Genomic DNA, 72,089 nt, shown 5'->3' with positions numbered 1-72,089 from the left:
TTGATCCAGGTGGGTTGAGACCAGTTGATGCATCTTAGATGGCCGCTTGTTAGCATTTAAGACCCCAGACGCCACATTTCAAAGTGGGATGCAGAATGTTTTCGTAATAGAATTATTTTGCCAGTTGACTTAGAAGTCCCCTTAAGCCATAGTCCCCAAACCCCCACCCTTGCTCCGCTGACCTTTGAAGCATTCAGTTTATCCCAGAAACTTCCTTGCTTTTGGTCCAGTCCAGTTGAGCTGACCTTCCATGTATTGAGTATTGTCCTTCCCTTCACCTAAAGTAGTTCTTATCTGCTAACTAATCAGTAAATAACCCTCTCCCACCCTCCCTCCCTCCCCTCCTCATAACCACAAAAGTATGTGTTCTTCTCAGTTTATACTATTTCTCAAGAGTAGAAAAGATTTTTAAATAGCACATTTTCAAAAAAAAAAAGTTGTATTCAAAAATACATAAGTAACCCCTAAAAACCCATTAATAAAAAAATAAATGCAATTTGAAATGAGAAAAAGATTTAAACACCTATTTGAAGCTTCATTTTGAGATTTTTGTTTGAGAGCTCCATCTGGAGGTTTTTTGATAAAACTGCATTTCTTGATTGTATTGTGTTTCTCCTTTTTTGTCTCCTTTTCTGTGTTAACTAACAAAAGAAAATGAGAATAATAATAACAAGAATGACAAATACCGCCCCCCCCCCGAGTTGGGAACTCTGCTCCATACTTGGTCCCAATATTGGTCAGTATTTAGAAAAATGGCACAATCTCACAAAGGGCTGTGAGGCTCAACAGTGGATGCTATGGGGAATTTTTCCCTTACAGGGAAAGTTTTCCTCTACAGGGAAGTTTTGATCTGGCTAAAATATTATATTTGAGATGTAAACTAGAAACTCAAGGGTCTCGTGTAAAGCAACCACAATGGGAATTTTTTTTTTTTTTTGATATCTTGACATGTCTCAATGACATCATCACATATTTGCCTCCATACAGGAAGTAGTGTCTAAACAAGTCAAACAAATATAATCATTGCAAAAAACGTTGGGAGACAGTACAAAATTAGACTCAGTCAAATCACTGCCTTCCAATCTCTAGCCAAAACCAAAAAACCAAACCCAGTGCCATCGAGCCGATTCTGACTCATAGCGACCCTATAGCCAGACTTAGAGAGTTTGATTTTGTCTGAAATGCCATTTGGTAGCTCAGAAGATATTGGATCCACCAGGCCCTTGGTGGTTAAACAAAGGGCCAAGGCAGGAACCCTGAGGTCTCCTTCCACTCATGGTCTAAGGCTGAACTTAGTGCCATTGTAAAAGAGTTCCTTGATCCAAGGGAAAATCCTCACAAATTTACCCATGAATTTAGGATACGAGCTGAAATATAGGAGCCTGGTGCCCCTGATATCTATAATAAACATGTTGTTAGGTCCTGGTGATACCCATCAGTGGATGGAAGCAGCAAAATGAGTAGATTCTGAAAAAGTTTTCAGCATCCTTATAGGTGCTTCAGAAACCCTGGTGACACAGTGGTTAGGAGCTCAACAGCTAACCAAAAGGTCAGCAATTTGAATCTACCAGCTGCTCCTTGGAAACCATATGGGCAGTTCTACTCTGTCCTATAAGTCACTATGTGTTGGAATGAGCTGTATGAAAATGGGTTTAGAGGTGTCTCAAGTAAAACTGTTAAAACAGAAACCATGAAATTAATAGGAGATCTGACAGACTGATTCTTCAAAGTTTTCCCTCCAAAAATCAATTATGCAAAATTTCAAGCTTACAATCAAGAAAAAGATGAAACTATTTAAAATTATAAAGATAGGCTAACTAAAATGTGTATACAACTTTGAGAGTTAAAAAAAATTACTGGCTCACAGGCTACAGAGGCTGACAAATCCCAAGATCTGCAGGTAAGCTGGCAGGCCACTGGCCCTGCATATTTCATGTCCTTGATGAAGGCAGTAAACTCTGCAATTCCTCCAAGAATGCAGTATTGCTTTTGCTTTACTATTTTCCTAGGTAGGGCCAGTTCTAATGGCTTTCACTTGGTTCTTCCTACCATAATAGCCCTTATTCCACTAGTCAGCAATCTAATACTAGAGTTCTGCCAGGAGCTGAGTATGTCTGTTTAAATTACGCATCCTGGAACTGGGGAAATCACTACAGGATGGGTTCAGGGAACCACTGGACATACTGTGAGACAGACATAAGCTAAGATTCTATTAATAACTTGGCCTCCATGTGTCCTTTGTCATGGATTGAATTGTGTCCCCTAAAAATGTGTGTCAACTTGGTTAGGCTAAATTGTATGGTTGTCCTCCATTTTGTGAGTGTAATTTTATGTTAAAGAGCATTCTGGTGGGATTGTAACACCCTTGCTAAGGTCACATCCCTGATCCAATGTAAAGGGAGTTTCTCTGGGGTGTGGCCTGCACCACCTTTTATCTTACAAGAGATAAAAGGAAAGGGAAACAAGCAGAGAGTTGGGGACTTCACACCATCAAGAAAGCAACACAAGGAGCAGATCACACCTTTTGAACCTGGGGTCCATGCTTCTGAGAAGTTCCTTGACCATGGGAAGATTGAGGACAAGGATCTTCCTCCAGGACCAACCGAGAGAGAAAGCCTTCCCCCTGGAGCTGACGCCCTGAATTTGAACTTTTAGCCTACTTTACTGTGAGGAAATAAATTTCTCTTTGTTAAAGCCATCTATTTGTGGTATTTTTGTTATGGCAGCACTAGATGACTAAGACTTCCTCACTATGACTGGTAGACCACAGCGACATTTTGAGCCTCCTGCAATTAGTATCGGTTTAGAGCCAGTATCTAGTAATTCCCCCAAAATTCTGATTACTTCCTTTTCCCCAGTGAAAAATCTCTCTTGTGAAACGCCATAGATTCCACTGGGGAAGTTTATCAGAAAGATTAACAATATAAATTTTTGCCATTGTTCTGGGATCATTCCTCAAGGGGATCTGATCTCCCCTTCATTAAAGGGGTGTGGGTCTGTAAAGTCTGTAAACTTGCTCAAGTCTGGAACTGATTGAGAGGCCATGACTCTCTACTCTGACAAATCAAGTTAGATGCTGTTCACTTGACCTAGATTTCTTCCAGTTGTACAGAATATCAAGGAAATATTTATTAGATTTCCTGTCTATTCCATTCCTAGGAACACCAGGACTAGGTAGCCAAGGCCATAAGTCCACACGAGTCAGACTATTCTGATTACTGCTTTGACTCTGCTATCCATTACAGTGGAAACCCTGGTGGTGTAGTGGTTAAGTGTTACAGCTGCCAACCAAAAGGTCAGCAGTTCAAATCCACCAGGTGCTCCTTGGAAACTCTATGGGGCAGTTCTACTCTGCCCTATAGGGTCATTATGAGTTGGAATTGACTCAACAGCAGCAGGCTTTTTTTTTTTTTTTGGATCCATTACTATAATCACATCCTCCTTGCCTTTGTCATTTGAGTGCCACTACTTATCCCCTACCACCACGTAGTCAAATCAGCACCATTGCAGTTAGGTGCCTTACTCAGTTAGGGCAGTTTCCACTGTCAAATCTGACTTACATAAAATAGCAATCACAGCAGTCTTCAGGGATGCTGGGGTTCCCTTCACAAATTTGTTCCTCACTGTTTTGATAAAAGGCATGTCCTCTGTGTACTTCATGTGTGGATCTCTAGGTCTAACCTGAAAAATCCTTTCTAACATACCCACTCTTCTAAGCTTTGGATACCCTCTTCTACGGTATACCAAGGCAGGTCTGATACTTCAGCTTGATTTAGTGTAGGCCACTGCATATTCCATGCTTCAGTGAACCAACCAAATAAACTATTAGGTCCTTTCCTAACCTCTCGGGCTGAAACATTGAATGAAGAATCTGTGCTTAGTGGGCTCATATCAATAAACTCAGGCCGATGCATCTTTATGTTACTTGCACTATTATCCCACACCCTTAATAGCCATTCCCACATATATTCCCCAGATTTCTCTATGTATACATTAGAAAATTCAAGCAGTTCTTTTGGAATGTAGCATACTCGCTCCTGGGTCAGATGTTGTATTTTACCTTTTGGGGCCTGCTGGTACTTAAGTTTAGTTATAGGTCTAGAAGCCAAAATGGGTGGTAGGTATGAGTTTTGAGAACATTCAGCATTGTCTTGTAAGGCATCTGCCTCAAGAGATGCCCCAGGAAATGACTCAGACAAAGCCTCTTCAGACACAGCTGGCTTAATCTCATCACATGGGGGTGGAAAGGCTAATAGTTTTACTGGGGAGGTCAGCTTAGCAGGCAAAGATGGAGTAATCTTGTCAAGTTTCAGGATCCCATTGCTTCCCAATCAATGCCTCATTTTAACTTCAGACATGACTCAAAGTTGGGAATTCAGTTGGTGGTGTAATTCAACCACCCTTAAGATAAGACTCTGGGTTTGATTTCCAGCAATATCAGCTCTGTTGCTATAAGAAATAAGGCTTTCTTTCAAGGCACAAGTGGAAACTTTGAAGCCATTTATGCAGTGCTTGAGCTTTGACTCTGATGCCCCTAACTGATCTCTTTCTTTTACTTCTTTTCCCAGTGAAAGTAGGACCAACCAATCCAGTTCCTTATAATTCTCATTCTGACAAAATTGTAGAAAGGTATCAAACATGTGATCACCCAGAGCCTCACCACTCACCAATACCTGATCTATTGATGGTGACATTTTGTGTATTTCTCTTACCACTTCATGCCATGGATTAGCAGTGCCCTCTTTACTACTGGAAGCAAAGTTATTAACATCTTTAAGACTAACCAGACTTGAGAATCAAATTAGAAAACCATGCTTACAATTTAGTTTCTCTAGAACCACTCTCAGTACCAAATGTCTTAGGCTGGGTTCTCTAGAGAAGCAAAAGCAGTGAAGCATCTATACATACATATTGAGAGATTTATACCAAGGTAATGGCACACACTGTTGTAGAACCTGGAAGTCCCAAGTCCATACGTCAGGCTGGAGGCTTCTCATGACTTATGTAGCTGCAGAGGCTGGTAAACGATAAATTAGCAGGTCAGATGAAAGGCTTCTGACTCACAGGTTGTAGAGGCAAACAAAATCCCAAGATCCACAAATAAGTTGGCAGGCCCCTGGCTCACAGACTATAGAGGCTGACAAATCCCAAGACCAATAGATAGACTGCTAGCTCAAGTCCCAAGAACTAGAAGTCAAATGAACAGGAGTTAGCTACAGAATCCAGAGCAAGCAAAAGCCCATGAGAATGTCCAGAAAATCCACCTATATTGGATGCACGTCACATTCCCAAGAAAACTGCCTTTCAACTGATTGGCTACGCATAGCAGATCCCATCATGGAGGTGATCACATTAATATATGACTACTAAACTACATCATAACTGCCAAACCACTGAGAATCATGGCCAAGCCAAGTTGACACACGACCTTAATGACCACACTTTGGAACAGCAAAAGAAAGAGACTAAAGGAAAAAACCAAAGAAAAATGAATGACTGCCCAATTGCAGCAGTTACAGAAACCTGTGGGAGCAAAGACAAAGCAAGGGAATTCTCTTACCAGTAATGATGCTCCCATGTTTTTGTTGTTGTTAGGTGCCATGGAGTCGGTTCCGTCTAATAGCAACTCTATGCACAACAGAACAAAACATCCTTACACTTGTTGTTATGCTTAAGCTCATTGTTGTAGCCACTGTGTCAGTCCACCTCATTGAGGGTCTTCCTCTTTCTGCTGACCCTGTATTTTGCCCAGCATGATGTTCTTCTCCAGGGACTGATCCCTCCTGACAACATGTCCAAAGTATGTAAGACACAGTCTCACCAACCTTGCTTCTAAGGAGCATTCTGGTTGCACTTCTTCCAAGACAGATTTGTTCGTTCTTATGGCAGTCCATGGTATATTCAATATTCTTCGGCAACATCACAATTCAAAGGCGTCAACTCTTCTTTGGTCTTCCTTATTCATTGTCCAGCTTTCACATGCATATGATGCAATTGAAAATACCACGGCTTGGGTCAGGTGAGGTGACCTCTCTGCTTTTCAACGCTTTAGAGCAGACTTACTCAATGCAATGCGTCTTTTGATGTCTTGACTGCTGCTTCCATGGGTGTTGATCATGGATCCTGTGGTCTGCAACTATTGCAAGAAACCTGGTCACTTTAAAATGAATTGTTTTAAGCTTTAGAATAAGCGAAATGTGACTCCAGTGCCACTTTTAGAAAAATCAATGTGATGATGCTCCGGGAAACTTATAGAGGCTTTGACAATATTCCCCTTGTCCAAATTGAGGGGTGGGGGTGAGATAACTCTCCAAGTCAATGGAGAGCCTTTTACTTTTACTTTCCTTGTGGACATGGGTACAACACTGTCAGCAATCAACCCTACATGTTTGCAAAGGCCTCTTTCTGGAGTACTCAGACTTCTTCTGTCATAGAAGTTTTCAATGAGAAAACATTTAACCCATTCTTTACCCATACCAGTTTTATAGGGCCAATAGAAACCTAGTACCCATTTTGCACTAAGCAATCGTACACATCATTATTTGAAAAAAGACCTATACGGATTTTCTAGAAATGAAAAACAAAACAAAAATAAATAAATCATCAAAAACAAAAGATAATCAACAAGCAACCATATTATGATGAGGTAGTATGGGGGAAAAAGAAGCATCTTTCTTTTCAGTGAAGTTTAAGCAAAATTTAGTAAGTCTTTCAATTTTGAAAGTAGGTAACAAACGAGAGTACTATCAACACCACCTCTGAGGATAGTAATCATAGGTATTTTTATGTAACATATAGATTATAAAATAGCTAGAGATATTTGCATGCTTATTCCTGTTTCCAAATTGCAATAGCTTATAGACGTGTATGTAGAAATTGTTATCTAATACATTAATGAGGAAGTACAACTATTATTCTATCACAATTTTGTGTTTTTAATACCCTTACTTTGGTATCAGTATAATGCGTTGAATATGAAATTCAAAATATTACATACTATTTATTTAAAAGGAAACCCTGGTGGCGTAGTGGTTAATTGCTATGGCTGCTAACCAAGAGGTTGGCAGTTCAAATCCACCAGGTGCTCTTTGTAAACTCTATGGGGCAGTTCTACTCTGTCCTATAGGGTCGCTATGAGTCGGAATCGACTGGACGGCAGTGGGTATTTATTTAAAAAACGTGTTTCTAAGCTGGGTTCATAGACTCAACCAGGCTGCTGAAGGGGGCATGGCTTCTGTACCAAAAAAATGTTATTACAGAAACTTACTATTTCATGACAACTACAAGGAAATTTTAAAAAATACAGCAAGGAAAGATAGAGAGTTGAAGAAAAACTTAAAATAAAAGTTACCAAGAATAAATTCACATATGTTGTAATAAAGTACCTGAAGGAGAGATATTAAAGAATATGAAATTTGGAGGCAAAGACAATACTGGAAGAGGCAAGATTTTTACCTTGCAAAAAATTACCATTTTTTGATGTATGCATAAATGTACATTTGCCATTTCAACATTTTTTGCATGTAAAATTCAGTGACATTGATTATGTCCATCACATAAAACCATCACCACTCTCTACTGCCACAGTTTTTCATTGCCTTTAACCAATGCTCAATGCTGTCTAATCAATTTTAGCAATTCTCTTGAGTGTAAATTGATATTTAATTTACTTTTCCATTAAGACATATGATGTTGGAACATTTTTTTGTGATTATTCTCAGCCTATATAGTTCTTGTGAAATGACTGTACATTGGTCCATTTTAATTTGGTCAATTGTCTTGTTATTAATGATTTGAGGGAATTCTTTATTAATTCTAAGTAACTGACAGCCATATATGTTGTGAATGTTCACTCCCAGTCTGTTTATACTTACTCCTAATCTTTGGGCTTCCTATTCATGTCCTTAATGATATATTTTGGTGATGACAAATTTTGATTTTAGATTAAGTCACATTTATCAGTTATCACAGAGATAGACCTGTATGCTTTATTCCAGTCGCTGGAGATGTTTGCTAAAGTATGTAATGCATTTAAAATTATTTTTTATGGAGTGAAGTAAAGGATAAGATTATTTTCTTCCATTCAATTACCGTGTTTTCCCTGGCACATTTTAAAAATCAATTACATACTGGTTTATACCTGAACTATATATTATTTACAAATTTTCTGTCTTTTTTTCTAAAATCGCACTTCCTGTGTTTACTGTTACTGTTGTTGTTGTTACGTGTCATCCAGTCAGTTGACTCATAGCAACCCTATATACGACAGAACCAAACACTACCAGGTCCGGCGCCACCTTCATGACCATTGTTATGTCTGAGCCCATTGTTGCAGCCACTGTGCCAAACCATCTTGCTGAGGATCTTCCTCTTTTTCACTTTTTTTTTTTTTTTTTTTTACCAAGAATGATGTCCTTTTCCAGAGACCGATCCCTTCTGATTACATGTACAAAGCATGTGAGACGCAGTCTTGCCACCCTTGCTTCTAAGGAGCACTCTGGCTCTGCTTCTTCCAAGATGGTTTTATTTGTTGTCTTGGCATTCCATGGTTTATTTTAAATATTCTTCACCAACACCCGTAATTCAAAGGCATCAATTCTTTGGTCTTCTTTATTCATTGCCCAGCTTTCACATTAATATGAGGTGATTGAAAACACCATGGCTTGGGTGAGGCACACCTTATTCTTCAAAGTGACATCTTTGCTTTTTAACACTTTAAAGAGATCTTTTGCAGCAGATTTGCACAATACAATATGTCTTTTGATTTCTTGACTACTGCTTGCATGTTGTTGTTAGGTACTGTCGAATCGGCTCCGACTCATAGCAACCCTATGCACAACAGAATGAAACACTGCACGGTCCTGCACCATCCTTACAATCGTTGTTATGCTTGAGCTCATTGTTGCAGGCACTGAGTCAATCCACCTTATTGAGGGTCTTCCTCTTTTCTGCTGACCCTGTACTTTGCCAAGCATGATGTCCTTCTACAGGGACTGATCCCTCCTGAAAACATGTCCTAAGTATGTAAGAACGCAGTCTCGCCATCCTTGCCTCTAAGGAACATTCTGGTCACACTTATTCCAAGACAGATTTGTTCATTCTTTTGGCAGTCCATGGTATATTCAATATTGTTCGCCAACACCACAATTCAAAGGCATCAACTCTTCTTCGGTCTTCCTTATTCATTGTCCAGCTTTCACATGCATATGATGTGATTGAAAATACCATGGCTTGGGTGAGGGCACCTTAGTCTTCAGGGTGACATCTTTGCTTTTCAACACTTTGAAGAGGTCCTTTGCAGCACATTTGCCCAATGCAATGCGTCTTTTGGTTTCTTGACTGCTGCTTCCACGGCTGTTGATTGTGGATCCAAGTAAAATGAAACCCTTGACAACTTCAATCTTTTCTCCATTTATCATGATGTTGCTCATTGGTCCAGTTGTGAGGATTTTCGTTTTCTTTATGTTGAGGTTTAATCCATACTGAAGGCTGTGGTCTTTGATCTTCATGAGTAAGTGCTTCAAGTCCTCTTCACTTTCAGAAAGCAAGGTTGTGTCATCTGCGTAATGAAAGTTGTTAATGAGTCTTCCCCCAATCCTGATGCCCCGTTCTCCTTCATATAGTCCAACTTTTCTAATTATCTGTTCAACATACAGACAGACTAGGTATGGTGAAAGAATATAATCCCGACGCCAACCTTTCCTGACTTTAAACCAATCAGTATCCTCTTGTTCTGTCCAAACAACTGCCTCTTGACTTATGTAAAGGTTCCTCATGAGCACAATTAAGTGTTCTGGAATTCCCATTCTTCACAGTGTTATCCCTAGTTTGCTATGATCCACACAGTCGAATGCCTTTGCATAATCAATAAAACACAGCTAAACATCCTTCTGGTATTCTCTGCTTTCAGCCAGGATCCATCTGACATCAGCAATGATATCCCTGGTTCCACGTCCTCTTCTGAAACCAGCCTGAATTTCTGGCAGTTCCCTTTCTATATACTACTTCAGCTGTTTTTGAATGATCTTCAGCAAAACTTTGCTTGCGTGTGATATTAATGATATTGTTCTATAATTCACACATTTGGTTGGATCACCTTTCTTGGGAATAGGCATAAATATGGATCTCTTTCAGTCAGTTGGCCAGGAAGCTGTCTTCCATATTTCTTGGCATAGACGAGTGAGCACCTCCAGCACTGCATCTGTTTGTTGAAACATCTCAAATGATATTCCATCAATTCCTGAAGCCTGGTTTTTTGCCAATGCCTTCAGAGCAGCTTGGACTTCTTCCTTCAACACCGTCAGTTCCTGATCGTATGCCACATCTTGAAATGGTTGAATATCGACTAATTCTTTTTGGTATAATGACTCTGCATATTCTTTCCATCTTCTTTTGATGCTTCCTGCTTCGTTTAATATTTTCCCCATGGAATCCTTCACTATCAAAACTCAAGGCTTGAATTTTTTCTTCAGTTCTTTCAGCTTGAGAAACGCTGAGCGTGTTCTTCCCTTTTGGTTTTCCATCTTCAGCTCTTTGCACATGTCGTTATACTTTACTTTGTCTTCTCTTTGATATCTTCTGTTCAGTTCTTTTACTTCATCAATTCTTCCTTTTGCTTTAGCTGTTCGACACTCAAGAGCAAGTTTCAGAGTCTCCTATGACACCCATCATGGTCTTTTCTTTCTTTTCTGTCTTTTCAGTGACCTCTTGCTCTCTTCGTGGATGATGTCCTTGATGTCATTCCACAACTCGTCTGGTCTTCGGTCACTAGTGTTCAATGTGTCAAATCTATTCTTGAAATGGTGTCTAAATTCAGGTGGAATATACTCAAGGTCATATTCTGGCTCTTGTGGACTTGCTCTGATTTTCTTCAGGTTCAGCTTGAACTTGCATATGCGCAATTGATGGTCTGTTCCACAGTTGGTCTCTGGCCTTGTTATGACTGATGATATTGAGCTTGTATAGGTGTTGATTATTGATCCAAGTAAAAAGAAGTCCTTGACAATTTCAATCTTTTCTCCATTTATCATGATGTTGCTCTTTGGTCCAGTTGTTAAGATTTTTTTCTTTACAATGAGGTGTAATTCATACTGAAGGCTGTAGTATTAAATTGTCATCAGTAAGTGCTTCAAGTCCACTTCACTCTTAGCAAGCAAGGTTGTGTCATCTGCATTATGCAGGTTGTTAGTCTTCTTCCAATGCTGATGCCCTGATCTTCTTCATATAGTCCAGTTGCTCCGATTATTTGCTCAACGCACAGATTAAATACATGCGGTGAAAGGAGACAACCCTGACACACAGTTTTCCTGACTTTAAACCACACAGTATCCCATTGTTCTAACAACTGTCTCTTGACCTATGCACAGGTTCCTCATGAGCATAATTAACTGTTCTGGAATTCCTGTTCTTCCCAATGTTATCCATAATTTGTTATGATCCACACAGTCCAATGCCTTTGCATAGTCAATACAACACAGGTAAACATCTTCCTGATATTCTCTGCTTTCAGCCAGCATTCATCTGACACAAATGCACATCAGCTGTCCTTTGAAATCTTCTGCTCTTTCACTTCATCATTTCTTCCATTTGCTTTAGTTACTCAATGTTCAAGAGCAAGTTTCAAAGTCTCTTCTGACACCCATTTTGATATTTTCTTTCTTTCCTTTCTTTTTAATAACCTCTTGCTTTCTTCATGTATGATGTCCTTGATGTCATTCCACAACTTATCTGGTCTTCTTTCATTAGTGTTCAACAAGTCAAATCTATTCTTGAGATGGTCTCTAAATTCAAGTGGGATATATTCAGATTGTATTTCTAATTTTCTTCAGCTTCAACTTGAACTTGCATATAAGCATTTAATGGTCTGTTCTGCAGTAGGCCACTGGGTTTTTTCTGGCTGATGATATTGAGCTCTTCCATTGTCTCTTTCCACAGATGTAGTCAACTTGTTTCCTGTGTATTCCATCTGGTGAGGTCCATGTTGGTGAAAAACAGTATTTGCAATGAAGAAGTCATTGGTCTTGCAAAATTCTATCATGCAATCTCCAGCATTGTTTCTATCACCAAGGCCATATTTTCCAACTACCAATACTTCTTTGTTTCCAACTTTCACATTGCAATCACTAGTAATTATGAACGCATCCTAATTGCATGTTCGATCAATTTCAGAATTCAGAAGTTGGTAAAAATCTTCAATTTCTTCATCTTTGCCCTTAGTGATTGGTGGATAAATTTGAATAACAGTAGTATTAACTGGTCTTCCTGATAGGTGTATGGATATTATCCTATCACTGACAGCGTTGTGCTTCAGGATAGATCTTGAAATGCTCTTTTTGATGATGAATGTCATTCCTCTTTAAGATGTCATTCCTAGCATAGTAGACCATATGATTGCGCTATTCAGAATGGCCAATATCAGTTCATTTCAGCTCACTAATGCCTAGGATATCAATGTTTATGTGTTCCGTTTCATTTTTGCTGATTTCCAGTTTTCCTAGATTCACATTTCCTACATTACACATTCCAATTATTAATAGATATTTGCAGCTATTTCTTCTCATTTTGAGTTATGCCACCTCAGCAAAGAAAGCAACAGTAAATACTCCCACCAACCTGACAATTTCTTGCAAAATGGGGGCTTGCGTGTTGCTGTGATGCTGGAAGCTATGCCACCGGTATTGTTTTGTAGTAAACCTTCCAACGCTTCAATTATTGTCTTCTTTTTTAAAATAGCTTTGGGTATTTTAGATATTTTCATTTCTATACATATTTAGAACCAGCATGTCAATTTTTTCAACTAACTTTTGATTTTGATTGAGACTGTATTAAATCAATAATTTGGAGAGAATTTATATCTTAATATTCTGATCAGTGTATATGCTGTATCTCTCCATTTATTTCCACTTAAACTTTTTCCCAGTGATGTTTTCAAGTCTCCACTCTATGATCTTGACAAGGTTTAACAATTTTATTATTTAAACCTAGTACGTTTTACAACTATTTTTTTGTTTATATTTCATATTTCTATAAAAATGATGTTTTCACTTAAATTTTTTTCTGTTCATGAAAATAAGTTGGCATCATTTCAAACTAGTTCTATAAGTTCATGGTGTTAATTATAATTCCCAAGGTAACTACTAATAAAATAACTAAAAAACATACAGAAAAAAGATAAAGATGAAATCAAAATGGCACACTAGAAAACAATGAATAAACAAAAAGGAGAGAGATAAGAATGGATAAAAAATAAGTCAACTACAAGCTGTCTTCAAAAGACTTACTTGAGATCCAAACATACAAATGGGTTCAATATGAAAGGTGGAAAAAGATATTTCATACAATTTGTAATCAAGAGAGAGATATGGTACCTACACTTATATTCGACAAAGTATTGTATGTCCCTGGAACATTTACTTGATTGTGTATGGCATCTGGTGACAATTAAAAGTTAAATAAGAAACACAATACTATTTTTATATATCATGGTATGTTGAAAAAAGTATTATATGTTGCTAAGCAAACAGAACAGAATACAAAATATTCTAAGCAAACAGAATAGAATACAAAATATTCTAGTAATGGTTTATACTGAAAGAAAATACAATTTTTCACATAGGATAAAATGTTCATACTTTATACAAAGCGAGTTACATTTCATACTATGTAATTAGATTAGGATCATGACACTGGAAAATTTATCAAGATATCATCTAACTTCAATCACAACAAGCAGTGTCACTCAGCAAAGACAGTCATTCCATAAAATGATCCATTACTTTATAAAGGCTTGTGTAAAACCAATTATAGTTATGTTATATTTATCTGAAATATCAAGGAAGGATATTTTCCATGGGGTAATAGTTACCTTAAACTTACATAGATTGAAATATTGGATCCAATTATTCATTCCTCTATGTATCTATGCTCCTTGCCATGTAACTTTTAAGCTCTACAAGAGGCAGATATAATTATTCAATCCTTGACTTTGGTCTCGGCTATGTGATTCATAATGCCAGTAGAAGATAACAAATCAGTTGCTTGAAAAGCTTTTGTTAAGGCATGTTTTCTTTTGTAACTCAGCCACTGACATTGGAAGAGCATACTCTAGCTACCCAGGTGGTCCAAGAAGGATCACAGATACATGGAACGGAGCTGCCCAATCAATGTACACACCTATTCCCCTGAGGTGAGTTCATCAGCCAAGACCAGACAAAATCGGAGGACCCCATGTATTAGCAAAGCATAATATGTTTGACTCTCTTAGTATACAGACAGAAAATAAAATTTATATTACCAAATAAAATTTAAGCCATCCATATTTGGGACCATGTTGAGGCAGAGATATGTCTTATGTGCATATTAAAAAATGAAATTAATATTTTCAATATGTTTCATGCATGAGTGTTGAACAGATAGATCTTTGTTTACTATGTTTACTGTGTTGTGCTATGATGTATCCTCTCTCCTGCTAAGCTATACATTTTCAGAACATCTCTATAAACCCATTCTCAGAATGACTTCATTTACATGGGTAGCCACATCGCCATACGCACTAACTCAGAAAACTTTAATTGCCAAATTCTGATTCAAGAGCCTTAGTTTAAATGAACCGAGCTTTAATTACCATCTTACTAATTATTTTTCAACTAATTTACTAAGCTGTAAGGAAAAATGTTATTGGGCGAGCAATCAAATGGGGAGTTACATTGGACACATGCACTGCTTTGCTATTTGAAAACGAATCTGAATCAATATAACAGCTTTAACACTTAGGCAGCTCTCACAATTCTCTGGAGAAATGAATAAATAAATATTTACCAACTTTACAGTTTGTGACATGGTAACTTGGTATTCACTAACTTCCTAACTGCCTCCTTCACATCTTTATTCCTGAGGCTGTAGATCAGGGGATTCAGCATGGGGATGACCACTGTGTAAAACACAGAGGCTGCCTTGACCATGATCCCTGAGCCCTTGGAATTAGGCACACAGTAGAGGAAAAGGATGGTTCCATGGAAGATGGTAATTGTAGTTAGGTGGGAGGCACAGGTGCAGAAGGTCTTGTGTCTCCTCCCAGTTGATGGCATCTTCATGATAGTGATAAAAATGAAAATATAAGATGTAAGAATGATCATAAGGCTACTTATTTCATTGAACGTGGCTGACACTAAAATGATCTCCTGACTAATGTAGGGGTCAGAGCAAGACACGGCAACAATGGCAGCATGCTCACAGACAAAGTTGTTTATGAAGTTGGTCTCACAGAAGGATAATGTCAACAGAAAGTAGGCGAATGTCAAGGAAGAGACTATACTCTAAGAGTATGAGGCAGCCACCAAAAAGAGACAAAGCTTTGGGGACATTGCAACTGTATAGAGCAAAGGGTTACAAACTGCCACAAATCGATCATAAGCCATCACTGCCAACATGTATGTTTCAGCCACTGCAAATATGCAAAGAAAGAAGAATTGCATGATGCACCCTATGAAGGAGATGGTTCTGTCTTCCACAACCAAGTTTTCTAATAGTTTAGGGGTAACTACCGAAGAGTAACAGAAATCAACAAAGGACAAGTGGCTGAGGAAAAAGTACATGGGGGTGTGGAGTTTAGGGTTGATCCTGATGATCATGATCATGCCCCGGTTCCCGACAACAGTGACCATGTAGATGGTCAGGAAGACCATGAAGAGGGGCACCTGGAAGTCTGAGTATTCTGAGAATCCTAGGAGGATGAATGTGGCTCCAGTACCCTAATTTTTTTGGTTTCTGTTGAGAAAACAAGAAATTTGATTATCATGAGAAACAAAACTTGACAGTAGAAAATGAAAAAAAGAGAGGTTTATTGAATGTCTATAAAGATTTTGTGGAAAATACTTGTTTGCTCCTCTTAAACTGTTTGGATATTTATAACTTACTAAAATCACACTTTCACAGTGAACATTAATTTTGTGCAAGTGGAATATTAAAGAACAAATTTGAGAAGAATAACAAAAAGAGAGTAGATACTGCTATATTTCAAACAACCAAAATCAGTATCATCAGAGGCAGCTCCTTCATGGGAAGGACCACTTTTTCTGTTAGTATGAATCTGAATTTCTTGAAAATAATTGTTTTATAGGAAATGCAGCTTAAAAATAGTTTCTCAATAAAGATCACAGAAGAAAAAATAGGGACAATATTAGGAGCCCTAATACATGGCATAAAGAGTATACAAAACATTATTAAGAGTGCAGAAGAAAAACTAGATAACTGGGAGCTCCTAAAAATCAAACACCTATGCTCATCCAAAGACTTCACCAAAAGAGTAAAAAGACAACCTACAGATTGGGAAAATTTTTTAGCTATGACATTTCAGATCAGCACCTGATCTCTAAAATCTACATGACACTGCAAAAATTCAACTACAAAAAGACAAATAACCCAATTAAAAAATGGGCAAAAGATATGAATAGACACTTCACTAAAGAAGACATTCAGGTAGCTAACAGATACGTGAGGAAATGTTCACGATCATTAGCCATTAGAGAAATGCAGATCAAAACTACAATGAGATTTAGTCTCATTCCAACAAGGTTGGAATTAACCCGAAAACCACAAAATAATAAATGTTGGAGAGGCTGTGGAGAGATTGGGGCACTTATGCACTGCTGGTGGAAATGTAAAATGGTACAACCACTTTGGAAACCTATTTGGCGCTTCCTTAAAAAACTAGAAATAGAGGTACCATACAATCTAGCAATCCCACTCCTTGGAATATACCCTAGAGAAATAAGAGCCTTTACAGGAACAGATATATGCACACCCATGTTTATTGCAGCACTGTTTACAACAACAAAAAGATGGAAGCAACCAAGGTGCCCATCAACAGATAAATGGATAAATAAATTATGGTATATTCACACAATGGAATACTACACATCGATAAAGAACAGTGAGGAATCTCTGAAATATTTCATAACATGGAGGAACTTGGAAGGCATTATGCTGAGTGAAATTAGTCAGTTGCAAAAGGACAAATATTGTATAAGGCCACTATTAAAAGAACTTGAGAAATAGTTTAAACTGAGAAGAAAGCATTCTTTCATGGTTATGGGGGGGAGGGAGGGAGGCTGGGAGAGGGGTATTCGCTAATTAGATATTAGATAAGAACTACTTTAGGTGAAGGAAAAGACAACACAGAAAACCGAGGAGGTCACCACAACTGGACTAAACCAAAAGCAAAGAAGTTTCCTGAATAAACTGAATGCTTCAAAGGCCAGTGTAGCAGGGGCAGGGGTTTGGGGGCCATGGTTTCAGGGGACATCTAAGTCAATTGGCATAATAAAATCTATTAAGAAAACATTCTGCATCCCACTTTGAAGAGTGGCGTCTGGGGTCTTAGAAGCTAGCAAGCAGCCATCTAAGACGCATCAATTTGTCTCGACCCACCTGGATCAAAGGAGAATGAAGAACACCAAGGACACAAGGTAATTACGAGCCTAAGAGACAGAAAGGGCCACATAAACCAGAGACTACATCAACCTGAGTTCAGAGGAACTAGATGGTGCCTGGCTACAACTGATGACTGCCCTGACAGGGAACACAACAGAGAACCCCCGAGGGAGCAGAAGAGCAGTGGGATGCAGACCCCAAATCCTCATAAAAGACCAGACTTAATGGTCTGACTGAGAATAGAGGGACCCTGGTGCCCATGGCCTCCAGAGCCTCTGTTGGCCCAGGACAGGAAGCATTCCTGAAGCTAAATCTTCAGACATGGATTGGACTGGACAATGGTTTGGAGAGGGATGCTGGTGAGGAGTGAGCTTCTTGGATCAGGTGGACTCTTGGGACTATGTTGGCCTCTCCTGCCTGGAGGGGAGATGAGAGGGTAGAGGAGGTTAGAAGCTGGAGAAAAGGGCATAAAAAGAGAGAGTGGAGGGAGAGAGCGGGCTGTCTCATTAGGGGGAGTGTAATTGGGAGTATGTAGCAAGTGTATATAAGTTTTTGTGTGAGAGACTGTATTTATTTGTAAACTTTCAATTGAAGCACAATAAAAATTTAAAAATTAAAAAAAGAAATTTCTATAGTTTCTCCTTTTCAGTTATCAGCAAAATTTACTTAGAAACCTTGATTTTTTTTTTTTATATGTTAACAACACAGGAAAAGGTCAAGATAAAATTGTCTTGATTGGGCTATTTTCCTTTTCAGAATCTTCATTAACCTGCTAAAGAAACACTTCAAACATGCTATAGCTCTGCAGTAGAAGTCTACTGATTTTTTTCATTTATGACAAAATATTTTTTTTAATATTATTCTCCAGTAGATATCATAACATTCTTCAGCAGGTGCTCACCACCAGATATGTACTGTGTCATCATTGATAAAAATAGTTGAAGCAATAATTCATATAAATCTCTTCCTTTCCAAAGTGGCATTTGGGGAAGATGGGTAAATGACAAATAATTAATACTATAAAAGTACTGGACACTGCTCTTAAATGTTATTCTGCAGCAAAAATAAGTTTTCCTGAATCAACTTTTAGGCTATGCAAAGACCAAATGTCAGGCTAGAGACCAGACTCAAACAGATACCATCACGTGCTTGATGCCATTGGGACAGAGCCTCAGAAATGAAAAATTGGCTTTCAGTATCAAGTACAGTTGGCTGGGGTCATTTTATATTTCCTTCGTAGTTCACAATGCCTACTCACTAGTTTTCTTTCTAAATAAGTGCCAAATGTCTACTCATATGCAGTTGGGACATACCTGAAGAGACTTGGAGTATGAGAAAACCCTGCAGGCCACTAAGAAGCAGAAGTCAATGGTATCCCTATATTCTCAGAGAAGCCCTGCACTCCTAAACTCCAGGACAGGAACAGAAGGGAAACGAGCTGTTTCTGGACCTGGCAGCATACCTTCAGGCCCATCCTCCCCTAAGTACTCCCAGCCTCCTTCCTGTTGCATTGGACAAATAAGAATTAATCCTAATATCTCCTTAATATCTATTGTTTAGTTATTTACTGATGCCAAGAGATGCATAGGACATTTTTCATCAGTCTTTGCTAATTTTCATATGAAGATTTCCCTCATGGTTTCTCACACATGTCTTATCTTTTCCCATTAGCTAATATCATTCCATCATGCTCTCTGGAAATAAATGTTATAATAGTTACCAAGTAAGGAGTATAATAGAAATGCTTCCTTATTTATATCTCTCACAAGTTGAAGACTGGTAATTTGTAAAATTATCACCAAGTCTAATGTTGTCCATGAAGGTGGAGTTAAATAAACCTGTGATATTTGATGACTACTGTCACTTTTTTCTTCATGGAAATAATTCTCGTGGTGGTGTTGAAAGTGGTGATTAGAATACGGAAATATTCACTTGCAATTTGATTATTTTCACTCAGGCACTGACTTCTCTACCATCTGAACGTTCCTCATAGAAATACAGCTGGGTTTTATTTAGCCACGCCTAGTCTAAGGAAACCCTGGTGGTGTAGCGGTTAAGAGCTACGGCTGCTAACCAAAATGTCTGCAGTTCGAACTTACCAGACACTCCTTGGAAACCCTATACGGCAGTTGTACTCTGTCTTTCAGGGTCGCTAGGAGTTAGAATTGACTCCACAGCAATGGTTTTAGAAACCTTGGTGCAGTGGTTAAGAGCTTTAGCAGCTAACCAAAAGGTCGGAGGTTTGAATCCACCAGGTGCTCCTTGGAAACCCTACAGGGCAGTTCTACTCTGTTCTATAGGGTTGCTATGAGTCAGAATCTACTGGATGGCAATGGTTTTTTTTTTCCCCCTAGTCTAAGATTTTTATAATTACATTTTCCCCATGCCCTTTTCTAAATTCCCATCGCTTTGCATCTCTCTTTAGTTTTATCAGGTTTGAACATGTAGGAAAAATATTTCTCAAAGACTAATTAGTCAACCATTCCTTTACCATTTTATATAAGGCTTCAGCACTACTCAGCTAGATTGCGGCCACATATTTTCAACAAAACTTGTCAAATTTATTTCTAGAATTATTCTCAATAATTCTATGCAATATGCAAAAATAATTTTCCATGATCACTTTATCCTGATAGTCAATGTTTTTTGCTATCCAAATGATTTTATTTAGTAAATTCATGTCGTCAGGTTGGCTTTTCCAAAATTGTCCAAGGCCTCTGTATTCTGCCTTAGCTTCATTACCACTAACTTCTGCTTCACTTATCATGGTGAATTTATTCAACTCTGTTAAGCAGCACATGCTCATTTGCATAAAGTATATTTTCCCATTTTTTTCTATCTCTTGTAATGCTTTATTTTTCCCTCTCCTATTATAGGTATTATGTATTTTTTCTTATCATCTCTATACATACAGATCTGAAGGTTTATAGCTGTCAATTACCATAGCTATATCCTATAATGCAAGCTCAAGTTGAAATTGAAAAAAATTAGAACAAGTCCACAAGAGCAAAAGTACTACCTTGAGTGCATCCCATCTCAAGAGTACAACCTTGAGTGTATCCCATCTCAAAAACAGATTTGCCACATTGAACACTAATGAAAGAAGACCAGGTGAATTGTGGAATGACATCAAGGGTATCATACATGAAGAAAACAAGAGGACATTAAAAAGACAGGAGAGAAAGAAAAGACCTAAATGGATGTCAGAAGACACCCTGAAACTTGCTCTTGAATGTCAAGTAGTTAAAGCAAAAGAAAAAATGATGAAGCAGAAGAGCTGAACATAAGATATCAAAGGGCAGCTTGACAAGACAAAGTAAAGTTTTATGAGACATGTGCAAAGACCTGGAGTTAGAAAACCAAAAGAGAAGAACATGCTTAGCATTTCTCAAGCTGAAAAAACTGAAGAAAAAAATCAAGTGTCAAGTTGCAATAGAGAAGGGCTCTAAAGGGAAAATATTAAACAATGCAGGAAGCATCAAAAGAAGATGGAAGGAATACACAGTCACTGTACCAAAAAGAACTGGTCAAAATTCAACCATTTCGGGAGATAACATATGATCAGGAACCAATAGTACTGAAGGGAGAAGTCCAAGCTGCATGGAAGGCACTGGTGAAAAACAAGGCTCTGGGAATTGATGCAATACCAACTGAGAAGTTTCAACAAAGGGATGAAGCACTAGAAGCGTCACTAGTCTAATGCCAAGAAATTTGGAAGACAGGAAAGGTGCAGGGAAATACAGAAATTATTGAACAATATCATTAATATCACATGTAAGCAAAATTTTGCTGGTCATTCAAGAGTGGCTGCAACAACATATTGACAGGAAACTGCCAGAAATTCAAGCCAGATTTAGAAGAGGGCTTGGAACCAGGGATATCATTGCTGTTATCAGATAAATCCTGGCTAAAAGCAAAGACTAACAGAAAGATGTTTACCTGTGATTAATCTACTGTGCAAAGGCATTTGACTATGTGGATCATAACTAATTATGGATAACATTGAGGAGAATGGGATTTCTGGAACTCTTATTTGTGTTCATGAGGAATCTGTACATGAATCAAGAGGAAGTCTTTCCAGCAGAACAAGGGGATATCGCATGGTTTAAAGTCAGTAAAAGTGTGTGTCAGGGTTGTATCCTTTCACCATATCTATTTAATCTGATACTGAGCAAATAATCAGAGAAGCTCGGTTATATGAAGAAGAACAAGGCATCAGGATTGGAGGAAAACTCATTAACAACCTGCATTATGCAGATGATACAACCTTGCTTGTTGAAAGTGAAGAGGACTTGAAGCACTTACTGATGAAGATCAAAGACTACGGCCTTCAGTATGGATTATACCTCAATATAAGTAAAACAAAAATCCTCACAACTGGACCACTAAGCAGCATCATGATAAACAGAGAAAAGATTGAGGTTGTCAAAGATTTAATTTTACTTGGGTCCACAAGCAACAGCCATGGAAGCAGCACTCAAGAAATTAAAAGATGCACTGCATTGGGCAAATCGGTTGCAAAAGACCTCTTTAAAGTTTTGAAAAGCAAATATGTCACCCTGAGGACTAAGGTGCTCCTGACCCAAGCCGTGGTGTTTTCAACTGCCTCATATGCATGTGAAAGCTGGACAATGAATAGCGAAGACCACAGAAGAACTGAAGCCTTTGAATTGTGGTGTTGGTGAAGAATATTGACTATATTATGAACTCCCAAAAGAATGAACAAGTCTGTCTTGGAAGAAGTACAATCAGAATGCTCCTTAGAAGCAAGGGTGGTGAGACTATGACTCACATACTTTAGACTTGTTATCAAAAGGGATCAGTCTCTGGAGAAGGACATCATGCTTGGTAAAATAGTCAGCATAACAACCATTGTGAGGATGGTGCAGTACCAGGCGGTGTTTCATTCTGTCGTGCACAGGGCCACTATGGGTGGGAACCAACTTGAAGGCATTTAAAACAACAACAACAAATAATTTATAAATTTGTCTGTTATTGCCACCTTCTTTATCGGGCATTATAGGAATTTGGGAACGAGGCCCATATTCGACTGTTTCTTATTAACGAAAATGCCTTTTTCACTGCTGGGTACCTGATGAGAAAACCGGGAAATATCATTTGAAAGTAAGGATGTGTAACGGCATAACACCTTGAGGCTTGTGCAAGCCAAACTGACTAGATTTTAAAGGACTAATCTGTTTGTCTATTCAATGGACAGGTGTTCATTTCCTGCAAAGATTATCATAACTCAATATTTTATTTCTAAAGTGAAATAAAACATGTTTTGAATAAACTCACCTAAATACAGATGCACTTGGGTGATTCATTGACTGGAGATTCCTTTGCTAAGATTGATGAACTCCAAGAATTCTCCTGATTGGTATTCCATTAGGATAGAAGTCAACCTAAAAATACTGGCATGGGTCCACAGTATGTTATTTCATATAAACAACTTTTCTCCAACCCATAAAGAAAATCCAGTGTTAGCAGAGAGAAGCAGGCTGAACAGCTAATTTCTGGCACCAAACTGTGTCACATATATGTCATCATATCCACTGGGATGTGGACCAAAGAGAATATCATGGAAGCATCACCTGGGAGGCACAATCTGAGCAATTAGATAAACTTTGTCCCATGTGATATGTTGTTGTAGATTGTTTTTTTAAAGCTTTGGAAACATGTATCTTAACTTTTTCCCATTCATCTTATAAAAAAAAAAATTAACCAGAATGAATACACATTTATTTTATACACATGTAAATTACACAAATGTGCAATGAAAAAAATCCATTTGTAAAACATCTATCCTTTATTTTCTTTATTAGTAATCATTTTTATTTCTTTTTATTATTGTAAAATTTATATTTTTAATCCATAACCAGTTGTAGTGCAAGAATATACATAAATGGAATTGATTTTAAACTTATCAATTCTAGTATTTTTGGAGATGTCCTTAGATTTTATGCAAGTTATCATAACATCTGTGAATAGAAATAGTTTTAATGTATTCCTTCCTAGCATAATGGCTACATTTTTCTTGCTTAATTGCAGTGGCTGAGACTGCCAGTAAAACGAGGATTAAAAATTATGAGGGTGGACAGCTTTGCCTTACTCTCAATATTAAGGGAAAAGCAATAATATTTCACCTTACAGTACTATGTCAGATACAGACATTTTTATAGAAACTCTTTATCAGTTTTTGGAAGCTTCTACTGCTGGTTTTAGCACAATATTAATAAAGTAAAAAGGAAAAAGCTTATGATCTTCTCAATAGATGCAGAAAAACCATATCACAAAATGCAACATCAACTTTTCATAAAAAGACTGAAAACTAGGAATAAAAAAAAAATTCTCCATCTAATTTCTTTTATGAAACATACCACAGCTAACATTGTATTTAGTGTAGAAGACTAAATGTTATCTTCCTAGGATCAGGAAAATGTGTCAAATCTCAGTAATTCGATTCAGCATTGTCTGGGGGTTTTAAATGCTGCAATAATGCAAATAAATAAATTAATAAAAGCTATATGACATGATCATTTATAAATAAAATCATATGAAATCTACATAAAAAGTCATTAGAAATAAAGCTAACATGAAACCTGAATGGACAAAATTCAATTTTATTTTTATATATTAGCTAAAATGAATAAGAATTTATATTAAAATATAGTTCCAATAAAATATCATAAATATTCAAAATTTTTGGATGGATCTGGTGAAAATGTGCAGGATCTGTGCACACAAAACATTAAAGAAGACCAAATCAATGAAGAGATATAATACTTTCATGATTTGGAAAACTCAATACTGTTAAGATGTCATCTCTCCTAGTTAATATATAAATTTCATGCGATCACAATAATAATCCCAATGGGCCTTTTGTATCCATAGTCAATCTAATTCTAAAATTCTTGGGCTATAATATAGAAATAATTCCAAGAATATATAGCAAAATGATGTTTGACAAGAGCACAAATGCAACTCGATGAAGTAAGAGTGGTAATTTTAAAAAATGATACTAAAAAAATTGAATATCCAGATTAAAAAAAAAATAATGAACTTCAAGAGATAACTTGGACCATAAAAAATAGACAAATAACTCAATATGGACAACAGATATAGATGTATAACCTAAAATTATAGAATGTCAGAAAAAGAAAATGTTATCTTGAGGAAGTAAAAGGTTTCTTTTTTTTTTAATTCCACTGCCCACTGCCAAAAACACAATTGATATATCAGACTTTACTCACACTGGGAATATCTGTTTGTTGAAAGACACTAAGAAAATAAGAGACCAACCACAGAATAGTAGAAAATATTTGCAAATAACACATTTTACAAATATATATATATAGACAGAATCTAAAGACACAAAAATAACCCCTAAAAATCCAATAAAAATAAAATAATGCTGTTAAAATTGAGAAAAGGATATAAACAGACACTTTACCAAAGAAAATAAATAGGCTTCAAAAGATCACATGAAAGATATTCAACTTATTTATTCATTTGTTGTTATTAAGCCGGCTCCAACTCATGTTGACCTTATGCATAATAGAACAAAACATTGCCAGGTCCAGCACCACATTCATGATCCTTGGTGTGTTTGAGTCCATTGTTGCAACTATTGTGTCAATAAAACTCATTGAAGGTTTCCCTCGTTTCTACTGACCCTCTACTTTACCAAACATGATGTCCTTTTCTAACAATTGGTCTTTCATGATGACATGCCTAAGTAAGCAACCTGGCCTCAGCATTCTCTGTTCCAAAGAGCATTCTGGTTGCATTTCTTCTAAGACTGTTCTTTTGTCAGTCTTTGTCAACATCACATTATCCAACTTTCACATTATCCGTTATCCAACTTTCACATGCTATGAAATAATTGAAAAGACATGATTTGGATTAGAAGCACCTAACTCATCAAAGTGACACCTTTGCTTTATAAAGTTTAAAGAGCTCTTTTGTTCCAGATTTACTCAGTGTAATAAGTCGTTTCATTCTCGTCAGCTGCCTCCATGAAGACTGATTCTTGACCCAAGTAGAATAAAATTGCTGACTTCAATTTGTTCTCCATTTATCATGATGTGGTTCATTTGTCCAGTTATGAGAATTTTAGTTTTCTTCATGTGCAGATGTGTTAAAGGGTTAACCTAACCACAGCAGGTAATAACTACAAAAGGCCAATTTGTTTGTCAGAATCTGCAGGACTTCAAACAATAAGAAACTACATCAAGGGGGTAGGACAGAGTGCTCTAACCTGTTCAATAGACTGTGGACATGCATACCAAAACTAAATAACAATTTACCCCAGGAAGCGAGTTAAAGATCTACCCAATATCACACATAGCCCTTGTAACTAAAAACAACCATCACATGACAGACTCAGGACCCCTGAACCAAAAGACCAAATTGTGAGAAAAGAAAAACAAGAAAAGGTCAGCCAATCTTGATGTTAGTTCCTTGTCTTTAAGAAATCATAGTCTGTAAGTAATTTATTCATAGGTAATTTTTCAATAATTATAAAGACCATGGTGAAAGATGTTTACTCCTAATTAATCAGCCCGTCAGAATTGTGCAAAAAGCACTTACAAATTGCACTTCTTTGGGTTTTGATCTGTTTATAGTCTGAATGCTTGCAGCCAATTTCCCGTTTTCATTTTCTGGTATGTTAAAATAAACATTTCTTTGTCACAGAAGGCTTCGATGAAAGTTGTTTCACTACAACAGATTGGCACAATGAGAGCAGGGTCTTCAGGAGCAAATTCCTCACAGGATCTCCAGGAGACCTGGACTGCTTATTGGCATTCTGCTTCTTGTACTCCGTGTCGCCTTCAGAGATCCTCCTACTGAAATAAGTGCTGTTGCAGTATGAAATTTATTGCCTTTCTGCATAATAGGAAATATCATTGTGACATATTTCTCTTAAAAAACAGGTTTGCTATCTTTTGTTTGAAGCTTCTTTTTGAGATTTTTGAGAGTCCCATCTGGAGGTCTTTTAGTAAAACTGCAGTTCTTGATTTTATGATTGTGTTTCTGTTTCTCCTTTTCTGTCTCCTGTTCTTTTCTGCTTTAGCTACGAAAGAAAACAGGAAATAATAATAATAAGAATGAAAAAAGTCCTCCATCTGGAACCCCTTCTCCCTACATGGTTCAAAAGTCTGATGCCACTGCTTGTCAATATTTAGAAAAATGGTACAATCTTACCAAGGACTGTGAGACTGAGCAGTGAACGCTATGAGAAAATTTTGATCTGGCTAATATTATATTTAAGAGGAAAACCAGAAAGTCAACATTCTCATGTAAAGCAACACCAGTGGGAAATTTTTTATACTTGGTATTTTGAGATATCTCAATGCCATCATCACATACTTGACTCCCTATAAGAAGTAGTGTCTAAGCAAGCCAAACAAATTCAAACATTGTAAAAAAGGGTTGGAAGGCAGTACAAAATTAGACTCAGACAAATCATTGCCTTCTAATCTCTATCCAGACTTAGAGAATTTGGCTTTATCTGAAATGCCATTTGCTAGGTCAAAAGATATTGAGCTTACCAGGGCGTTCATAATTAAACAAAGGGCCAAAAGCAGGAACTCTGAGATCTCCTTCCACCTATTGTCTAAAGCAGAACTTTGGGCCTTTGTAAACGAGTTTCCTGATCTAAGGGAAAATCCCGATAAGTTTATTCATGAATTCAGGATATTAGTAGAAATATCTGAGCCTGGTACCACTGATATCTGTAATTTAATACTCATGTTGTCAGTCCCTGGTGATAACGCATTGTTGAACAGAAGCAGTGAAATGGATAGATCCTGAAAACAATTTAAGGGCTTCAAGTAAAACTGTTAGAAAAGAAACCAAGAAATTAATAGGTGAACTTATAAACTATTTCTTCAAATTTTTCTCTTCAAAAATCAATAAGGCAAAATTTCAAGTTTGGAGCCAAGAAAAAGATGAATCTATCTATATTTATAGAGATAGGTTAATTAAAATGTTTACAGAATGTTCAGGGTTAAAAAACTACTGATGAAGAGGCTAAGGTCATTTTTAACTTGTTATTTATAGGAGGATTGATTAGTGAATTAGCCCAAATGGTAAAAAGGCATCAGTTAAATTGGAAAAGTATTGATACTTCTGAAGTAGCCACTTCAGCCTATAAATTAAACCAAACTATGTATCTTACATGGAAACTAGATTCTTTAGGAGAGAGAGAGAATTATATAAAGGAAATGGCTCACATGGTTATAGAGGTTGGAAAGTTCCAAGTCCATGGTCAGGCTGGATGGTTCTCCTGACTCATGTAGCTGCAGGGGCTGGTGAACCCAAGATAAGCAGGGCAGATAATAGGAATCTGGGTCACAGGCTGTGGAAGCCAAAATGTTCAAGACCTGCAGAGAATCTGGTGGGACACTGACTCACAGAGTGCGGAAGTTAACAAATACCAGTATGTAAGCTGCTATCTCAAGTCCCATAAACTGGTGGTCAGAAGAACAGGAGACAGGTGCAGGATCCAGAGCTAGCAAAAGCCCACGAGTCTTTCCAGAAAGTCCACCTATGTTAAATGCAGGCCACAGCCCCAAAGATACTCCCTTTTAACTGATTGGCTACTCACACCAGATCCCATCATGGAGGTGATCACATTATTATACAGTTGCCAGACTATGTCATAACTGCCAAACCACTGAGAATCATGGCCCAGCTAAGTTGACACACAACCTTAACTATCACAGTCTACCCCTTGTTAATCTGGCACCTGTACACATCTCCTTAAACCATACATAATCTCTTATTAAAGACAATTATAAGGTCATATTTGGGCCTAACATGGTACAAATAACACTCATACAACCAAAAATGCAACTAGCCTCGTTTGCATCTTATATTTTATAAGTGAAGAAAACAAAAATATTAGATGCACACTTCCAAGGAAGAAATACTCATAACAGTTACAGTTCTTGTTTCTGCAACTGGTCATGTAGTCGTAACTGAAATTTAAAACTACCTCCCATTCTGTATTCCCTTTGCCCTCAGCATGCACCTCAACTGGCCGTGGTTCTTTGCCTGGAAGCGTAACCCAAATCTTCATTCTTGAAGGGTCCGGGCCATTAATAATCTTGTTGGAATTCAGTTGTAGTTTTCAATTGACTTTAATCACAGGGCATGGTAGTACTAAGAGACTCCCTAAGGTATCTCTTGCATTCCAGACACACTCTTCTTTACCTCCATTAAAAAAAAATCAATCCAATTTCCTCCTGGTGATCACGATGGATCACACCATCCAATATGATAACTCCCTTCTCTGCCTATTAATCCAGAGGCCTAAGGATCCCAAAGTGGCCAGGTGGCATTCTTAAGTTCCAGGTCTATGCAATCAGTGATGTATTTCCAGGTGGGAGCATTCCTACTTTTGAATCTAAGACCTCTAGACCCACAGAGCATAGGGTCATGGGGACAGGAAGCAAAAATTTTACAAGTGACACACTAGGGGTAATAGTGAGTTGTGCCATTTCCATTTCTACCACCTGATTCCTGGATCTATAAGTTCTGGTTATGTGAGAAACTGTACCATATATTAGATGCTGGTTTAGAGCATATCTGCCTCCTGGAGGACATTGCCCCAAGGCATTACCACATAGCTGGTGCCATAATTGTGTCTTTAGAAGGCCATTCCATTGTTCCATCAAGGCAGTTGCTTCAGGATGATGGGGAACATGTTAAGACTAGTGAATTCCATGAGCACAGACCCACTGCTGCTCTTCATTTGCTGTGAAGTGAGTCCATCGATCTGAGGCAATGCTGTGTAGGGTGCTGCTATAATAAAAACACCACAAGTGGATGGCTTTAACAATCAAAAATTTATTCTCTCATAGTCTAGCGGAAACCCTCCTGGCATAGTGGTTAAGTGCTATGGCTGCTAACAAAAGGGTTGACAGTTTGAATCCTCCAGGAGCTCCTTGGAAACTCTATGGGGCAGTTCTATTCTGTTCTATAGGGTCTCTATGAGTCGGAATCGACTCGACGGCACTGTTTTTTTTTTTTTTTTCTCCATAGTCTAGGAAGCTAGAAGTCCAAATTCAGGGTACCAGCTCCAGGGCAAGGCTTTCTCTCTCTGTTGGTTCTGGAGAAAGGTCCTTGTCGTCAATCTTCCCCTGGCCTAGAAACTTTTCAGAGCACAAACTCCAGGTCCAAAGGACACCCACTTCTGTCTCTTCTTGCTTGGTGGTAATGAGGTTCTTCTGTCTCTCTGCTTGCTTCTCTCTTTTACATCTCAAAAGACATTGACTCAAGACACAACCTAATCTTGTAGATTGTGTCCTGACTTATTAACATAACTGCCCCTAAACCTGCTTATTAGCATAATAGATGTAGGATTTACAACGCACAGGAAAATCACATCAGATGAAAAAGATGGTGGACAATCACACTATTCTGGAAATCACAGCCCAGCCAAGTTGACACATATTTTTAGGGAACACAATTCAATCCATAACAGGTACCATGATGGTAGATAAAGTATTCTGTAAGTCCATGGATGGTACTTTTGGCAGAAGCATTGCATGCAGGGAAGGCAAATCTGTATCCAGAGTAATTGTCTATTTCAGTAAGAACAAAAATGTTGCCCCTTTCCATGATGGAAGCAGTCCAATGTAATAAACCTACCATCAGGTTGCTAGCTGATCACCTCAGGGAGTGACACCCTATCAAGGACACAGCGTTGGTCTCTATTGCTGGAAGACTGGGCACTCAGCAGTTGTTGTAGCCAAGTTGGCCTTGGTGAGTGGAAGCTCATGTTGCTGAGCCCATGCATAACCTCCAACCTCCCACCATGGCTACTTTGTTCATGGGGCATTGGGCAATAACAGGAGTAGTTGGGGAAAGAAGGTGCCTGGTTTTCACAGAAGGCATCATCCTATTTACTTGATTGTTAAGATTCTCCTCTGCTGAGGTCATCCTCTGATGAGCATTCACATGAGACACAAATACTTTCACTTTTTGGGCCTTTCAGAGAGGTCTATCCACATACCTCTTTCCTATACCTCCTTGTCTCCAATTTTCCAATCAAGTTCATTTTAAGTCCCTGATCATCCAGCCAAATCATTCACCACAGCTTATGAGTCAGCAAACAATTGCACATCTGGCCATTTCTCCTTTCAAGCAAAGTTAGCAACCAGTGCACAGCTCAGAGTCCTGCCCATTGGAAGGATTTCCCTTTCATTACTGTCCTTCAGGGAGGTCCCAGAAAGAGACTGTAGTTCTACCACTATCCACTTTCGAGTGGTGCCTGCATATTACACAGAACCATCTGGAAACCAGGCACCAGTTTTCACTTCCTCAGTCAAAAGATCATAAGGACTCTCCATGACGACATAAGTGCAAACTGGGAGATGGAAGGTAATGTGACAGCAGTTGACACCACGGGCTTTTGGGCAACTTCCTCACGGATCTTTCTTGTGTCTTCAGGTCCTGCTCAGGCCGGATCTTGTATATACCACTTCCATTTAATGACGGAGTATTTCTGTGCACATCTAACTTTATGGCTGTGTGAATCAGACAATGCCCAGTTCATGATGGGAAGCTCTGGCCACATGGTGACTTGTTGGACTATGTTTAAGTATTCAGTCTCTACTAAGGCCTAGCAGCAAGTCAAAAGATGTTTCTTAAAAGGAATGCAGTTATCTGCAGAAAATGTCAGGGCTTTGCTCAAAAATCTTAAGCATGTGTGCTATGAATCACCAATAGGGACCTGTCAAAGACTCCAAACAGCATCTCTATCTGCCACTGACACTTCAAGCACCCTTGGATCAGCTGGATCATACAGCCTAACTGTCAGAGCCACTTGTACCACAGCTGCAACCTGTTCCTGAGCCATCTCTTGGTCTGGACAGCACTCAAAACTAACAGCTTTTCGAGTCACTTGATAAATAAACTGGAGAAGCATACCCAAATGAGGAATACATTGCCTCCAAAATTCAAAGAGGCCTACAAGGTATGATGTCACATTTTTAGTTGTGTGTTTGGGGGGGGGGAGGGGAAGATACAATAACTTATTTGCTTTAGAAGGAATACCTCGACATGCACCTCATGACTGAACCCCAAGATATTTCGCTGAGGTGGAAGGTACCTGAATTTTTGTCACATTAATTTTCTAGCCTTTAGCATGCAAATGTTTTAGCAATAAGTCTAGAGTCATTGACACTTCTCCTTTACTAGGTTCAAGCAGCATAATGTCATCAATGTAATGGACCAGTGTCTTAGTCATCTAGTGATGCCCTAACAGAAATACCGTGAGTGGATGGCTTTAACAGAGAGAAATTTATTTTCTCACAGTCTGGTAGGCTAGATGTCCAAATTCAGGGCATCAGCTCTAGGGGAAGACTTTCTCTCTCTGTGTGCTCTGGAAAAAGGTCTTTCACATCAATCTTCCCATGAACTAGTAACTTCACTGCACAGGAACCCTGGGTCTAAAGGACACACTCGGCTCCCAGAGTTTCTTTCTTGTGGTATGGGGTCCCCAGGTCTCTCTTCTCACTTCTCTTTTATATCTCAAAAGGGATTGGCTCAAGACACTATGTAATCTTGTAGACCTCATCAGTACAACTGCCACTCATCTGACTTATTACATCATAGTGATAGGATTTACAACACATAGGGAAATCATATCAGAAGATAAAACTGTACACAATCATACAATCATATGAGGGAATCATGACCTACCCAAGTTGACAGATATTTGGGGGGGACACAATTCAATCCATGACTTTCCACCCTTTGGCCCCCCAAAATTCATTTCCTTCCCACACATAAAACATATTCAACTCATCATATCATACAAAGGCCTTAAATCAAGACCAAGTCCAAAATCCAAAAATTCCTCTTCATCTGAGAAATCCAGAATACAAGTTATCTGCTTCCAAAGTACAATGGCAGAAAAAGCACAAGCTAGACATTTCTATTACAAATAGAAGAAACCGGAGAGAAAGAAGGCATAACAGGCACCAAGCAAGTTAGCAGAACACATTACATTAGCCCTCAAGGCTTGAAAATAATCCTTTGTTCTCTGAGGCAATTGACACAATAACCCTGCCCTCCAGACCCTAGGTACTGGCCACACTCTGGAATATGAGTGGAGGCCCACTGGTTCTGGGCTTCAGCAATGCCTTCCAGGCCCATTAGGATGGTAGCTCTTCTCCCTTGGCTTTAAGTGTAACACCCTCCTAGTCCATCTGAGTGGCACCTCCACTCTTGGAAACACCAGAGGCCATGACTTTACTCTTTGAAACCTTTGAGGTCATAGCCATAGCTTTTGAGACTGAGGCAACTTGGCTTCTTGTGCTCCTGTCTCTGTAGCTCCTGTTTCCTGGATTCTTGGTCTCTTGGCTCCTCAGGCCTCACGCCTGCACCTGCTCTGATGGGACAAGTGTTCCACAGCTCTGTAGCTCCACGAGTAAGTGCCTGGAGGCACCCGACTCCATCAAGAAGTCTCCTGTACCCAGGCATTCAGCTCTCTCACTCCTTGAGTTGGCTCCAATGCTGTCTGGCACTGGTCTCCTGGCTCTGATGCTGCTGGTTCTCTGTGGCTGGCACTTCTCTGTGGCTGCAGGTTCTCTGCTGTTGCCAGTTCTCTGCTGCTGCTGGCCCTCTGTTGCTACTGCTCCTCTATGCTTTCACTGTTTCAAAACCTCTTCCACATTTAGGAATCTGTTAGAGCAGCACCCCACTCTCGGTACCAAGTTCTGTCTTAGTCATCTAGTGCTGCTGTCACAGAAATACTACAAGTGGATGGCTTTAACAAAGAGAAATTTATTTTCTCACAGTCTGGTAGGCTATAAGTCCAAATTCAGGGCGTCAGCTCCAGGGGAAGGCTTTCTCTCTCTGTATGCTCTGGAGGAAGGTCTTTTTGCATCAGCCTTTCCCTGGACTGGGAGATTCTCTGTGCAGGAACCCCAGGTATAAAGGACACACTCTGGTCCCGATGCTTCTTTCTTGGTGGTATGAGGTCTCCAAATATCTCTGCTCACTTCTGCCTTTTATATCTCAAAAGAGATTGGCTTAAGACACTACCTAATCTTTTAGGCCTCATCAATATAACTGCCACTAGTCCATCTTATTACATCATAGTGATAGGATTTACAACACATAGGGGAATCACACCAGAAGGGAAAATTGTAGACAATCATACAAGGGAAGCATGATCTAGCCAAGATAATGGATATTTTGGGGGAACACAATTCAATCCATGACAACCAGTGTTATATCTTGTGGAAGGGAAAGGCAATCAAGGTACCTGTGGACTAAATTATAACATAGGACTTGAGAGTTGATATATCACTGAGATAGGACACTGAAGGTATATTGCTGGCTTTGCCAGCTGAAGACACACTGCCTTTGGTGGTCCTTCAAAAACGGCATGGAGAAAAAGGCATTAGCCAGATCAATATCTGCATACCAGGTACCAGATGTATTAATTTGCTCAAGCAATGAAGCCACATCTGGAACTGCAGCTCCAATTGAAGTCACCACCTGGTTAAGTTTTCAATAATCCATTTTCATTCTCCAAGATCCATCTGTTTTTTTGTTGTTGTTTTGTTTTTTGCACAGTCCAAATAAGTGAGTTGGTTGGGGATGTGGTGGGAATCACCACCTCTTCATCTTTTAGGTCCTTGATGGTGGCAGTAATCTCTGCAATCCCTCCAGGAATGTGGTATTGTTTTGGGCTCACTAATTTTTTTTGTTGTTGTTTTACTAGGTAAGGGAGTTTAATGGCTTCTACCTGGCTTTTTCTAATAATGCTCCTTATTCTGTTAGTCAGGAATCCAATGTGAGTATTCTGCCAGTAGCTGAGTATATCTATTTCAATTATGCATTCTAGAACTGGAGAAATCAATACTTGATGGATTCATGGACCCACTGAACCTCCTGTGAGACGGACATGAGCTAAGATTCCATTAGTAACCTGACTTCCGTATGCCCCTACTCTGACTGGTAAGCCACAGTGACATTTTGGGCCTCTTGGAATTAGAGTCAGTTCAGAACCAGTATCCAGTAATTCCAAAAAATTTGATTATTTCCTTTTCCCCAGTGAACAGTATCTCTTGTGAAAGGTTGTAGATTCCTTTGGGGAGGGTGGTAGAAAGATTAACAGCGTAAATTTTGCCAGTGTAATGGGGTACTTCCTCAAGGGAACGAGGCCTAGCCTTCCTTCATTCAAGGAGTTGTGGGTCCATAAACTCACTCAAGAACGGGAATTGATTGATGTGCTGTGACTCTCAACTTTGAGGATTCAGGTTAGACTGCTGTTCACTTGACCTAAAATTCTTCTGCTTGTACAGGTCAAGTAAATATCTATTCCACTCCTAGGGACATCATGACAAGTAGACAACGCCACAAGTCCATACAAATCAGACTATTCTGATTACTGCTTTGACCCTGCTGTTCATTGCGGTAACTACATCTGCCTTGTCTTTGTTTATTCAATGCCAACACTTGGCTCCTACCACCACAGGGTCCATTCAGCCCCATTGTAGTTAGGTGTCTTAATTCAGTTCCCACTGTGAAATCTGATTTACATAAAACAGCAATTACTTCAGGTTTCAAGGATGCTGGGTGTTATGCATTGAACTGTGTCTCCCAAAAATGTGTGTCAACTTGGCTAGGCTGTGATTCCCAGGGTAATGAATTGAATAGTGTCCCCTAAAAATATGTGTCAACTTGGTTAGGCCATGATTCCCAGTATTGTGTGATTTTCTTCCATTTTGTGCTTGTAATTTTATGTAAAATAGGATTAGGGTGGGATCGTAACATCCTTACCCAGGTCATGTCCCTGATCCAATGTAAAGGGAGTTTCCCTGGGATGTGGTCTCCACTACCTTTTATCTCTCAAGAGATAAAAAGGAAAGGGAAGCAAAGGGGGGGGGGAGTGGGGAAGGGCCTCATACCACCAAGAAAGCAGTGCAGGGAGCAGAGCTCATCCTTTGCACCTGGGATTCCTGCACAGAGAAGATTCTAGTCCAGGGAAAGATTGATGACAAGGACCTTCCTCCAGAGCCAACAGAGACAAAAAGCCTTTCCCTGGAGCTGAAACCCTGAATTTGGACTTCTAGCCTACTGGACTATGGGAAAATAAATTTCTCTTTGTATTTCTGTTATAGCAACATTAGATGATTAAAAACAAACAACAACAACAAAAAAAACCCTTTGCTTTTGAGTCGATTCTAACTTGTAGTGACTCTATAGGACAGAGTAGAACTGCCACATAGAGTTTCCAGTAAGCACCTTGTAGATTCAAACTGCCAACCTTTTGATTAGCAGCCATAGCACTTAACCACTATGCAACCAGGCTTTCCAAAACCAAACCCATTGCCTTTAAGTCGATTCTGACTTAAAATGACCCTATAGGACAGAGTAGAACTGCCCCACAGGGTTTCCAAGGAGTGGCTGATGGACTTGAACTGCCGGCCTTTTGGTTAGAGCCGAATGCTTAACCACTGCGCCACAAGGGCTAAGACAGCCCATATTGTGTTATTCTCCACCATTTTGTCATTTGATATGATTTTTAAATGTGTTGTGAATCCTACCTCTATGACATTAATGAGACAGGATTAGAGGCAGTTATGTTAATGAGGCAGGACTCAATCTACAAAATTAAGTTGTGCCTTAAGTCAATCTCTTTTGAGATATTAAAGACAGAAGTGAGCAGGAAGACAGGGGAGTCTCATACCACCACGATACAAGAGCCAGGAGAATAGCACATCCTCTGGACCCGGGGTTCCTCTGCAGAGATGTTCCTTGACCAGCGAAGATTTATGACAAGGAACTTCCCCCAGAGCTGACACAGGGAGAAAGCTTTTCCCCTGAAGCTGCTGCCCTGAATTTGGACTTCTAGAGTACTAGACCATGAAAGAATAAATTTATGTTTGTTAAAGCCATCCACTTATGGTATTTCTGTTATAGCCACAGTAGATAACTAAGACACAATTTGGTACCAGGAGTGGGTTGTTGTCTAACAGATATCTGAAACATAGAAGCTTTTTTGAAACTGTAAATGGTTAGAGGCTGGAAACTTTTTAAAGTGCTTAATACTGAAAGCCTAGATTGCTTTGAAAGGAGTACTGGTGGAATTATGGACATCAAAGAAAATTCTAGTCAGGTCTCAGAAGGAAATGAGGGGAACTATTACACTGGAGATGGTACAGAAGGTGAGAAGCAGCAGAGGTATGGTAGCTGCCGAGAGACAGAGGCTGACAAGAGTCAGTAGCTGCTCAGAGACAGTGACAGCACCAGGAAACAAATGTGATACAGCACTAGTGTCCACCCACATATGGAGAGAAATGAGTGCCTTTGGCAGGAAGCTTCCTGGCAGAGTGGGGTGTCTCCGAGCACTTACAGGTGGAGGTAGGCTTGCTGACCCAAGGATCAAGAGAGCTAAGTGCCTTCCAGCTGAAGTTTACAGGAGGAGTGGAGCACCTCCAGGAACTTATCAGTGTACCTAAAGAGCTTTGGAACACTTGCCCCAGCAGGGCAGATGTGGGCAGTAAGGCTGGAGGAACCAAGAGGCCAAGGAATCAGGAAGCAGAAGATGAAAAGACAAGAACACAGGAAGCACAGCTGCCTCAGTCTCTGCCACAACCTCTGGTGTCCCTAAGGGTGGAGTTGCCTCTCAGATGGACTAGGAGAATGGGGCCACCCAAATTTGAGGGAGCAGAGTTACGGTTTCACCGGCCCTAGAAAAAGAAACTGAAGCCTAGGGCTGAGGGGCCTCCACCCAAAACCTGAAAAGCGTGGCCAATATCTAGGGTGTGGACAGCAAGAGCATGGCCTAAATGGTCTCAGAGAACAGAGAATTATTTTCACATCTTGAGGGCTAATATAATGTGTTCTGTTGACCTGCTTGGTGCCTATTGTCTCTTATTTTCCTCCAATTTCTTCTATTTGTAATATAAATGTCTAGCTAGTCCTGTTCCACCATTGTACTTTGGAAGAAGAAAACTTGTATTCTAGATTTCACAGACGAAGAGGAATTTTTGGATTTTGGCTTTGGAGTCAATTTAAGACATTTGCTGTTATATGATGGGTGAATGTGTTTTTTACTTGGCAAATACATCAGTTTTGGGGGGACTAAAAGGTAGAACCCCCACAGGTCTATCAGTTTGTTGTACTGTGGGGCTTGTGTGTTGCTGCGATGCTAGAAGTTATACCACTGAAATTCAAATACCAGTAGGGTCCCCCGTGGTGGACACGTTTTGGCTGAGCTTCTAGACTAAGAACGAGAAGAAGGACCTGGTGATCTACTTCTGAAAAGAATGAACCAGTGAAAACCTTATGAATACCAGCAAAACATTGGTATAGTACCAGAAGATGAGCCAGCCCCTCGGGGGGAAGACACTCAAAAGAGGACTGGGGAAGAGCTGTCTCCTGAAAGTTGAGTCTGCCTTAATGACGTGGATGTTTATTCAATTCAAGACCTTCAATTGCTGATGTGGCAAGACTCAAATGAGAAGAAGCAGCTGCAAACATCCATTAGTAATCTGGATGTGGAATGTATGAAGTATGAATCTAGGAAAATTGGGAATCATCAAAAATGAAATGGAACACATAAACATCGATATCCTAAGCATTAATGAGCTGAAATGGACTGCCCATTTTGAATAGGACAATCATATGGCCTACTATGCCAGGAATGACATTGCATTCATTGTTACAAAGAACATTTCCAGATCTATCCTGAAGTACAATACTGTCAGTGATAGGACAATATATACACCTCTACAAGGAAGACCAGTTAATACAACTATTTTTCAAATTTATGCACCAACCACTAATCCCAAAGATGAAGCAACTGAAGATTTTTTTCCAACTTCTGCAGTCTGAAATTGATGTAATTGGTAATCAACTGGGGTCATAATAGATGGTCCAGGATAGAATGGTCTTTGGTTATTAGTGTTCAACTCGTCAAATCTATTCTTGAGATTGTCTCTAAATTCAGATAGGATATACTCAAGGTCATACTTTGGCTCTTGTGGATTGTTCCAATTTTCTTCAGCTTCTACTTGAACTTGCATATGAGCAATTGATGGTCTGTTCCAAAGTTGACCCCTGGCCTCGTTCTGACTGATGATATTGAGCTTTTCCACAGATGTAGTCTATTTGATTCCTATGCATTCAGTTTGGTGAGGTCCAAGTGTATAGTCGCTGTTTATGTTGTTGCAAAAAGGTACTTGCAATAAAGAAGTTGTTCATCTTGTACAATTCTGTCATGTGATCTCTGGCATTTTTTTATCATCAAGGCCATATTTTCCAACTACTGATGACTTTTCTTTGTTTCCAACTTTCATATTCCAATCACCAGTAATTATCAATGCATCTTGATGGCATGTTTGATCAATTTCAGACTGCAGAAGGTGGCAAAAGTCTTAAGTTCCTCATCTTTGGCCTTAGTGGTTGGTGTGTAAATTTGAATAATGGTCTGATAAACTTGTCTCCCTTGTAGGCATACGGATGTTATCCTATCACTGACAGCATTGTACTTCAGGATAGATCTTGAGATGTTCTTTTTGATGATGAATGCAAAACCATTCCTCTTCAATTTGTCATTCCCCACAAAGTAGACCACACAATTGTCTGATTCAAAGCAGCTAATACCAGTCAATTTCAGCCTACAAATGCACAATATAACCCTGTGCAAATTGTGAGACTTTAGAATTTCCTTTTAGCTTGGTGACTTCTGGGATGTGCCCCTACTGTAGTTCAGGCCTGCCTGCCATTTCACCCTATTGCTGTGCTCTGCCACACTTGATTCCCATGGAAGGTCTTTTTCACCACCCACTCTTCACTCACCTTCCACGTTTTAAAGGTCATAGTTCCAGATACCTCTCAATTAACTTCTCTAATCAACCTCTAATATTGTAATATTATAGGATTTCTCTTTCTGGGAGATATATAGAAAAATATGCAGATAGATAGATAGATATAAACTTTATACAATCTTTAGTTTGGTGGTGAAATACATATATATTCCACCATAGATAGATACTTTATACAACCTGTAGATTAATCATGAAAATATATATACATTCCACTACTAACCTTGAAGTTGGAAGTAATTAAACACTTAGCAATCACTATTTGCTAAATTATAGGAAGTAACATATTTTCACAAGGGGAAATATGGTTTCAAACCAATATTCTTAAACTACCTGTCTCAGGCTGCGTTCTATAGAGAAACAAAGACAGAGAAGCATATATACTATATATATAATGTCCTTGAGATAAATTTCTCTGTCTATATATAATATATAGGAAATTTTTTACACAATTGTAGAAGCTAGCAAACCCCAAGTCCCTGGGTCAGGAGTCAGGGGCTGATGAACCCAAGAACCACAGATCAGAGGGCAGGCTGATTGCTCACTGCTAGGAAGGCTGATGAATCCAAAATCAGCAGGTAAGTCGGCAGGCTGCTGACCCAAGTCAAAAGAACTGGAGGTTAGATTCTGATGAGCTGAATGCTGGATCCAGGGCAGTGCAAATCCAGGGAGCTTCGGCAGAATGTCCACAGGTATTGGATGCAGGCCATACCTCCAAGGAAACTCCCGTTTAATTGATTGGTGACTCACAGCAGATCCCATCAAGGAGGTGATCACATTATATCAGATCTGGTCATGAAAGTGATTACAACATTATACAACTGCGAAACTACATCATAACTGCCAAACCACTGAGAATCATGGACCAGTCAAGCTGACTTATGATCTTAAAGTTCATACTACCTAAATGTCCCTCATATTTGAAGATTTGAAGGGGAAGAATTTTATAACAATAGACTGACTATTGTCCTGCAATCTTGCCTCTCATCTCAGCTGGAATTGCATCAGAAGCTTATATTCTCCTAAGGGAAGTTAATATGATTCACACCTTAAATGTGGGTTCACAGAAGGAATGAAGTTGGGGGAAGATAGTAGAATGCTGCAAGGAAAGAAAAAAGTCTCCCTGTTGAATTACTCTTGGGGAAAAAAATACTTTTAAACTAGATTTAATATATCCAACAACCATTTCTCACTTTGCCAGGAAGTCTTGAAGAAATAATTTATATATTATATGGTATTATATATATATAGGTAAAAATTATATATATATAGGTAAAAACAGAGACTACTCTCTGAATTTTGATCAAGGTTTCCGTTTCAGAGAAGAAAATAAGCAAAATAACTTGAGGAAAATGTGACAGGAGCTCAATTTAACAGGAAGAGAGGGCCCATGAGAAGCAGTCATGAGATACGGTGAGAATTGGATTTGTGTCAATTTTGGATGGCCTCCAATGAATTGCTCCGTTAAGGGCACTCCAGGACCCTATTCAAGTCTATGAAATAAAACTTTCTGTACACTCTATTCCACTGAGAGGCTGCAGAGGAAGAGTATTCTGGTTAGAGTGAGAGCTATCTGAGAAAAATAAATAAATACACTAAATCAGAGAGTGCCAGAGATTCGTTTAATTAGAAAATTAACTGTGTCAGGTAGAAGAGGTCCCAGAGGGCAGAGATAACTATTTTGTATTTAAAGAGCATTGCAGGTTCAAACTGAAAGGACTGTTTTAAAGGTGGATTGAATACCACTGACAAAACAAGTTGTTTCAGCCAAAGTAATTTAAATACTTAAGTACATAAACCCTCTTCAGTGAGGAAGGAACAAGATTATCACAAATAGACCAAAACTCAAACCCACTGCCACCAAGTTTGATTCCTACCCATATCAACCCTGCAGGACAGAGGAGAATTGCCCCATAGGGTTTCCAAGGTTGTAACTCTTTACAGAAGCCAACTGCTACAACTTTCATCCATGAGCAGCAGGTGGGTTCTAACTCCAGATTTTTTGAATAGGAACTGAGAACTGTAACCACTGCACCACCAGGGCTGCTATAATCCCAAATAATAAAGGTAAATATGAACTTTTTATTAATACTCAACTTCAGTTTACAATATTATTAAAATTAATAATATAAACTAACAAATGTGCCATTTTATTAAAGCAACTCCTTTATATTTCTGACTCTATAAAATAGAATTGAACATAAACAATTATTTTAAATGGTGGTATTAAACTACTTTGAAACACTGAAAATTTGAAAAACTATGTTTTTGATAGAATACTAAATAATATAATAGGAAAACTTCATATCTTGCAAAGACTTGGTAGCAAAATACAATTATATTTATGTATTTTAGTTCTGGTGATATTTTAAAAAGCTATTTAAAGTAAAACAATTCATGGAATAAATTTATAATCATTGAAGAATCCAAGAAAATTTTATTTTAAAGAAAATTATATTTTTAAGTTAAAGAATTTATAAAATAATAAAGTTTTAAGATCATATTGCTTTTCAAATTAATTTCAGAGTTTAAGTTTCTAATTGATATCAAAAATACAAACATAGCTGAGATCTAGGTAGACTGGGGACATTGACAGTGATTAATATCTAGCTGAGTCAGGATATTGTTAACCAAATCCAAATCTATTGCCTTTGAGTGGATTCCAACTCCTCAGGACTCTACAGGGTAGAGTAGAACTGCCTGATAGGGATTCTAAGGCTCTAAATCTTTATGAAAGCAGACTGCCACATCTTTCTCTCACAGAGTGGCTGGTGGGTTTGAATCACCGACCTTTTGGTTAGCAGCCAAGCACTTAGGCACTGTGCCACCACGACATAGTCAGAATATTGTTATGCATTCCTTAATCATTTGGATTTTTCCCAGGGAATGGATACTTAGATTTCAAATAAAAATATGATAACATTGTTTTATTTCCTTTAAGTAATATGAACTTAAAAATTTTCAAGAAAGAAGAATAACATAGTTTTGGGAGAATACACAGGGTAAATCTCTGTTCTTTCTACCCTGTTCTCTTGAGAATAACGTAGTCAAATCTTAACGTATTTGATGTTATACATGTTCTCGAGGAACATCTAGCTCAAGTGGCATGATGTAATTTATAAAGTAAATGTTCTACATTCTACTTTAGTGAGTAGCATTTAGGGTCTTAAAAGCTTGTGAGCTGTTGTCTAGGATACTCCACTGGTCTCACCCCTTCTGGAGAAAGGGAGAATGAAGAAAACCAAAGACACAAGGGAAAAGTAGTCCAAACGACTAACAGACCACAACTACCACAGCCTCCACTAGACTAAGTCCAGAACAACTAGATGGTGCCTGGCTACCTCCACCAACTGCTCTGACTGGGATCACAATAGAGGGTCCTGGACAGAGCTGGAGAAAAACGCAGAACAAAATTCTAGCTCACAAAAAAAAAAAAAAAGAGACCAGATTTACTGGTCTGACAGAACCTGGAGAAAACCTGAGAGTACGGCCACCTGACACTCTTATAGCTCAGTAATGAAGTCACTCCTGAGGTTCACCCTTCAGCCAAAGATTAGACAGACCCACAAAACAAAATGAGACTAAATGGGCTCACAAGCCCAGGGGCAAGGACGAGAAGGCAGAAGGTGACAGGGAGGCTCATAATGAGGAATCCAAGGTCAAGAAGGGGAGAGTGTTGGCATATCCTGGGGCTGGCAACCAATGTCAAAAAACGGTATGTGTACTAATTGTTTAATGAGAAACTAGTTTGCTCTGTAAACATTCGTTTAAAGCACATTAAAAAAAAAGAATTTGCAAAATAATACAAAGTTTTAAGCTCATACTGTTTTTGAAATTTACTTTCAGGGTTTATGTTCTTCATTTATATCAAAAATACAAACATAGACGAGGTTTAGGTAGATTGAGGACATTGACAGTGGCTAATAGCTAACTGAATCAGCATACTGTTAAACAAAGCCAAACCCATTGCCTCTGAGTAAATTCCGACTCATGATGACCATATCAGGTAGAGCAGAACTGCCTCACAGGGTTTCCAAGGCTGTAAATGTTTATGGGAGCAGACTGCCACATCTTCCTCCCACAGAGCAGCTGGTGGTTTTGAATCACTGAAGTTTTGGTTCGCAGCTGAGCACTTAACCGCTGTACCACCAGGACTCCTTCAGAATATTTTTACACGTTCCTTAATCATTTGGATTTTTTCCAGGGAATGGATGCTTAGATTTGAATTAAAAATATGATAACATTAAGTTTTATTTCCCTTTAAGTAATAAGAACTTAAACATTTTCAATAAAGAAGAGTAATATAGACAGTTTTGGGAGCATACACAGGGTAAATCTCTGCTCTTTCTACCCTGTTCTTTTAAGAAAAACACAGACAAATCTACATATTTAATGCTATATATGGATAAGGTCATCACCAAAGAGTTGAGTTAGTATAATTAGAAATGCTATCTCACTTATCACTCAAAGTCATTTTATTCAATTAACATGGATTTAATTATTTTTTAGTAAAGTAATACATAAAGATTCGATTCTTTTGTCCTTTTGCGAGTCTTAATTCTTCTTTCCCTCTTAAGAGTGATGCTTTCATTTTGATAATGTGTATTCCTTTACTTCAGTTCAGAATCAAATCCTGAGTACCATATTAGGTGAACATCTATTTTCTAGGATCTATGTTGCTTTCGAGTAGGAAAATAGTCACAGCATTTACCTCTCAGATCATTTAGTACCAATAAAAGAAAATGCATACAAAAGCTATTAACCGAATTGCAGTTCTAAGTGCTGTACAGTGATGGGTACTATAGGTATCATAGTCCACAAAATAGAGATAATGGTATAAACTCTAATATTAGCAGAGAATTCATGGAGAAATTGCAACTTGAGACTTGAATGGTTTTGTTTTCAGGTCTCACTTCATGCCAACAATAATGCTGTGACATAAAAGGAAAATAAATTAGAGAGTATTGTTCATGTTGTATAGCATACTGAGTAACATTCTGAAGAATAAACTAAAATTAGTTTTAATAAAAATAATTATGTATGGATGGTCATAATAATAAGTAACTGTTAATAACAACAGTAAACCCAGTGCCCTCTAGATAATAATAATAGCCTTTTATAAATGCCAGGACTTCTTCAAGGTGCTTTACTTACATTAAAAGTTTTAATTCCCATAACAACACTAAATGTTGGTGTAGTTGCTAGCCATTTAACACCTGAGCAAACTGTGAGACAGGAAGATTAACTTGCACCAAGTCATCACACAGCTAGGTGTTGGAGCTATAATTCAATCCCAGTCCATCTGGGAAATCCTGTTATATAACCATGGCACAGTGCCCTGGTGGCACAGTAGTTAAGTGCTCAGCTGCTCGTCAAAAAGTCAATGGTTCGAAATCTCTAGCTGCTCCATGGAATAAAGGCATGATAGCTGGTTTTCCTAAAGATTTACAGCCTTGAAAACCCTATGGGATAGATCTATTCTATCCTGTACTGTCACTATTAGTTGGAATCAACTCCTCAGCATTTTTTTTTTTTTTACCATGATGCCATAATTCTACTATCCTTAGGGGACAAGGTGCAAACCCATTAGGATGGACAGATGAAAAACAGGGTGAGGCAAGAGGCACTTTGCCTATTGCAAAATTTACGGAGGCACTCACTTTCAGGATTGTGCAAGTGCAAGGATGGCCCAGAATGCCTCTTTAATTTTGCACCTTAGGAGCTTCACTGACTAGCCCTTGTGCTGTCCCTGATGAAAAGGAATGGTGGGAAAAACACTTGCCCACAAAGGAAATCAAAACCACTTTATCAAATACCTACTTAACCAGGCAATCTATTAAATTCTAGGGCTACAGACTTAAAGAACATACTATCATAATTATAGTTACAGAAACATAACCAAAAAGTCAACAATTTAAAACTGGTAGGTAGGTGTTTTATTTTACCAGTATTATTTAATTCTCGGAAACAAAGAAGTAAACTTTTGAAACTTCAAATAATTGCTTCATGTTACAAAGATAATAAATCACAAAGACAGACTTCAAATTCAGGTCCACTAAAAAAAAAAAAAAAAAGGTAGATGCTGAATTGCAATAAAAAGAAGTATGTGCGATTGGAAGAATGACCCACACTTAGTGAGTCTCAATATCCTTATAGTTAAAGAAAAGTGAGCTTAGAAACAGTTATCTCAAGTGTTGCTTTTTTGAAGAACAACAAAAATAATGGTGGGTGTACACAGCACAATGGGTATAACATAACAGCCCATATCTTTCCTTCTCCTGTCCCAAACACATATACACAGGTAACAAATATTCTCCATGCTGCCTTTGCTTTTCCAGGGTGACCACATTTATTATTTGTATCTGAATCAATGTTCCCAGGCCAACTTCCCTGAATAAAATCCTCATGTCCACTTAATATCCTACCAAAAGATATTTGTTTTATTCACCTGTGAAAAATAAAATACTCTCAAAATTTTCATTCTGAACTATCTAATATGAACTGTATTCTGAGAACCTATATGTTTAAAGGAGCCCTGGTGGCACAATGGTTAAGAGCTCGCTGCTATCCAAAATGTTGGTAGTTCAAACCTACCAACTGCTACTTGGAAACCCTATGGGGCAGTTCTCTAGACTCCATAGGGTTGCCGTGAGTTGAAATCAACTCCGTGGCAATGGGTACAGGCACAGGCTTAAAATCATCAACGGATAGGAAAAGAAAACATCGACCTAGGCAGTTGAAAATATGTGTTAGAAGACAGTTTATGATACAGTGTTAGACAAGTTTGACTGAGAAGATGCATACAGAAGTACAATGGGATTGTCAAGGCGTGCAATTAATTTAAAGTGAGGTTAGGTGGCAAAGCCGAGGGTCCATCTCCAGCAGTTACCAATTGCTGCAGTGCTGTGCTGAGTAAGGTATAGAATATCTACCCAGGGCTGTGATCCAAAAGCATAGTGAAATGATCTTAAAATAAATGTGAGGGGACAGTTTACTATGATTTAACAGGAGGTCCTGGGACATACATAACTACTATCATTCTTAAAGTTCCAACAATTGCAGTGATGCATGAAATCCAACCCAGACACCTCAATCCAATTTAGAGAAGAGGCAAAGAGATACAGGAAGGTAAAGGAAACACCCATGTAAATTCACATTTTCCACAGATGAATCGTCAAGAAACGCCACCAGAAGATAATCTAACTGAAGTGGTGAAATTTGTTCTCTTGGGCTTTGCTGACATACCCCATCTCCAGTGGTTCCTTTTTGGATTGTTTTTAATCATCTATGTTGTTATCCTGATGAGCAATGGCACCATATTCCTAATAACAAAAATGGATCCTGCTCTCCAGAGCCCTATGTATTTTTTCCTGGCAAATTTTTCCTTCTTGGAAATCTGCTATGTATCAGCTACTCTCCCCAGAATGTTGATGAATCTTGGGACTCAGAGAAGAACAATTTCCTTAGGTGCCTGTGCTGCACAGATGTGCTTTGTCCTTATATTTGGAGCCACCGAGTGTTTCCTCCTGGCAGTGATGGCCTATGACCGCTATGTGGCCATTTGTAACCCTCTGTAGTATCCTCTAGTCATGAACCACAGGGTCTGTATCCAGTTGGTGACTGGCTCCTGGATCACTGGAATCCCAGTTCAGATAGGGCAGACGTATCAGATTTTCTCTTTGCCTTTTTGTGGATCTAACCAAATCAACCACTTTTTCTGTGACATTTCCCCAGTACTCAAGCTGGCTTGTGGGGACACCTTTGTAAATGAGATGTTGGTCTACACAGTTGCTGTGTTATTTGGCATGTTTTCATTTCTGTTGATACTTGGCTCCTACAGTAAAATCATCTCCATCATCCTGAAGTTTCCATCAGCCACAGGCCAAGCCAAAGCCTTCTCTACCTGTTCGTCTCATCTTATGGTTGTGATGTTATTCTTTGGATCAGGCATTATTACATACTTAAGACCCAACACTAGACACTCAGAGGGAACTGACAAAGTGCTTTCTCTTTTCTACACTATCCTAACTCCTATGTTTAATCCCCTGATATATAGTTTAAGGAACAAAGATGTCATAATGACATTGAGAAAATTGCTATGTAAATAATTCACTTCAGTAAAAAATAAGTTAGTTGTATAAGAATTGCTTTATCACATATTTTTTAATCCAATTTAAATGGTTTATACCTTGTCTTTCTATAAAATGGCAATTATTTCCAAGTTAAAAATTGCATGTAATGTTGTCAGACCTTTCTGTTCAACTTATATAATACCTGTATCAGCTGATAGCAGATTGTTGCATTAGTAATTCTATAATTTCATTGTGCAATGTCCTCCCTCAATAGGAACTTTTGCAGGAGCTGATTTAATTTAATCTGTTGTAATATGTAATTTGTTATATCACTCATCAGGAGGCATTTAATTCATTTCCAAGAATGTCCATACAGCTGTGACATCCATTTTAAATTATGATGGTATATCAATGCCACTGAACATTCGGCATGATTTATGTTTATATCAGATTAAAGTTTTCTGTATAGTACAATCCTATGGTTTGAGAAAATAGATATTAAAATATGTATATATAATTAGAAAAGCATGAGGTTAGTCACAAGTTTTTGATTTTGCTTTGTTTTGTTTTAGCTTTCTGGAGATGATAAGAAAAAAAAATAAAAAAGGGAACTCATTAAAAAAAAGTACCTGCTATAAAAACAATAGATATCACACACCTACCTTGTACACAGCATACACACACACAGATACACATTGAAAATGATGAATGGAAATATATCATCAAATGTCAATTAAGAATATTCCAGAGTAAATTTTCTATTATTTTTCTTTAGTTTTTTTTCCCCTGAATATTTTGTCCTTATTTTATTACAATTTTATTACAATTAACCTGTGTTTTCCATGAAATCAAGAAAATGGAACAATAAATCTGTGTTCACGTGAATATAAAAATGATAGTAGTTAGTTGCTTGTGCTGTTTCCCTTCTTCTGTTTTATAATTAGCCTTACTCCATTCCAGGATTTTAAACTTACCTAATGAATCTTTCTTATACGAAGGCAACAGATCCCCCCCCAAAACTACGAACTGTCTCCATGAGTTAATTTAAAAAGAACGTGCTGAAGATTTCATCTGCTTTGAAAGCTTTTGCCCAGAAGTAAAAGCAGTCAATTACATCCAAGTTTACACGGACATACCGAGCTCAAGTGGGGAGGGAAGTGCAGGACTACTCCTTACTCAGAACAAAAGAGAGGTGATATGTAACATCTTTGATGACAAACCCAAGAGGAAAAAGTGTACCCTGATCAAGAGCAAGGAACAAGAAATAAATCACCAAGTTTCTCCTATGACTATCAAATACTATAAAAAAATCTAATGGACATTATTAGAGACAAGGGAAGTATAAAAGAAATGAGAATATAATAACAAAAAATAATTCCATAAAAATTTCCAAGCAGAAAGTAGATCACTCCTGAAGCTATTAGAAACGGAATGCAGTGAGAGAGAAACTGTGAGGTCCTTTCGTTCTCACTGTCTCATGCAGGGGGAAGAAAGTTTGGGATATGAAACCCTTTACCAAGCATGATGTCCTTCTCCAGGGATTGGCCCCTCCTGATAGCATGCCCAAGGTAAGCAAGACAAAGTCTCGCCATCCTCATTTCTGAGGAACGTTCTACCTGTACTTACTCCAAGACAGGCTTATTTGTTCTCGCAGTCCATGGTGTATTCAGTATTATTCACTTATACCACAATTCAAATGTGTCAATTCTTCTTCTGCCTTTCATTTTCATTGTCCAGCTTTCACATGCATATGACCCTATACGACAGAACAGAACTGCCCCATAGGGTTCTCTAGGCTGTAATCAGTATATGAACAAAAATTCTTTTCTCCTAGGGAGACACTCTTGGGTTTGAATCCTCGACCTTTTGGTTAGCAGCCAAGTACTTAACACTTGTGCTAACAGGGCCCCTTAGAATATATATACAGAATTTCCAAAACTAAACAATAAGAATAAAAAAAAAAATTTTTAATATTGGCAAAAAGTTTGAACAGGCACTTCTCGAAGAAAATATACAGATGGAAAATAAGGCCATGAACAGTGATCACACCAATTTTGATTAAGGAATAGAAAATAGAAAATGAAAAATAAAACGATACCAGTAGACAGTTACTAAGATCCCTAGGTGGTGCAAATGATTCGTGTTTGACTACTAACCCAAAGATTGGTGGTTCAAAACCCACTCATCAGGGTCAGGAAAGAAAGGCCTGACAATCTACTTCTGTAAAAAGTACAGCCAAAGAAAACCTTCTAGAACGGCAGTTCTACTCTGTAATATGTGGGGTTGCCATAAATCGGAATCAACTTGACAGCAGATTTTTTTTTAGACCTTTATTAGAATAGCATATGTACATAAACAAACCTGATAATATAAAATGCTGACAAGAATTCAGAGCAATTAGAACACTCATATGCTTCTGGTGTGAATGCAGTTTTGGAAATTCCTATTTTGGAAAATTTGTTGGTAGTTTCCTATAAAGTTAATTGTATACTTATTATATGATCCAATAGTCTCACTATGTCTTTTCGCCATAGAGAAATGAAACCTATATACACAAAATCCTCTAAAGAAATATTTATAGCAACTTTATTTGTTAAAGGTGGCTAACCTCTGTTTCAATAACCATTACAAAAACTTATATTTTCATTTTTTTATCTGACTTTTAACTCAGTCAATAAAGGTAAGCAAGAAATTAATCTTAATCAAAAGTAGTGTGAACTATTTCTGTCCAATATCGAATTTATTTTTATAGACTATGTCTTAAATATCATCACAGAACATTCACATTCAGAAAAACGACCAAAAAAAGGGATTCTCTGTTTTTTTTTTTTCAATTTCAAACACTGTTTCAGATAAAAAATAAACACACACAAAAAAAATAAGTTTCTGTAGTGTTGATTTACATCTCAGAGCGGCCCAGTAGGACAGAGCAGAGATGCCTCATGGGGTTCCCAAGGAGTGGCTGGTGGATTTGAACTGCCCAGCTTTTGGTTAGCGTCTGAGTTCTTAACCACTGTGCTACTAGGGCTCCACTGTTTCAGATAGTCTTTGCATTTTTCTGAGTTTCATGATTATAAGATAAAACATCGTTTTTTGTTGATGTTGTTTTTTCAATTGTCTTTGGACACCTTTGTTTCAGATTTCTGTTTTAAATGGACTACCCTGCTTTAAGAGTGGGGATAAATGCAGAGTGAGGATATAAGAATGAGAGAAGAGCTTACGAAAAGATCAGACACAATAAAGAGCAAGCAGTTTCTGAGGACGAGTGTCAGGTCAATTGTGGAGTGAACGACACATGGTAGATGGCAGGTAAGAAAATGTAGTGATTTATTCAACAAAGAATATTAATCGTCTTCCATGTATTAAGTTCTAGACTGAGTTGTATAGGTGAATAAAACATAGTTACGGTTTTGTAGAATGAAGAGGTGAAAGAAAGCATGCACTGTGCAGTCTTATAGAATTAAAATCATGTCTTAGCAATATTGCATGGTTAGCTACTAGTTCCTGTCTGTCCTTGAGGCTCAGAGCATTTTTATCATTCTCCATGATCAGATTTTAATCAGAAGCAATTTGTCAGATAATGACTGTGGAAATACCAGTAGTGCTTTAATATTTAGTCTAGAACTTTATAGGCACTGTGGTAAGTAGTTATTTGACTTTACTCAGTTACAGAAAATCCATGGGATGTGTAAAAATGGAATAGATTGTTGCTCCTGACACAATTGTGTCACCTCTAGGACACTGTCCACGATTAACACCCTTAAAGTATGATAAAAAATGAGCCTCCACTTTTCAGTGAATTAATATCTATTGACTTTAAAATTGTTGTTGTTAGGTGCTATTGAGTGGGGTTCCCACTCATACCGACCCTACGTACAACACAATGAAATACTGACCAGTTCTGCACAATTCTCACAATCTTCGCTATGTTTGAGCCCATTGTTGCAGTCATTGCTTGTCAATTCCTCTAGTCGAGGATCTTCTTCTTTCTTGTTGACTCTCTGCTTTACCAAGCATGATGTCCCTCTCTAGGCAATGGTCTTTCCTGATCTCATGTCCAAAGTACATAAGACAAAGTCTCTCCATCCTCACTTCTAGGGGGCATTCTGGCTGTACTTCTTCCAAGACAGATTTTTTCATTCTTCTGGTGTATTTATGGAATATCCAATATTCTTCACCAACACCATAATTTAAAGGCATCGATTCTTCTGCTGTCTTCATTATTCATTGGCTAGGTTTCACATTCATGAGATGACTGAAAATACCATGACTTGGATCAGGCACACCTTAGTCCTCAAAGTGTCATCTTTACTTTTTAATCAGGTCTTTTGCAGTAGATTTGCCCAATGAAATACATTGATTTATTGACTGCTGCTTCCATGGATGTTGATTGTGGATCCAAGTAAAATGACATCCTTGACAACTTCAATGTTTTTTCTGCTTGTTGTAGTGTTGCTTATCGGCCCATTTGTGAGGATTTTTGTTATCTTTATGTTGTAGCGAAATCCATACTGAAGGCTGTGGTCTTTGATCTTCATCAGTAAGTGCTTCAAGTCCTCGTCTCTTTCTTCAGGCAAAGTAGTGTCCTCTGCTTATCACAGGTTGTTAATGAGTCTTCCTTCAAACCTGATGCCCAGTTATTCTTCATATTTTCCAATTTCTTGGATTATTTGCTCAGCATACAGATTGAATAAGTATGGTGAAATGATACAGCCCTGACACACACATTTCCTGATTTTAAACCATGCAATATCCCCTTGTTCTGTTCAAACAACTGCCTTCTGGTCTATGTACAGGTTTCCACATGAGTACAATTAAGTGCTCTGGAAGTCCCATTCTTTGAAAAATAATTCATAATTTGTTATGATCCACACATTCAAATGCCTTTGTATAATGAACAAAATACAGGTAAATATCTTTCTTGTCTCCTCTGTGTTCAGCCAATATCCGACATCAGCAATTAATTCATTTATTTCAATTATTTCATGGTTCCCTAAGTCCACACCATTGTATTTACATTAGTGTGCCTGATCTTTGCCACCTTTAGCTCTTTCTAAACTGAAATTAACCCTTTGAACTGATATTATCAAGAAAAGTGAGCTTCTGTCAACACAACCATTAATGCCTAACCCCTCATTTCCAGATTCTCAAATTGACAACTCACATACAGAGATTATTTAGTTCATTTCTCCCTGAAAACTTCTGTTGGCAGTTCTTTTGATATTTATGTCATTATAGAGTTTTAGTTACAACCATACCCATGTGTAAAAACAATTTTAGTTGCTTTTCTGTGTTTGTATTTCTATATCATAAAGCCATTTACATCTTCTATTATCTGACATGATGTTCTACATTCCTCAATTTACATTTTTGTTTATGTAAGTAAATATGTGTATATCCCTTCTCATTTAATATTTTATATGCTACAAGAATTTGATACACAGTTCATAATGATTATGATAGTAATGATAAAGATGAAGATTATGATAGTGATGGTGGTGGTGGTGGCATTTTTCTTTTCTGAAATTTATCAAAGCAGGAATCAGAATGTCATGGGACAGTCAGGTCTTAAAATTTCAGATACCTGATTTTTAATCTTCCCTTTACCAAAATCTTGAGAAAGTCAATTCACTATCTTTCTCATCACACTCACAATCAGTAAAATGGTAATAATGATAATATATCCTAATAACTCACAGGATTATTATAAATATCTACCTAGGATGGAAAAGCATTTGGAAAAAATTAAAGCATCACAAAACTGAGACTTTGCTGTATTTACATACAAGTCATGGTGAAATCACTAGCTTTCTTATGTTTTACATTCAACTCCTCAGAGGTAATCATTCCAATTTTTTTTTTTTTTTTGAGGGATGAAATGTTGCATAATATCAATTACCTGGAGGAAAACCTACTTGCTTGAATTGGAATTATTGTTTCTTCAAAAATGTAATAAATTATTTTTTCCTGAAATATGTTGCTCATATATTAGCCCACTGAACAGATAATATAAAAGATAGTTAAATCTTCCTTAATATTCAAAGAAGATATTAAATAACCGTTAAATTATTTATTCAGGACCAATCAGTATAGAATAATATAGTATAGGCTTCTTTTACACTTTTTCAAAATTTGTTCAAAGCTTTGCATTTTTTTTCTTATATTTCTCTACTCCCTATATTTCCCAATGTGTTAATTCTTACTAAGGTAACCTTTGGAACTTATTCTTTTGACCCAATTATTTATATGATACCTATTATCAGCTAGGAGCCATGGTAGAGTAGCGGTTAAGAGCTCAGGCTGCTAACCAAAATGTGGCAGTTTGAATCAACCAATCACTCCTTGGAATCTCTATGAGGCAGTTCTACTCTGTCCTACAGGGTTGCTGTGAGTTGGAATCGACTCAACGGCAATGGGTTTGGTTGTTTTTTGGTTTATTATCAGCTAATATAATTGAGACTGACTGGAAAAAAAAAAATCTGATGACATACTTTACAACAGTAGGCATCTGATTATATATATAATTCGTTGCCTATACATGAATACCAGAAAGAGCTTCATACATTTCTTGAGGTAAAGACCAATTATTTATTCTAGTGTTTTTTATGTTTTTTTTTTTTTTTTATTTTTATATTACGCCGATTTTCTGGGTGGTGGCATTTACTGAGCCCTAGCCAACAAATAACCCCCCCCCAAGAAAAAAACACATAAGGGGGATCTAAAAGATGATTTGGTGGACCATTTGCTAAAGGTTTAGACTGTCTCTTTTATCATAGTGGTTGTTTTAATTCATACACCCTCAGGAACATTTATTTAATAATAAAGAAAATATGTGTGCATTCCTATCTAAACTATTTTGAATGATTTTATGTGTGTGTGTGTATTTAGATTGTGACAATAATGCACTTTCAGTAAGCTGTGTTGAGTTGGGAAATAGACCCAGCCCATTTCAGTCACACCTTTGCCTCTGGGCAGTAACTGGTACCAGCCCCGTTTTCTAGTTGACACAGGGAAAAGGCACTGGGAAAAGGACCTGAAGTTCAGCAGGGCAGGATTATCCAATAAGCAATAATCTAGGATGTGATGAAACCCATATGAAATTGTTCACTATAAATTAGTAAGTAAACACAAGTAAGCCCATGCATACCTTGCTTAATGTAAGTGGTACATACCTTGATTACCGGTTAATCCATCCCTGCTCAGTTAGCACGGAGGATGGAGGACTCAAAGCCTTTCTGCTTATGGTGGCTGAAAACTCATCATCCCTTGCCATGACCAAATGGCATCTGTTGAACATGCCCTGTGCACCCATGAACCTGGCCCAGATGAGGAAGCGGGTCCATTCTGGGGACTGAGACTTCTTCCACAAACTGTCTCTGTGAGGCTGGTTGAAAGACTGGAAAAACGAAGATAGGGCAGGCTGTAGGCCAGGACTGTCACTGCTAAGAGACAGGTATCCAGGCCCTGAGGAAAAGAAAAAGTGAGCCTCCTGGCCTCTAGAACTTCCTGTTGGATGAGTAGTATGGTGAAGAGAAGCTGAGAACAGATGTGACTGAAGCCCTGTTAGTAAGAGAAGTTATCACTCTCAGGGACCATGGGGAACCATTTCTGACGTGTGCACAGACTTTACAGTGTGATGTTTGTGATAATGGTGGTTTCTGTTCACTGCACCCCAGACAGAGACTCCTCAGACAGTGTCCTTGCTCCCCATAGCAACTCTGGGAGGCCAGGGTTATAATCCCAATCTCACTCAACATTTTTTACATATAAAATTCAGTGACGTTAATTTTGTTCATCATGTTGTACAACCATCACCATTATCCATTGCCAGCGTTTTTCTTCACCTTTAACAGAAGTTAAGTGAAGTGCCGTCTAAGCAATTTTAGCAATACACTTAAGTGTGAATTGATGTTCCATTTACTTTTTCATTAAGACATATGATGTTGGCACATTTTTTGTAAGTTATTCTCTACCTATATTAAAAAAAAAAAAATCCTTTGTCATCCGGTCGATTTCAATTCATAGCACCCTATAGGGCAGACTAGAACTGCCCATAGGGTTTCCAAAGAGCAGATAATGATGGATTTGAACTACTGACCTTTTGGTTAGCAGCCAGGCTCTTAACCGCTGTGCCACAAGGTCTCCAAGTTCTTGTGAAATGACTATACATTAACCAATTTTAATTTGGTTGATTGTCTTGCTATTAATGATTTCATGGGCTCCTTCATATATTCTGTGTAATTAACAGCATATGTATTGTGAATATTACTCCCAGTCTGCAGATATTTACTTCTAATCTGTGGCCTTCCGATTCCTGTTCTTGACGATGTCTTTTGGTGATAGGAAGTTTTTATTTTTGATGAAGTCACATTTATCAGTTGTCACAAGGATAGTCTTCTATACTTTCTTCCAGTAGCTGGAGATGTTTGTTGAAGTATGTAACACATTTACATTTTTTTTTAAATGGGGTAACTAAAGAGCAAGATTATTTTCTTCCATTCAATTACCCTGTTTTTCATGGCATGTTTTAAAAATTAGTTATTTACTGGTTTATATCTGAACTCTATTTTATTTACACTTTTCTCTCTTTTTGCTAAAACCACACAACCTCGTTTACTGTTGTTTTCAATAAATCTTCAAATCCTCCAACTATGTTCTTCCTTTTTAAAATACCTTTGGGTATTCTGGACATTTTTCATTTTTATACATAACTCAAACCCTGGTGGCACAGTGGCTAAGACTTCAGCTGCTAACCAGAAGGTCAGCAGTTTGAATCCACCAAGCACTCCTTTGAAACCCAATAGGATAGTTCTACTGTGTCCTACAGGGTCACTATAAGTCAGAATCAGTTGGATGGCACTGGGTTTGGTTTTGATTTATGTCAGTTGTTTCAAATAACTTTCGATTTTGATTGGGGTTGTATTAAATGAGTAATTTGGGGAGAATTTTCATCTTAGTAATATTGAATTTTGATCAGTGCGTATGCTACATCTCTCCACTTAGTTTGTCTTAAATTTTTCTCAGTGATATTTTGAAGTTTCCACTCTAAAGTCTTAAAAAAGTTGGTAATTTTATTCTTCATATTTAGTTTTTGTTTTTTACAACCGACTTTTTTTTATATTTGATATTTCTATTAAAGTGATATTTTAATTTAAAAGTTTTCTGTTTGTGAAACTGAGTTGGGATGAATTCAAACTAGATTGCTATAAATTGAGGATATTTATTTTAATCCCTAAGGTAATCACTAATAAAATAATTTTAAAAAATACAGAAAAATAATGAAGATGAAATCAAAATGGTACACTAGAAAAAATCAATGAACACAAAAGGAAAGAGATTGGAAGAATGGAAAAAAAAATGATCCAACTGTATTCTATCTTTATGATACTTCAGACCCAAAGATAAAAATGGGTTGAATATGAACGGATGGAAAAAGATATTCTATGCAAATTATAATCAAGAGAGCTATGGTGCTTATAGTAATACTGGACAAAGTATTAAAATATTCCCCTGGAACATTTAGTTGAGTATGTATGGCACATGATGACAATTCAAAATTAACTAAAAAACATAATACTATATTTATATATTATAGCATGTTGAAAACAGTATTATATATTGCTAAGCAATCAGAATAGAATACAGAAATTGCTTCCCGTTGCTGTTGAGTCAATTCTGACTCATATCAATCCAGTAGGACTGAATAGAGCTGCCCCATAAGTTTCCAAGAAGCTAGCAGCTGGTGAATTCAAACTACCAATCAATTGGTTAGTAGCCAAGCTCTTAACCACTATTGCTAGTAACAATTTCTATAAAGAGAAAATACAAATTTTTAAGTAGAAAAAAAAATGCTCATGCTTTAGACAAAGCAAGCAACATTTCGGTTTGCAGATAGATTACAATCATGATACCTGGAAATTTACCAAGACATCATCTATCTTCAATCACGATACAGTATCACTCACCAAAGACAGTCATTTCAATAAGTGAATCAAATGATCCATTAATTCATAAAGACTGTGTCAAACCAATATCAGTTATGGCATATTTATCTGGAATATCAAAGAAGCATATTTTCCATGAGATAATATTTACCATAAACTTAAGTAGATTGAGATACTGGATCCTATTTTTCATTCCTCTCTGTATCTGTGCTCCTTGCCATGTAACTTTTAAGCTCTGCAAGAGGCAGATATCCTTCCTCAAACCTTTGACTTTGGTCTCAGCTCTGTGATTCACATTGACTATAGAATATAACAAAAAGTTTCTTGAAAAGCTTTTGTTAATGCATGTTTCCTTTTGTGACTCAGGCACTGACATTGGAAGAACATACTCTAGCTACCCCAGTGGTCCAAGCAGGATCATAGATACATGAAACAGCTGCCCAAAGAACGTATACACTTATTGTCCAGAGTCGAATTCATCAGCCAAGATCAGGCTAGATCAGATGACCTTAGATATTAGCAGATCATAATATGTTTTACTGTCTTAGTATACAGAGATAAAATAAAATTTATATGACCAAATAAAATTTAACCAATCCATATTTTGGACTGTTCAGGCAGAGATGTGTCTTATGTGCACTTTAAAATGTGAAATGAAATTCATATTTTCAATATATTTTGTGCCTAAGGGTTGAACAGACCTTTGTTTATTATGTTTACTATATTATGCTATGATATATCCTCTCTCCTGCTAAGCTATTCATTTTCAGGACATCTCTATAAACCCATATTCAGAAAGACTTCATTTACATGGGTAACCAGATTGCCATTTGTACTAACTCAGAAATCTTCATTTGCCTAACTCTGATTCAGAAACCTTAATTGAAATAGACTGAGCTTTAATAACTGTGTTACTAATTATTTTTCAACTAATTTACAAAGCTTTAAAGAACATTGGTATTGGATGATCAATCAAATGGGGAGTTAACATTAGACACGTGCACTGCTTTGCTATTTGAAAAGGAATGTGAATAAATAAATCAGCTAGAATACGTGGACAATTTTCTACATTCTCTGAAAATGAACAAATAAATCTTTACAGACTTTGCAGTTTGTGACAGGGTAACTTTGTACTAACTTTCTTACTGCCTCCTTCACATCTTTGTTCCTGAGGCTGTAGATCAGGGGGTTCAGCATGGGGATGACCACTGTGTAAAACACAGAGGCCACCTTGACCCTGAGCCATGAGCCCTTGGAATTAGACACACAGTAGAGAAAAAGGATGGTTCCATGGAAGATGGTAATGGTAGTTAGGTGGGAGGCACAGGTGGAGATGGCTTTGTGGCGCCTCCCAGTTGAAGGCACCTTCATGATAGTGATAAAAATGAAAATATAAGATGTAAGAATGATCATGAGGCTGCTTATTTCATTGAATGTGGCTGACACTAAAATGATCTTCTGACTAATGTAGGGGTCAGAGCAGGACACAGCAACAATGGCAGCATGCTCACAGAGAAAGTTGTTTATGAAGCTGGTCTCACAAAAGGATAATGTCAACAGAAAGTAGGTGAATATCAAGGAACAGACTATACCCCAAGCATATGAGGCAGTCACCAACAGGAAACAAAACTTCGGGGACATTGCAACCTTATAGAGCAAAGGGTTACAAACTGCTACAAATCGATCATAAGCCATTGCTGCCAACATGAATGTTTCAGTCACCACAAATATGCAAGCCAAGAAGAATTGGGTGATGCACCCTGTGAAGGAGATGGTCCTGTCTTCCACAACCAAGTTTTCTAATAGTTTGGGTGTAACTGAAGAGTAACAGAAATCAACAAAGGACAAGTGGCTGAGGAAAAAGTACATGGGGGTGTGGAGTTTGGGGTTGATCCTGATGATCACTATCATGCCCAGGTTTCCGACGACAGTGACTGTGTAGATGGTCAGGAAGACCACGAAAAGGGGCACCTGGTGAAGGGAAAGACAGCACACAGTACAGAAGGGGTCAGCATAACTGGACTAAAACAAAAGCAAAGATGTTTCCTGAATAAACTGAATGCTTCGAAGGCCAGCATAGCAGGGACTGGGATTTGGGGACCATGGTCTCAGGGGACCTCTAAGTCAATTGGCGTAGTAAAATCTATTAAGAAAACATTCTGCATCCCACTTTGGAGAGTGGCATCTTGGTCTTAAACTCTAGTAAGCGGCCATGTAAGATTCATCAATTGGTTTCAACCCACCTGGAGCAAAGGAGAATGAAGAACTCCAAAGACACAAGGTAATTACGAGCCCAAGAGACAGAAAGGGCCACATAAACCAGAGACTACATCAGCCTGAGACCAAAAGAACTAGATGGTGCCCAGCTACAACCGATGACTGCCCTGACAGGGAACACAACAGAGAACCCCTGCGGGAGCAGGAGAGCAGTGGGATGCAGACCCCAAATTCTCGTAATAAGACCAGACTTATTGGTCTGACTGAGACTAGAAGGACCCTGGTTTTCATGGTCCCCAGAGGTTCTGTTAGCCCAAGACAGGAACCATTCCCAACGCCAACTCTTCAGACAGGGATTGGACTGGACAATGGGATAGAAAAAGATGCTAGTGAAGAAGGAGCTTCTTGGATCAAGTAGACACATGGGACTATGTTGGCATCTCCTGTCTGGAGAGGGGATGAGAGGGGGTCAGAAGCTGGTGGAATGGACATGAAAAGAGAGAGTGGAGGGAAGGAGTTTGCTAACTCATTACAGGGAGAGCTATTAAGAGTATATAGCAAGGTGTATATAAATTTTTGTATGAGAGACTGACTTGATTTGTAAACTTTCACATAAAACACACACACACACACAAAAGAGTTGCATCTGGAGGTCCGGATATTCTGAGAAGCCCAAGAGCATGAATATGGCTCTAGCACTCTGATTTTCTTGGTTCCTGTCGAGAAAATAAGATAGTTGATTCTCAAAAGCAAAATTTGAATTAGAAGACAATGAAGAAACACTGAGAAACTTATTGTGTGTCAACAAAGACAGTTATTAAAAATGCTTAATATCTACTGTTTCATTATTTCAAGTTAGGACTTACTAATATCCCAGTTGTACACTGAATGTTCATTTTTTATAGTAATAATTTAAAGAAGGAAGTTGAGAGAGAAAGAACAAAAATAGAGTTGACCCTTTTATATTTCAAATGACCATATTCGGTATCATCAGAAGCAGCTGGCTTTCTGAGAGGGCCATCCTGGCGTTTCCCATGAACCTGAGTTTAGTGAAAATGTTTGTGTTGAAGAAAATACACATCATGAGGTTCAGCAGTATCTTTTCTGGCTCACCTGTTCAACTATGGGAACCTAGAACTCAACTGTCAACATAAATACAACACATGCAACATGGTATGCATTTTACTTATTTTTAGCACATATTTTATCATTTTCTGTTTCACAATAAAGGTCACTAGACCAAGAATTATTGTTTGTTTTGTTTGCTTCTGCATCCCAAATGGGACACTAAGACATAATATATACTCACTAATATTTATTCAATAAAGGAATGTATGAGTATATGAGTCAATAAGTTCTGGACATCATTTCCACCTGGTTTCCTTTTTCCTCAGTGTTGTTTATGCTTTCTTATCACTCTCTAGTTTTCTCAGGTTTATTACTGTAAGAAAGATGCCTTCCAAAGACTAATTCCTCAACAGTCTTTCTGCTACCATTCTAAACTATCTTGATTGCTACTTAGGTAAACTATGACCACTTATTCACAGGCTGAGAGAGCCTTGGTGTCACAGTGGCTAAGTACTTGGCTGCTATCTGGAAAGTCAGTGGTTTGAAATCACAGCCACTTCACAGGAGAAAGATGTGGAAGTCTGTTACTGTAAAGATTTACAGCCTTGGGTCCTATGGGGTAGTTGTACTCTGCCCTGTGGGGTCACTATGAGTTGGAATTGGCTCCACAGCAATGTTTTTAGATTTGGATTCACAGTCCGAGTCCTCCACTTTAAAATATTCTGCACAACATTTCCAGAATGATTTTCCATTGTGATTTTATCCTGATGGTAAATGGCTTTTAATTTTCCAACTGTTTCTTATTAATGAATTCACAAAATCTACATTGTTCAGCCTACCTTTTCCAGAGCTTTCCCTGGTCTATATATGCATCCTCATTACCACTAAATCATTCTTCTCCAGCAATGTAGAATTTATCCAGCTCTGTTCAACAGCACGTGCTCATTTATATAAAGTTGAAATATCCAATTTATTCCCTCTTGTGTAATGCTTTATTTTCCCACTTACAACTGAAAACATTAGGCATTGTTTCTGTCACAAACCTGTAATACTAGGAAACACGTTATTCATTTTATTATAAAATTTCTCTCCTCTTTATAGACACAAGCTTTAATTTTATTAACAGACAGGAATTGAATGTTGTATTGCATCATTTCCAATTATTTATGTTACTGCCAAATTCTTCCTAAAATTGATTTTTTTTTTAAGGACAATGCCCATATTTTATAATTTTCTAGATTCTAAAATGCCCATTAGGGTGCTGAGTACACCATGGATGTGCAGTTAGAAAACCAGGATGAATGTCACTGGAAAGGAAGGACGATCTATACACAACCTCTAAAGCCCTCAACCACCTGCATTAAGGAACAAAGTGCACATCATCCAGCAGGATTTATACATGTTTTTGCCTCCTACAAAGCTTACTTGGAATGCATTATTATCCTTCTAAGTGGAGTATTTAACTTATTCATTTATTGAAGCTTCTATGTTATGATTAATAGACTTCAGGAAAGTTCCTGCAGAGAATTCAACTAATCTTGTTGAGAATAGTATCAGACCTGAATAAAGTAGCAAGAGTTTATAGTATATTTAAAACAATATTTTGTGTAAAGGGTTACTACCCTTCAATCTATTAAGTATACTCAGAGATAGCAGGGAGAAAGGCAGACCTAAGAACTGAATCCTGGCACCATGCTGTGCCACCAGGGCTGTGGGGATATGGACCCTAGAGAATATCATTGACGTTTTGCATTGGAGGCCACAAATGGGGCAATTAGGTGACACAACACTCCCATGTGATTTTTTGGTTGCATACAACTGCTTCTAAAGATTGAAGAATAACTTCATCACCAAGTTTAACCCATAGATCTTTATTTATTTATTTATTTTACTTAAACCAGATTAATATATGTTTGTTTTTGATACCAGCCAAATAACAGAAACACAAAGGAAAGAAAAAATCAGCTGTTGTGCAAAAATACAGAGATAACTGCTATCAATTATTATTATTTTTTCCAATCCAGAGATAACTACTACCAATCTTAGTTGTATTTTTGTTTTCTCATCTCCTATATGGGAATAGGAAACCCTGGTGGTGTAGTGGTTAAGAGCTATGGTTACTAACCGAAAGGTCGGCAGTTTGAACCTACCAGGTGTTCCTTGGAAACTGTATGCGGCAGTTCTACGCTGTCCTATAGGGTCGCTATGAATTGGAATCGACTCGACGGCAATGGGTTTGGTTTTAGTTTTATATGGCATAGGAACCCTGGTAATGCAGTGGTTAAGAGCTTGGCTGCTAACCAAATGACTGGGAGTTCGAATTCACCAGTGACTTCTTGGAAACTCTGTGGGCAGTTCTACTCTGTGCTACAGGTTCTCTATGAGTTGAAATCAACTTGACTGCAACAGGTTTTTTTGTTTTTGTTTTTCTTTTTTTTTGTATATGTGCATATATTTATGAGCATATGTTCACACAATAAGTGTTATAGTTTATATGGTTTATTGTCCTCCCTTTTCATTTAACATTATATTGTGAGTTCATTTTCTACTCTTACCATTCTTTAGAGAATACCATTTACATTTCTCTTCCAAATATGGGCACAATGCTATTCAATGCTCATATTTATCGTAGAATTTGAGAATATTCTTGAGGTTATATTTTTCATGTCTATAATACAGGTTTATAGGAAAGATAGTACATTCATTATTTAATTTTTCATCATGCATTAAGACACAAACATCACAATCTCAGTGGCTTGATGAAGTAGAACAAATGTTAGCAATTTTTTTTTTTCTTTTTTCTGTCAAGAGCCATGTAGTAACTATTTTAGGCTTTGTGGACCATACAATTTGATCACACAGTCAACTCAGCTGTTGTAGTATGAAAGCAGCCACAGGCAATATGTAAATCAATAGGCATAACTCTGTTCCAATAAAACTTTACAAGAATAAGCCATAGGCTAGACTTGCTTTGCAGATGGTAGTTTGCCAGCCTCTATGATAGAAGTTTATTTCTTCACTGTTCAAAGTCCACATTTTTTTTCTACATCAGTGGGTAGACACTATCTAAGTAGTGGTACAGGGGTCCTGGCTCTTTCCAGAATGTGACTTCACTATCCTCACAAGGTTCCTGAGGTTTTGCTTCTCTTCTGCGAGATACCTGAAGTTGATATCTTGGATTCTGAAGATTTCAAGAGGCTGCAGCAGAGGAAAGCTTAGAATGCATATTGAAAGTTTTATGGGCCAGACCTGAAGGTGTCACACATCTATCCCCCTCATATCCCATTGGCTGGAAATCAAACAAGACTAACTGCAGGGAGTCTAAGAAATGTAGTCTAGCTTGACTGGAAGAAGAGGAAATGGGTTTGGTAAGCAAATATCCAGTCCTTTCTCATGCTTTGGGCATCACATTCAACCTTTTGATACCCCTTTTTTTTCTCCCTAAAATATCTCCGTATCAGCACAACTTACATCTTCTTTTTGCTTGTGACAATTCAGCCACCCTTACCAGTAATTCCTTAAGACTTAATGTTTTCCTGCCCCAGATATCCCTGGGTCAGACTTTGATCATTCTCCAAAATTGAAGGCCCGACAAGAAGGAGAAGGATGCCATTTTACCTTACTTCTGTTAAAATAACTATCTGAAAATTATTTTTTTTCAGACTTTTCAAATTTGAATCCTTTTAGATTCAAACCGGATTGCCTTAGATATCTACAGTAGGATGAAATGAGTTAAGTGAAGACAATGTATTCAACATTTATTTTCAGTTCAGAGATGATCACTGATATCTCTGGATAACTGAACTTCCTCCTTTATTTCAGGACTTCTCCTCCCATGGCTTTTACCCCTTCAGCAACAGCACACCTCTCAGATTCTAACATTAAGTGAAAAATCATGTTCTGTGTTTATAATGTCTTACCTCATGAAAGCTATATCTACATTTGTCTATTTCAAGAATAAAAATCCCAAAGATTAAAATATTTTTCACATTGTTTTTTATCTGCACTTTCATAAATTTGATGTGCTGGAGTCTGCTAATTATTTTGTCCTCAGTTTCCTTTAAGTGCTATCTGAGGTCATCTTCAAGGGAATTTACTGTTGTAAGGGCTTGTATACGGAATCATTTCATGATTACTTGATTCAGGATGGTATGTGGTTTTTCAGCTCTAGAGAAATTTTTACCATGGTTTTTCAGACTTAAGATTTTCAGTTTATTAAAACATTGTGGATATTTCTATCTTCCACTCAAGCAAGAGTTTCTGATTCCAAGAGGTTGGTTCTGTTTATGTTCCAGTTCACTTACATAAACACTGGAGTTTAGCAATATGCTTGGAACCAAATTCCAACAAGCAGCTTCAAACAGGGATACAGGCCCCTGGACAACTCCCATCTATTAAAGGAAATTAGGTGAAAGTTTTCTCTATCACTTTTACTCATCCATGAGCCATACGTGAATAACAAGGTTCTTTAATATCATATTTCAAGATCAGTAACTAATTTCACAGTTGCCATTTTAAGTTATGGAAGATTAGATGTTTAAGAAGACAAAGAGATGTAAGAATTCCGGGAACCAGTAATGACTCTTATGTCTTCCAATTTTACTGCATAAAAGCCAAAGTCCTTGTAACAGCATGCATGACCACTACATGACATAGTCCATTTCCTCTCAGACTTCTTTTAATAATATCTGTTCCTTATTGTACTTGGTTCAACAACACTGGCCAATTTGCAGTTCCTAGAATTCTCCAGGCGTACTCTTGCCTCAATACCTTTGCGATGGTTGTTCTCTATGCCTCAGATGTTCTTGCCCTTAATATTTGCATGGTTCATTCTCTCATTTCCAGCATGTGTTGGCTGAAATATCAGCTCAGTGAGGCCTATTCCGGCCACCCAATATAAAGGTGGAGTTCCATCCCTCATCCACCAATCATCCTTGTGGTGGTGGTTGTTAGATGCCATGGCATCGGTTCTGACTCGTAGAGGCCCTGTGTTCAACAGGACAAAACACTGCCTGGTCCTGCACCAAATCATTCTTACCCTACTGTAAATTTTATCTGTAGTGCTTATTACTGTCTCACATATGCAGCATATTTTAACCTTAATTTTTTTTGTACAATATCCTCTCATTAGAATTCATGAGAATAGGTATTTTGTTTTGTTTTATTTTGTTCACTGAAGTATCCACAGTGGTTAGAATAAAACCTAAAAAACAGAAAGCAGGTAATAAATATCTAGTCAATGAATGTTTAATTTTTAGTGGTACAAATCCAAATATGATTTCTGTAGAGATTATTCTTTTATAAAATCATGTGTGCAACCAGAGAAAAACCTAGAATGGCACATAGTACATTAAATGTAATCATCGCTGTGATGTTGGAATAATTTCCTTCAATGAGTTTTTTTCATGTTTTCAATAATAAGCATGATTGAATTGACAGCAACTAACAACAACAAAAATCCTTTAATGAGGTTAGTTATTGTTTTGTTAAAGGTCTGAAGAACAGCAGGATACACAGAATGCCCATACTTTCCTAGTGAGTTAGTGAGCATTACACAAAATGACCAGAGAAAAGGGAGTTTTCTTGTTTCCTTTAGTTGCTTGTTTGATCCCATGAGTAAGAAGTACAGTAGGAATTCTCTAGAGTCTGTGTCCTCAAAGCCATAAAACTATGTATAAAACATATAATCCCAGCTATTTAAAATTCACATCTGGCTTTTCTCTCAAAGTTAATGGGTAAAGTAGACTCATTCAAAATTAAAAACCTTTGCTCTGCCAAAAAACACTGATATGAGAATGAAAAGACAAATTATAGGTTGAGGGAAAATATTTTCAAATTTCATGTCCACAAAGGATTTCTACCTAGAATATGTAACAACTCTCAAACTTTAACAATAAGAAAAAAAATCAAATTCTTAAAAAATGGACAAAAACTTGACCAGATCCCAAAAAGAATACAAAGCATATAGAAAAAAAAAAAATCAAGATCATTAGACTTTGGAAAATGCAAATTAGAATAATGATGAGGTACCACTACACACCTAATTATTGTTGTTAGTTGCCTTTAAGTTGGTTTTCAACTCATAACAACCTCATATGACAAAGTAGAAATGCCCCATAGGATCTTCTAGGCTGTAATTTTTATGGGAGCAGATTATGAAGTCTTTCTTCAGTGTATTGACAATACAAGTACTAATAAAGATGCAGAACGACTGGAATTGTTATACATTGCTGGTAGAAATGTAAAACAGCATAACTAATCTAGAAAATAGTTTGTCAGTTTTTTATAAAGTTAAACACACGCCTACCATGTGACCAAGTAATCTGGCTTTAGAGATATGAAGACTTATGGTCACACAAAAACCTATACAGGAATGTGTATAATGGGTCAGTTTATAATTATCTTTCAATAGTTGTCTTTGGACACTATTTATTCTTCATTTGTTGTTGCTATCATTTGTTGCCCTCGAGTTGATTCTGACTCATGGAGTACAACAGCTCCATAGGGTTTCCAAGGCTGTAATCTTTCAGTAGCAGGTCTCCAGGCTTGTCTTCCAAGGGTCCTCTTGTGGGTTTGAACTATCAACCTTTTGTCTAATAGTTGAGCCCTTAACCATTTGCCCCACCCAGGGACTCTGTTTTTTGTTTAGATTTTTGGGTGCAATTATCTTTGGACTGGGAACACCTCACATGTTCTTCAGAGGTGAATGAACAAACAAATTATGGTACAATGGAATACTATTCTAGAGTGCTATTTTAGAGTAAAAGGTAAAAATTTCATCTCAGTCTTCATTTAATAATATCCATTCCTTGTTTTATTTGGTTCAAAAACACTGGTCAATTTGCAACATTTCAGATGAACCTCTAAAGTATTATAAGTGAAAAAAAAAAAAACTAGTCTCAAAAGGTTACATACTGTATGATTCCATTAATATGACCCTCTTGAAAAGAGCCCTGGTGGTACAGTGGTTAAGTGCTGGGCTCCTAAATGAAAGGTTGGCAATTTGAACCCACCCATCGCTCCAAGGGAGAAAGATGTAGCAGTATGCTTCCATGAAGAATGCAGCCCTAGAAAACTTATGGGGTGGATCTATCCTGTTCTATAGTCGCGATCGACTCCATGGCAATGGGTTTGGTCTTTGGTTTTGATTTTATAATGATGTAAAATGGATCAGTGATTACCAGGGTTAAGGATGGTGGAGAATGTGATTATAAAATAATAACCAGAGGGGTTTCTTTGAGTGGTGAAGCTGTACCCTAATTATGGTGGTGGTTTTGGTTTCTGTACCAAAAATGGTCAGTTTTACTGGATGAGAATTTTAAAAACAAAATTCAAAAAAATGAAAAGGCAATATTAATATATACATATGTATGTGTGTGCATGTGTGTGACAAAATATTTGGTCAAGAATATGTAATGAAATTTCATAACTCTATGTTTTTTTTTTTTTTATGTTGTTTTTAGGTGCCCTCAAGTCGGTTCCAACTCATAGTGACACTATGCACAACAGAACGAAACACTTCCCGGTCCTGAGCCATCCTTACAATCCTTGTTATGCTTGAGCTCATTGTTGCAGCCACTGTGTCAATTCACCTCATTGAGGGTCTTTCTCTTTTCCGCTGACCCTGTACTCTGCCAAGCATGATGGCCCTCTCCAGGGACTGATCCCTTCTGACAGCATGTTCAAAGTATGTAAGACGCAGTCTCACCATCCTTGCCTCTAAGGAGCATTCTAGCTGTACTTCTTCTAAGACAGATTTGTTTGTTCTTTTGGCAGTCCATGGTATATTCAATATTTTTCACCAACACCACAGTTTAAAGGCGTCAATTATTCTCCGGTCTTCCTTATTCATTGTCCAGCTTTCACATGCATATAATGTGATTGAAAATACCATGGCTAGGGTCAGGCACACCTTAGTCTTCAGGGTGACATCTTTGCTCTTCAACACTTTGAAGAGGTCCTTTGCAGCAGATTTACCTAATGTAATGCGTCTTTTAATTTCTTGACTGCTGCTTCCATGGTTGTTGATTGTGGAACCAAGTAAAATGAAATCCTTGACAACTTCAATCTTTTCTCCATTTATCATGATGTTGCTCACTGGTCCAGTTGTGAGGATTTTTGTTTTCTTTATGTTGAGGTGCAATCCATAATAAAGGCTGTGGTCTTTGATCTTCATTAGTAAGTGCTTCAAGTCCTCTTCACTTTCAGCAAGCAAGGTTGTGTCATCTGCATAATAGAGGCCGTTAATGAGTCTTCCTGCAATCCTGATGCCCCATTCTTCTTCATATAGTCCAGCTTCTCAGATTATTTGCTCAGCATACAGATTAAATAGGTATGGTGAAAGAATAGAACCCCGACACACACCTTTCCTAACTTTAAACCAATCAGTATCCCCCTGTTCTGTCCAAACAACTGCCTCTTGATCTATGTAAAGGTTCCCCATGAGCACAATTAACTGTTCTGAAATTCCCATTCTTCACAATGTTATCAATAATTATTATGATCCACGCAGTCGAATGTCTTTGCATAGTCAATAAAACACAGATAAACATCCTTCCGGTATTCTCTGCTTTCAGCCAGGATCCATCTGACATCAGCAATGATATCCCTGGTTCCATGTCCTCTTCTGAAGCCGGCCTGAATTTCTGGCAGTTTCCTTTCTATATACTGCTGCAGCCATTTTTGGATGATCTTCAGAAAAATTTTGCTTGCATGTGATATTAATGATATTGTCCTGTAATTTCCACATTCTGTTGCGTCACCTTTCTTGGGAATAGGCATAAATATGGATCTCTTCCTGTCAGTTGGCCAGGAAGTTGTCTTCCATATTTCTTGGCATAGCCGAGTGAGCACCTCCAGCGCTATATCTGTTTGTTGAAACATCTCAATTGATATTCCATCAATTCCTGGAGCCTTGTTTTTCTCCAATGCCTTCAGAGCAGCTTGGACTTCTTCCTTCAGTACCATCAGTTCCTGATCATATGCCACCTCTTGAAATGGTTGCACATCGACTAATTCCTTTTGGTATAATGACTCTGTGTATTCCTTCCATCTTCTTTTGATGCTTCCTGCGTCATTTAATATTTTCCCCGTGGAACCCTTCACTATTGCAAATCGAGACTTGAATTTTTCTTCAGTTCTTTCAGCTTGAGAAACGCTGAGCGTGTTCTTCCCTTTTGGTTTTCCATCTCCAGCTCTTTGCACATGTCATTATAGTACTTTACGTTGTCTTCTCGAGAGGCCCTTTGAAATCTTCTGTTCAGTTCTTTTACTTCATCAATTCTTCCTTTTGCTATGGCTGCTCAACACTCAAGAGCAAGTTTCAGAGTCTCTTCTGACATCCATTTTGGTCCTTTCTTTTCTGTCTTTTCAATGACCTCTTGCTTTCTTCATGGATGATGTCCTTGATGTCATTCCACGACTCGTCTGGTCTTCGATCACTAGTGTTTAATGCACCGAATTTATTCTTCAGATGGTCTCTAAATTCAGGTGGAATGTACTCAAGGTCATATTTTGGCTCTCACGGACTTGCTCTGATTTTCTTCGGTTTCAGCTTGAACTTGCATATGAGCAGTTGATGGTCTGTTCCACAGCTGTCCCCTGGCCTTGTTCTTACTGATGATATTGAGCTTTTCCATCATCTGTTTCCACAGGTGTAGTCAATTTAATTTCTGTGTGTTGCATCTGGTGAGGCCCATATGTATATTCGCAGTTTATGTTGGTTAAAGAAGGTATTTGCAACAAAGAAGTCTTTGGTCTTGTAAAGTTCTATCATTTGATCTGCGGCATTTTTTTCTACCACCAAAGCCATATTTTCCAGGTACTGATCCTTCTTCTTTGTTTCTAACTTTTGCATTCCAATCACCGGTAATTATCAATGCATCTTCACTGCATGTTCGATCAATTTGAGACTGCAGCAGCTGATAAAAATCTTCTGTTTCTTCATCTTTGGCCCTAGTGGTTGGTGTGTAAATTTGAATAATAGTCGTATTAACTGGTCTTCCTTGTAGGCGTATGGATATTACCCTATCACTGACAGCGTTGTACTTCAGGATAGATCTTGAAACATTCTTTTTGACGATGAATGCAACACCATTCCTCTTCGAGTTGTCATTCCCAGCATAGTAGACTATATGATTGTCTGATTCAAAAATGGCCAATACCAGTCCATTTCAGCTCACTAATGCCTAGGATATTGATGTTTATGCATTCCATTTCATTTTTGGTGATTTCTGATTTTCCTAGATTCATGCTTTGTACATTCCAGGTTCTGATTATTAATGGATGTTTGCAGCTGTTTCTTCTCATTTTGAGTCATGCCACATCAGCAAATGAAGGTACCGAAAGCTTTACTCCATCCATGTCATTAAGGTTGACTCTACTTTGAGGAGGCAGCTCTTCCCCAGTCATCCTGAGTGCCTTCCAACCTGGGGGGCTCATCTTCCAGCACTTTATCAGACTATGTTCTGCTACTATTCATAAGGTTTTCACTGGCTAATGCTTTTCAGAAGTAGACTTCCAGGTCCTTCTTCCTAGTCTGTCTTAGTCTGGAAGCTCAGCTGAAACCTGTTGTACATAGTTGACCCTGCTGGTATCTGAATACCGGTGGCATAGCTTCTTCCAGCATCAGAGCAACATACAAGCCCCCACAGTACGACAAACTGACAGACAAGTTCATAACTCTATAGTACTATTAAAAAAAAAAAAAAAGATAAAAAGATACATGAGCAGACACTTCACCAACAAAAACCCAGTGAGGAAATAAAAAGATACTGGACACCATCAATTCATCAGGGAAATACAAATTAAAACCAGAATTTTACACTACCGCACTCCCACGATAATGACCAAAATTACAAAGATTGGCCATACCATGTTTTTGCAAGGATATGAAGCATTTAGAACTTTCAAACACTGCTACTCTGAAATTAAAATTGTAAAATAATTTTGGATACTATTCTGCAGTCTGTTACATACCCACTATGTACTCTAACCATTCCGTTCCTCTAGAAATGAAAGTACATGTCCACACAAAATCTTGTATACGAACGTTCATAACAACTTTATTCACAATTGCCAAATATTGGAAACAAAACAAATGCCCACCAACAAGTGAACTGATAATCAGAGATGTGGAATATAAATAGAATAGTAATAACCAGTGAAAATAAGGAACTACTGATGTACACAATAATATGGATAAATTTCAAAATTTTTATCCTAAGGGAAAGAAATCAGCCATGATAGAGTACATATTCTATGATTCAATTCATAAAAAAATTCTAAAAAGCAAAATTGATTTGTAAGGATAGAAAGCAGATATGAGGTTTCCTGAACCTCAAAGTCAAAACAAACAAAACAAACATTGCCATCAAGTCAATTCTGACTCATAACGACTCTGTAGGACAGAATAAAATTGCCCTGTAGGAACAGATGGTGGATTTGAACTGCCAGCCTTTTGGCTAGCTGCCGAGCTCTTAACTACTGCGCCACCAGGG

The 72,089-nt window shown here is 37.9% G+C and overlaps 3 pseudogenes; 1 reads left to right on the top strand and 2 right to left on the bottom strand.

The window, feature by feature from the left end:
* Positions 1 to 14,640: 14,640 nt before the first annotated feature.
* On the bottom strand, positions 14,641 to 30,791 carry LOC100675827 (olfactory receptor 5D13-like; annotated as a pseudogene).
* A 3,047-nt stretch (positions 30,792 to 33,838) lies between these two features.
* Positions 33,839 to 47,398, top strand: LOC100665753 (olfactory receptor 10AG1-like; annotated as a pseudogene).
* An 11,004-nt stretch (positions 47,399 to 58,402) lies between these two features.
* Positions 58,403 to 64,516, bottom strand: LOC100675265 (olfactory receptor 5D13-like; annotated as a pseudogene).
* Positions 64,517 to 72,089: the final 7,573 nt, after the last annotated feature.

The sequence above is a fragment of the Loxodonta africana genome, chromosome 13, assembly GCF_030014295.1.
Source record: "Loxodonta africana isolate mLoxAfr1 chromosome 13, mLoxAfr1.hap2, whole genome shotgun sequence".
Classification (NCBI taxonomy): Eukaryota; Metazoa; Chordata; class Mammalia; order Proboscidea; family Elephantidae; genus Loxodonta; species Loxodonta africana.
The sequence above is the reverse complement of the archived record's forward strand: the minus strand, read 5'-3'. Positions and strand labels throughout refer to the sequence as shown.